General features: G+C 43.8%; 2 protein-coding genes across 4 annotated transcripts in view; both read right to left on the reverse strand.

Moving 5' to 3' along the window:
* Positions 1 to 23,641: 23,641 nt before the first annotated feature.
* On the reverse strand, positions 23,642 to 51,172 carry ERGIC2 (ERGIC and golgi 2). Of its 3 annotated transcripts, XM_073621690.1 has the most exons (15): positions 51,031 to 51,158; positions 50,342 to 50,496; positions 48,362 to 48,531; positions 46,648 to 46,756; positions 44,939 to 44,985; positions 44,787 to 44,857; positions 42,541 to 42,623; positions 42,062 to 42,163; positions 40,279 to 40,374; positions 37,239 to 37,294; positions 36,005 to 36,103; positions 34,745 to 34,842; positions 25,819 to 25,981; positions 25,120 to 25,199; positions 23,642 to 23,757 (listed from the first exon to the last, which is right to left on the reverse strand). In XM_073621690.1, exons 3-15 carry the CDS (start codon positions 48,465 to 48,467, stop codon positions 23,689 to 23,691), a joined length of 1,179 nt encoding a protein of 392 aa, XP_073477791.1. In that variant the 5' UTR covers positions 48,468 to 48,531; positions 50,342 to 50,496; positions 51,031 to 51,158; the 3' UTR covers positions 23,642 to 23,688. The 3 variants fall into 3 exon arrangements, with proteins under 3 accessions (XP_073477791.1, XP_073477792.1, XP_073477790.1); XM_073621691.1 differs by lacking the exon at positions 50,342 to 50,496 and having other exon boundaries at positions 42,541 to 42,581; positions 51,031 to 51,172; XM_073621689.1 differs by lacking the exon at positions 50,342 to 50,496 and having other exon boundaries at positions 51,031 to 51,172.
* Positions 51,173 to 71,570: 20,398 nt separating this feature from the next.
* The window catches only part of LOC141132810 (uncharacterized), a 25,655-nt gene continuing 25,136 nt past the window's right edge, over positions 71,571 to 72,089 (reverse strand). The window contains exon 2 of the mRNA XM_073621693.1: positions 71,571 to 72,089. This exon is cut by the window's right edge and continues 197 nt beyond it. Coding sequence (XP_073477794.1) covers positions 71,679 to 72,089 — 411 coding nt within the window. The 3' untranslated portion in view covers positions 71,571 to 71,678.

The following is a 72,089-nucleotide window of genomic DNA, read 5'->3' on the forward strand; positions in this document are numbered from 1 at the left end:
CCCAGCCTGCAATCAGCTGATTACAGGCTGGGAAGTCGATTTGCCCGTGTTTAGGGTGTGGTCAGGGCGCACAGAATGCACCCAGAAACACCCCAACTATTCTCTTATTTGGAAATATGCCAGATTAACTGGCTACGGTTGGTGCAGCAGGGGCCGGGGGAGAGGACAGTGGGCATTTGTTTATTTTGTCACTGACACAGTGAGAGACATGTGGGGGTGGAGTCGACTGGGACACTCTTCACTTCCGGTTTCCCGGCCACAGTGGATTCAGACGAGCAAGGCGGCGCAAGGTAAGTGCACATGGCAGATGCATCATGGCACAGCACACCTCCACTACAACATACAGCACACTTCCACTACACCGCACAGCACACTTCCACTACACCGCACAGCACACTTCCACTAAACCACACAGTACACCTCCACTACACTGTACAGCACAGCACACCTACACTACACTGCACAGCGCACCTCCACTACAGCACACAGCACAGCACACCTACACTACACTGCACAGCACACCTCCACTACACCGCACAGCACACCTCCACTACACCGCACAGCACACCTCCACTACACCGCACAGCACACCTCCACTACACCACACAGCACAGCACACCTCCACTACACTGCACAGCTCACCTTCATTAAACTGCAAAGCACACCTCCGCTACACCACACAGCACACCTCCACTACACTGCACAACACACCTCCACTACACCACACAGCACAGCACACCTCCACTACACTGCACAGCACACCTCCACTACACCACACAGCACAGCACACCTCCACTACACCACACAGCACACCTCCACTACACCACACAGCACACCTCCACTACACCGCACAGCACACCTCCACTACACCGCACAGCACACCTCCACTACACTGCACAGCGCACCTTCACTAAACTGCAAAGCACACCTCCACTACACCACACAGCACACCTCCACTACACTGCACAGCACACCTCCACTACACCACACAGCACAGCACACCTCCACTACACAGCACACCTCCACTACACCACACAGCACACCTCCACTACACCGCACAGCACACCTCCACTACACCACACAGCACACTTCCACTACACTGCACAGCACACTGTTGCATTTGATGGCACAGTGACTGTATTTGATGGGCACAATAGCTGTATTTGATGGCACAGTGGCTGTATTTGATGGGAACAATAGCTGTATTTAATGGGCACGGTGGCTGCATATGATGGGCACAGTGGCTGCATTTGATGGCACAGTGGCTGCATTTGATGGGCACAGTGGCTGCATTTGATGGGCACAGTGGCTGCAATTGATGGGTACAGTGGCTGCATTTGATGGGCACAGTGGCTGCATTTGCTGGGCACAGTGGGTGCAATTGATGGTTACAGTGGCTGCAGTTGATGGGCACAGTGGCTGCAATTGATGGCACAGTGGCTGCATTTGATGGGTACAGTGGCTGCATTTGATGGCACAGTGGCTGCATTTGCTAGGCACAGTGGCTGCAATTGATGGGCACAGTGGCTGCATTCGATAGGCACAGTGGCTGCATATGATGGGCAGGGTTGTTTTTAATATTGATTGGACCCTGGGCAAAAAATTTCTTGGGGGTCACCCCTCCGTGCAGTTTCGCTTTTGTTTCGATCAATGGCCCCCAATGTAATAGGGGTTTACACTGACCACCAATGTAAGGGGGACCTTCACACTGGCCACTAGTGTGAATGAAAGGATTGTACAACAAGCACCAATGTAATGAGAAGATTTACACTGACCACCAATGTAACGGAGACATTTAGCCTGCGTTCACATTTGTGTGTGTCAGGAACGCATGCAAAATCGCTTTCCTGACACCACAGAAACATGCTGCCCTTTAGCAGATACACAGCAGTGCCATTAATTGTTAATGACACCCTCACACATCTACTGACATGTGCCTTGGCACCGTGTGATTTTGAAAAAGGGTTTGCGCATGTGTAGCGCATGTGTAGCGCATAGAGCAGCCCATTGAATCAAATGGGCTGTGGCCGAGAAGCAAGGGATAACACCCTGAAAACCCTTCTTTTATCCGACTATGCCCGAACCCAGGATATTCCTTTATGCCCTTTAACAGTCGACCGAGTAGATTGGCAATTCCTTCGGCTGTCTTTACAACAAATAGGATTGGGAGCCCACATGATCTCAAGAATAATGTCCCTCTACTCCTCTCCATCTGCTAGGATAAGATCGAACGGCTCTCTGTCGCCGGCATTGTCTATCTATAATGGGACACGACAAGGGTGCCTTCTGTCTCCCCTCCTATATGTTCTCACCATGGAACATTTAGCTATTGCTCTGCGAAACAGTCCCTTTGTGCACTGAATAACGGTCGGGCCCACTCAAACTAAACTTGCTCTATTTGCAGATGACTTGCTCTTATTTGTGACACATCCACACTCGTCCCTGTGTTGCAGGAGTTCCAGAGATTTGGCAAAGTCAGTAACTTTAAAATAAACTACAATAAATCGGAAATTCTCAATATCGGTCTGCCAAAGTCGGACCTACACAGACTCTCGACTACCTTTTCCTTTAAAACGGGGTCCACCTCCATCCGATACCTTGGTTTTCAAATACCAGAGGATGCATCCCAACTCTTTTCCAAGAATTTTACCCCCTTACTTCTTAGAACCCAAGCCGATCTGTCTACTTACACATTCAAATGGCTCTCCTGGCTTGGTAGGGTGAACACCTTGAAAATGGATGTCCTTCCCTATTTTTTGTATCTATTTCAGAAAATCCCTATATGCATACCTAACTCCTATTTCCAGAAATTTGCGACTCCAGCCTTCCCACCGGCTATGCACGTGACAAGCTTTGGACCTTGGCAAAAAGTAGACCATAGGAGGCTTTCCCAGGTTCTCCGAGCAGACCCCACTCTCACGCCAGATACCCCTCCCAAATCGCTTTCTCGATACCCTGTGCAGTGGCTCCAGAAACAACAATTAACTTCCTATATCCGAACCTTCCCATCAATATCAGATATTCTAGCTGAACTGACAGGATTTGAGGATATGCTCCTCCAACGCACGTGGTATCCCAGCTTTATTCCCTCTTGCTGCATGCTTCTCACCCTGATCTCCCTCCCTATACGAGGGCTTGGGAAAAAGATTTACAACACTCTGTCTCTCCCCATTGACTGGCAAAAATGCTTTATTCTAAAGCACAAACTCTCTCTAGCCACTAAAACTCAAGAAAAGGGGTTCAAACTGGTGACAAGGTTGTGTAGATGCCCTTCGACTATACATCACTTCAACTCGATAACTCCGGATACCTGTTGGCGATGTCTAAGCTCCAGGGGTACCATGCTCCACGTTTGGTAGGACTGCCCCCCCATACAGAAATTCTGGCAACAGATCTTCCTACTATACTGCAAACTGATGGTGACCTCTCTCTCCTACACCTGAGATAACTCTCTTATCCATGCTCCTGGGCACATTCAAGTCCATTAAAAAAGATGTATTACGTCACTTTTTGGCCGCAGCCAGAATGGTGATTCCACTATTGGAAGTCGAGGACTGTACCTTCCCTGGGGAAGTGGGCTATTGAAGTGGACCGCATTATAGATCTGGAATGTCTGTTGGCTGAGGAATCTAATAAAAATGATCAGTTCTCTCTTACTTGGACTTCATGGTCCATGTTCCGCTACTCATCGGACTTCATCTCCTGGGCAGAGGGCAACCTAGGCAGCACCACCTCATGACCATGTTGGAGCGACTCCTGTTCCTAATCTTTCAGAGGTCGAGGCATGATGGGACTTGTAGTTTTGCAACAGCTGGAGGTCCGCTAATTGTGCTGAGTAGAGCATAACAGGTTTTTAGAATAAGGTTGATTGTAGTAATACATGAAGTTTACATGTAATCCTCTCCCTTGCAGCGAGAGGGCCCTTTAGTTATCCATGTTATGTCTAAACATGTTGTTCTAAATAATGTTTTTTATTTGTTATCGACACATATAACGAACTTGGTACAATACTACATTGTGTATCCTTCATATATATTTGATTTATTGTCATCACCTACTACTGTTATTGATGTTGTCTATGTGGAATGCATTACACTTTTTGTTCCCTTCAATAAAATAAGATTGAAATGAATGGGCTGCCCTACACATGACCTGCATCTTTACTCACCCTGTCAGTACACCTTTGCAATCCTAAAACCCATGCTAACCTCTGCACCCCAAACATCCCCCATCCTCTCCACTCCAATCCCCCTCCCATTTAACTCTACCTTCCTCCTCTGCTCCTCTTTGCACCCACCTTCCTTACCTCCATACATCCACTCCTTGCTCACCTGTGCATCCCAAACTGTAATGCCTTCTCTGCCTATCTCTGCACACCCCATACTACCCTCCACCCCCACCAATTTGCTTACCTTTGCAGAACATGCTGATGGTAGGCTTAATGACCACCGTTGTAGGCAGGACCTTCAAGCATGCCCCTTTATCTCCCCAGTGGGCAGCATTCAGTATAGGTGATGGTGGATATGACGTCAGGGGAGCATGATATACATACGAGTACCACCTCTATTTACATATGAATGCTGCTGGTCCACCCCTATTTACATATGAATGCTGCCACTTTTTACATATCAATGCCGATATTTTTATGTAAACACAGGGTTTGCAGGTGAGTCTTCTGTACACAACAATAGGGCAGAGCTGGGCACCATTAGTAACAGAACTTCACACTGAGATATCAGGACACAGCATGGGACTAAAACCTTGAGGGATGAGTGAATTTAAATTGGGACTGTTGGCAAGTATGAGGCAGCTGTTTTGGGCTCCACAACGACAGGGCCCAGGGCAGCTGCCTCTTTTGCCCTACCTTAAAGACGGCCCTGATGATGGGCACAGTGGCTGCATATGATGGGCACAGTGGCTGCATTTGATGGGCACAGTGGCTGCATATGATGGGCACAGTGGCTGTATTTGATGGGCACAGTGGCTGCATATGATGGGCACAGTGACTGCATATGATGGGCACAGTGGCTGCATTTGCTGGGCACAGTGACTGCTATTGATGGCACAGTGGCTGCATTTGATGGGCACAGTGGCTGTATATGTTGGGCACAGTGGCTGTATATGATGGGCACAGTGGCTGCATTTGATGGCATAGTGGCTGCATTTGCTGGGCACAGTGGCTGCATTTGCTGGCACAGTGGCTGCAATTGATGGTACAGTGGCTGCATTTGATGGGCACAGTGGCTGTATTTGATGGACACAGTGGCTGCATATGATGGGCACTGTGGCTGCATATAATGGGCACAGTGGCTGTATTTGATGGGTACAGTGGCTGTATTTGCTGGGCACAGTGGTTGCATATGATGGCACAGTGGCTGTATTAGATGGGCACAGCGGCTGCATTTGATGGGCAAAGTGGCTGCATTTGATGGGCACAGTGAGGCTGCAATTGATGTTTTTTTAAGTATTTTTCAGAAATTTTCAGTTTGTTTGCGCCCCCCAAAAATTTTGAGCACCAGCCGCCACTGCTGTGGACCACATGTGGTCTGCGACCTCAAACCAGGGAAGTGGATGCCTAAAAAAGCCCAGACCATGATCAACGGGTTGCCATACGCGCCATCCCAGAGCATCAGAATCAGCGTGCATGGAGCTGGAGCCTACCCCGGCAGCAGAGGAAGCAGGAAGCTATGGGGGAAACAGCAGCCGCATAAGCTAATGCTTTCTCTGCTGCGCCGGGTCCTGTCCCAGGCAGAGTGATACCATGTGCACTTCACCTGGGACCTTTCTAGCAGCCTGGAGAGTGATGCCAGCAGAAGCTGGAAGAGGAAAAGAAGGTCAGAGCATTAAACATCACATCACATTCACTGCACTTTTGCAATAGGAATATCAGCACTTTAAAAAAAGGGTTATCCTTACGCTTTCCCTATATACAATAGGCTCTCACATAGCTTATGGCAAACCACATTTACCATCTAACAGTTCATAGTATGACTTAGCAATGATCTTGCACCACTTACTGCTAAAATGTCTGTACTTGCTATATCCCTGTTCTAGTATTACCCGGAATTTACTGTGTTCTGTTTTTGTTCTTTTATTTTCTGAGAGCTAATAAAACTGTATTTGGACGAAAAAAGAAAAAGGGTTATCAGGCTGCTTTCACACTCATCCGCTGGTGTGCATTCTAAAAGTGCATGTTTTGGTGCACTTTCAGAAAGTGCAGTCTGTGCACCACAGTTGCAAAATGTAATAGTGCACTGCACCGCACCCGTGGTGCCGGTAAACTGCAGCGCATCGGTGTGAAAGCTTATAGGGGGGTCAGGACAGTAAGGGCTCATTTGCATTTGAAGTTTGGGGGCAGTAAAACCCCATAGTTTATTGTGGCCCCCGACCAGTTACCAAATCACTTAAGTGGCCCTGGTCAAGCACCTGTGATGTAAATCTTGGTGTCTGTGCAATTCTTGGCTGTGTTTTTCAAATGTCTGACACAGATCAGCCCCTCCTGCTGCCTCTCACCTTGTGACTTGCTACAAAGTTACAATATACAATCTGATCACTGGGGGAGAGGAGACTGAGGAAAAGCTTCCTCCTGCCTGCAGCAAACTGATGACATCCTCCCAGCCTAGGCAAAGTCACCGACTGGAGCTCCAGGATGGCAGCCTTTGCCACATCTCTAAAAAGCAATTTGCAGTGGGTGGTAAATTGAATGAATGAATAAATGAAGGATTTGTAGAGCGCTGCAAATGCGAACTGAATCGCCTCAAGGTGCCTCCTCACCACTTGTTTTAATCCTGAAAAGCCCACACTACCGCACCACAACCGGATGCATTGCATGTGGTTGGTTTTGAATTGAATGGGTTACGTTTGACGGTGAACGTGACAGGGGGAATCATTTTTTTATGTAGTCATTAAGCAAAGCATCATAGCTGTGATATGTTCCAGTTTAGGTTGGCGGTTGATGGTTGGAGAGGGGGACAGTAAAAACATGGCTGAAGCACCCGTTTTTACATTCCCCCAGCCACCTACTGTATGTGAACGAGGCCTCAGACCCCATACACACTATTAGATTTTCTGCAGGTTTTTGTCTTCAGATTTAACAAAACCATATAATATGAGGTCAAACCCTAATGCCGCGTACACACGGTCGGACTTTTCGTCTACAAAAGTCCGACAGCCTGTCCGACAGACTTCCTGCGGACTTTCGGCGGACTTGCAGCAGACTTTCTAACGAACGGACTTGCCTACACACAACCACACAAAAGTCCGACGGATTCGTACGTGATGACGTACACCGGACTAAAATAAGGAAGTTCATAGCCAGTAGCCAATAGCTGCCCTAGCATGGGTTTTTGTCCGTCGGACTAGCACACAGACGAGCGGATTTCGGGGTCCGTCGTAGTTACGACGTAAAGATTTGAAGCATGTTTCAAATCTAAAGTCCGTCGGATTTGAGGCTGAAAAAGTCTGCTGAAAGTCCGGAGAAGCCCACACACGATCGGATTACCAGCCAGCTTTAGTCCGTCGGCGTCCGTTGGACTTTTGTAGACGAAAAGTCCGACCGTGTGTACGCGGCATAAGAGTTTCAATTTGTATGCAATCAGACAGGCCCTTGCACTACATGGTTTTGGTAAATCTGAAGACAAAAATCTGCAGAAAATCTAATAGTGTTTATGGGGTCTAATGCCGCGTACACACGGTCGGACTTTTCGTCTACAAAAGTCCAACGGACGCTGACGGACTAAAGCTGGCTGGTAATCCGATCGTGTGTGGGCTTCTCCGGACTTTCAACGTACTTTTTTAGCCTCAAATCCGACGTACTTTAGATTTGAAACATGCTTCAAATCTTTACGTCGTAACTACGACGGACCCCGAAATCCGCTCGTCTGTGTGCTAGTCCGACGGACAAAAACCCACGCTAGGGCAGCTATTGGCTACTGGCTATCAGCTTCCTTATTTTAGTCTGGTGTACGTCATCACGTACGAATCCGTCGGACTTTTGTGTGGTCGTGTGTAGGCAAGTCCGTTCGTTAGAAAGTCTGCCACAAGTCCGCCGCAAGTCCGCCGAAAGTCCACCGGAAGTCTGTCGGACAGGCTGTCGGACTTTTGTAGCTGAAAAGTCCGACCGTGTGTACGCGGCATAAGAGTGTTTGCAATCTTTCCTACTAAGCTCAGAAAGAAATAACCTCTTTGGGTGAAGCTCTGTTTTAATTCACTCAGTTTAGTTTAACTTAGACCACAGTGTAACCATCGACCGTTATCTCTCCACCTTCGTAATAGCAGCGCTTTGTCCGCTTGGCTAGCTCTGCACCCTAAAATAACGCACCGCGACGAAGAGGATGTGGATGTCAGTTTAAAAGGCCTTTAAAACCACTTGCGCCCTTGTAAATCTTTCCAAATGTGTTTATGCAGATCCGGAGCAAGCCCTATCTGCGGAATATCACGTACTGGCATCGGCAAAGCTCGGCTCCATCCAAAAAGTGTCACTCCAGAATGAAGAAAAAAGAATATTTATGCCTGTAAAAATAGCACCGTAAAAGCAGAAGACGAAATGCCCGGCCTGCATTAAAAACCGCAGGGCGTACAGGGGCCTCCATGATCCTGAGGACTGAGCCTGACGGATTAGAGCAGATCTTTCTGGCTGTATTTAACGTTTGATTTATAGCGGAAACAAAACACCTGCAGCCACCTACATCGAGGAGATCAAAGCTGCCTTGGGGGGGTGGGAGGGGGGGGGTTGTATTTTGCCTCCCAGAAGAAAAATGAGACCCCCAAAGAATGGCGCATTGAAAACACCAAATGTTTTACCGGAGCATGGTAATGACAAGGGATGGACACATGGGTTATTTGTAGCATTAGGGTCCTGTCAACATTTCCCAATAGGCAAACTATGTTCATGAAAGTTGTAGGTTCTCCAGTAGACGGGTGGGTTTCTTCCTACAACCAAAAAATACTTCTAGACCATTTTTTGGTTTCTGGCCAGACCAGAACCAAATATACTTCTAAGGAAATGAATAGCTTTGCATAAATACATTCCTGACATGTCACAATATGCAGCAATGATATATATTTTTTTAGAAAAGCTCCACCTTTTATCAATTAAAAAAAAAAGTTGTCCCTGAGTTCCAGTCCAAGGTTGATCAGTCTGCTACAGGCATTTCCTCTTCTCCCCCAGCGATCAAACAGACGCAATGGGAGTGATTTACTAAGAACATACAAAATTTAGTGCAGCTGCACATAGAAACCAATAAGCTTCCAGTTTTGTTTTCTCAAAGCTTAATTGAATAAACTGAAGTTTGAAGCCGATTGGCTACCATGCACAGCTGCATCAGATTTTGCACTCTCCAGTTTTAGTAAATCAACCCGTTGTAATTTCATAGTCACAAGTTGAGAGGCTGCAACAGAGGGCTGATCTGTGTTAGGGCCCTTTCACACGGGCTGTCCGATCAGGTCCGCCTGTCAGTTTTTCAGGCAGACATGATCTGAGGTTTTCCACCTTTTCTTCAAGCCAAACCCGAACACTTTAGTGGCACAGGGCAATTTTTTTCGTAGTATACACTGTAAGATTATAAAAGACCTGGGACACCTTTGGCTGCCCCAAGGAGTAAGTAATGCAGCATGCTGCAGCGAACAGTGGGTGTGGCCAAACTACTCTTGGTGTAATCATCACCTCGCCCCCCAGTGATGCGAAACCAGCCCCCAAATAGCCACCCACAGCTCCCGGATGGCAACAGATTTTGTGTCTCGGTTAACTGGGAAGCCACAGCCCAGTCTGAATAATGTGTCCGGGTTTCAGGCAGACTAAAACCTGGACACATGATTCAACCGGACTGTCCGGTTGAATCCTGGACAGGTGGCAACCTGTAGGCAACCCTAACCTGATCGGACCCTCCATTGACCCCTATGGAACGGCGGATGTCAGCATTGACATGTCCACTGACATCTGCCGCTATCCAATCTGATCCTGTCCACAAAATTCAGACGGATGGTGGTCCTATTTTCCATTTTTCTATTTTTCCTATTTACCTCATTTCCCCATAGAGGAGAGCGGGACTCTGTCTCACTGCAGAGTGGAGACGATCCTGTCATCCGCCTGCTTAGATCGAAGATCAGCTGAGCGATCCCCTGCTGAGCAAGCGGAATTTGTCCAACGGAGGCGCCTGTGTGAAAGGGGCCTTAGACATTTCTGAACATAATAAAGAACTGCACCGACACCAGTATTTACACAAGTAAATTGTGTCATCTGTGAGCCGGCATCTCAGTCCAGGAAGTAGATGGTGACCCTGGATGATGCCTGAAGACAGCTCAGTCCTTCTGGAGAGAAAAGCAGATGAGGCATCGTCAGGGGAAACACTGTGATCTCTGTAAAAGGGAAGAAATACCTGGGAGTCTTACAATGACACATTACTTGGCATGCAATATACAACATGTTCCTATATACTAACGCAATAACACTACAAGAATGATTCCTTTTGGGTACCTTCCTGACAAATGCCACTTTCACCAGTACTGCTTCATGTTCTTCTATGGTTGTACATGCTTTTGAAGTACCCAAAAATAATTGTGACCCAAAGCGATGTTCCTAGTTCCATCAGGATCACACGGTAATTCCAACCTTGCCGGGTGCTAGCTTCCCAAGGGCTCGTCATGCCTGGTCACAGATCTCTGAAATAAGAAAAGTAGAAGCCACCCAGTTTTAAAGCCCCATTCGCAACTCAGCATTTTGTAGCTTGAAGCTCGAAGCTCCAAAACACCGGAGGAGAAAAAAAATCAATTATTCTCTATGGAGATGGTTCACATCTCCAATACCAGTTGCCTGAAGCCAAACATCTGAAGCTCAAAAAATTTCTGGAGCTTTTTTTGTAGCTTGAATGTGGCAGATTGGTGTGTTTTTTGCAAGACTGAAGTGAAAAGTTGCAGCTCAGGTACTAAGGGAAAATGACAGTGCTTACCTACTTATAAAAATGCTGGTTTCTTGGCTGTCTGTTCCTGGCATTAGTGCTTACTAAGTACCTTACCTTAAGCAAGTGTGCAGCATGAGAGGTGAGAAGACCTGACCTGAACACTTGTTCAGTAGTACTGAAGACATTCAGGCTGGGTTCACACTTATGCGAATTGGATTTGTGAATTGGATGTGGTTTTCCTCCGCATCCAATTCGCATGACAGGAGACTGTGACCGGCTCTTGGAATTGGGACTTTAAATGAAGCGCGTAAGTATAGGGTACAAATTTATTGGAACTCAATGTTAAAATACGTATGATAGCCAATACAATCACTTCTGAATATATTTATAAATGTACATACAATGGGGACAAATTGTCATGTAATTGCAGACAGTAATTATCACATATTACATATATTAAACAATATCAAGTGAAATACATGATGAGTAGAAACACGGCATATAATAGCTCTAGCATGCATTTTGAGTATTGATCCACTCTTCAGGAGAATGCGCGTGAATTGATTAAATGATGTAATATTAATGTAATATTTAATTTTTGATTAATGTTTTCATTCACTTTTACACCCTCAGTCACATGGCACTTATATGAACTTTCATTGCCGCCACAAATAATAAGCATAAAATTTAATTTAATTCTTCTACATAGTAATATGACCAGTGATTTAAATATTTAATCATTGGCCATTTATTGTGGTAATATCTTAAATATCTCAAATTTTTCCTTATTATTATTATATATTTTTGAATTTAATACAGAAAAGTAGTAAGCTTATTATAATGTACTGCAGGCGCCGTTCTGCTCCCCTCCCCATCTCCTCCTCTGGGGGTCCAAACAAATGGTCTCTTGTAAGTTCTTTGAGTGAGAAGTCCATGCCATAGGAGGTGGAGACGACACACCAATGTCTTTGGGATTGCTGAAATGAGCTTTTAAAAGAAATCTCTGGCTATAGGACGTTTCTTTCTCTTCCATCGTCTTGATTGGTAAATATACATTTTTTGTGTGATTATATATTACAGGTAAACAAATCAAATGATTATTAAAATGTAAAACATTCATTTTCTTTTTGCATAGAATAAAATCCCCCTTGAAGAAGACCACAATTAGAAGGGTCGAAATGCGTAGGAGTTTTATGTGGATGATTATATACAATTTTTTTGCAGTAAAATGCAATTTTAACAAGATTTCATACGATATATAGTTCAATCTTGATCGATAGTTTTGTTATTTTCATGTGAATGCCAGAGCTCATTTTTTTACAACTCTCATGTAATTTTCAAATTGCTCTTTGATTTTAATCAATGACCTTTGAATAATTTCTTGGCTGCTAAAAAAACCCATGAGGGAATTTTTCCATTATATAGCTCTAGATGCATTTTGTGGATTGAACCACTCTTCAGGAGCATGCACGCAAATTGATTGAATGATGTAATATGATAAAAAAAAATCATATAGTTCTGACCTCATCAAGGAAAAAAGAGTAAAAATAAGTAAAAATGGATATAAGGTTAGCTATAAGAACCCCACTCTTGAAAATACTTACGAATGTAGCTGCATGATGGAGGTGTGGCACTAAGGATTAGGGACCCCCTAGGGGTATCACTACCAGGAGCTGAGGTGGTGTGGACGGCCTGGAGCCCAGCAAGGATGAAATCCAGGGAGGGCAGATTGACAGGAAGTGAAAAAAGTCGTGATTGACCGTGGATGCTGAAATCATCAAAAAAAGGGGACTTCTAAGAATATGTACAGTATATTGTGTTGTGACGTACAATATGTCCTGTATTCAGTAAGGAACAGGGCAATAAGAAGATATAAAGTATTAAAAGTCCAAATTAGTGTAGATTAAAAATAGTGGTGAAAAATAAGAAATAAATCACCAAAGAAATTGAATAGTAATCAATACTAAAAACGTGCCAATTAAAGCTGATAATGTCACTTTACCTGAAACTAATGCATTAAACCCTAAAATCCAGAGTGATTTTTTCTTCTTTTTTTTTCATTAGATAAGGGTGGAGGCATTTGACCTTACCAGGTCACCGCCTCACTCAAAGTCCCGGTTGTTCTTTCTCTCTTTGCAACTGCCTCTTAATGGAGCCGGTTCACACATCTCCAGGACGACTGTGGAGCGGATTGCACAGTGGTCCTGTGCATCTTTGGCTCGGTTTCAGGTCAGAATTTAGGCAAAAATTTGGGCCTGATTCATCCCTGAAATGAAGAACAGGGATGCACCGGACCCCTGCTGTGGGACGCATCCGAATTCAGTGTAAACCCAGGCTTCAGCAACTAACTTTTTTAGGAGCAGGTTGGCAGTGGCAGCTTTTGTGTTTTTCTCATAAGGCTTCACTCACATGGGTGGCCAGAGGTGAATAGTTTCTGCATTCAGGGGGTGTTAAATGCCAGCTCTGGACACAGCAACACTCTGTGCTTTGAATGACCACCAGGGGCATATCTACAGCGAGGCAAACAAGGCTTGGGCACAGTGTTAATTTTGGCAGCAAATTTCAATTTAGTTTTAGTCTTATGCCCTGTACACACGGTCGGACATTGATCGGACATTCCGACAACAAAATCCATGGATTTTTTCCGACGGATGTCGGATGTTGGAAAATCCGATCATTCTGAACGCGGTGACGTAAAACACGTATGCCAGGACTATAAACAGGGCAATAGCCAATAGCTTTCATCTCTTAATTTATTCTGAGCATGCCTGGCACTTTGTCCGTCGGATTTGTCTACACACGATCGGAATTTAAAGGATTGGATTTTGTTGTCGGAAAATTTTATAGCATGCTCTCAAACTTTGTGTGTCGGAAAGTCCGATGGAAAAAGTCAGATGGAGCCCACACACGGTCAGAATTTCCGACAACAAGCTCTAATCACAGATATTCCATCGGAAAGTCTGACTGTGTGTACAGGGCATTAGTCTTAGGACTAAAATGGCATTTTAGTCTTCTGCAATTGTTTTAGTCGTATTTAGTCGACTAAATCTCCAGTACATTTTAGTCGACTAAAACTCATTTTAGTCATCTAAAATCTAATGGGTGTAATTAATTGTAATGCATTAGTTAACATTTCTCTACAATTTCCAAACTCATTATATACTGCTGGAGTGAAAAATCTAATATGTTATTTATTATGGTACTGAGGTATGAACATGCACTACAGACCAGTGTTAATTTTGAAGTCAAATTTCAATAAAGTTTTAGTCTTAGTCTTTTGACTAAAATGGCATTTTAGTTTTAGTTTCATTTTAGTCTTCTGACTAAAATGCCATCTTAGTTTTAGTCGTATTTTAGTCATCTCAGTTGCTTTAGTTTTAGTCGTATTTTAGTCGACTAAAATAATATTAAAACTAAAATGGTTTAGTTGTCTTAGTCAAGGAAATTAACACTGCTTGGGTGGCATTTTCGGTGGGGGGGGGCGCTGCCCCCCGGCAGAAGAGACAGTACAAGCAGTGGGTCGCTACGGGGCTATGGCCTGCACCCACCAGAGGGGTGACTTCAGGGGCGGACTGACCATTCGGTGACAGGGGGCCAAAGCGCAAGCAGGAGGTGGCGGTGGCTGCAGTCTTTGATCCTAGAAGTAGCTCACTTGGCAGTGCAGGTTGGAGTCCCGGGCTGTGATCGAGCCTCGGCAGCCTCGCTACACACAGCTGGTAAAAGGGAGCCGGCGGGCTGTTAGAAGGTGAGAGCCCGGTGTTTTGGGAGGCTGAGAGGCTGAGCTGGGTGTCAGTCCAGGGACCTAGCGGATCCAGACTTTTTTGTTGGGATGAACAAAGACTTGGGGGGCACACTCTAACTATGCATCACATTAAAGATGGTGCTGCTATAAGACCATACAAACAGAACAAAAGATTATAGCGCACACATACAAACATGTCATTAAAATCCTACAAGGCTATTTAAAGCATCTGAAAATAATAAGCAAATATGGGGATTAGGTCACACCATATGGCCATACAGTGCTTAAGCTCACTACTGCATCAAAGTACCCCATTATTGTATGTGTGCGCTATAATAAGCTATAATTGCACTCCTGAGATCCACAGAAGTACAGCCAAACGAGCTTTGGCTATTCTTCTCCTTTAGGCTGGGTTCACACCTAATACCAATGCGGCCCCCAGCAGGGGTCCGATGCGTTCTGGTTCACCATTTCAGGTCCGATTTCAGCCCGAATTTTTGGCAGAATTCGGACCTGAAATGGACCAAAAGACACACAGGAGCCGTAGCGGAGATGTGTGAACCTGCTATTGTGAAGAAACCGCATCCAATTTGCAATAGTGTGAACCCAGCCTTAAGGACTCTAGTTGGCCGATATGAAAAACGGATGGAAAACTGATGTAAACTTCATCTGTTTTTTCTTTGAAAAACTGTGACTGAACTGATGAAACAAATGATCTGAAAGGGGCCCAAGGCCTGGTTCATACCTATGCAGTTTGCTTTTGATTTGTTTTTGCAGTGCTTTTTGCACACGCGTTTTTTATGCTTTTTTTTTTTCAAAGGGGAGACGTCTTTGTTAGGCAGATTAAAAACTGTTTGTCCATTGAAGTTTACTGAACCAAAAATGCACTGTGGTGCATTTAAAAAAGTCCCTGACACTTTGCAAAAATGCAGCAGCTGAAAAACATTTATATGTGAACATGTCCCATAGGAAACCCTTGTAAATAAACTGTAGTACTGCAAAACGTGCTAAAAATCGCACGTTTTTAGCAGCAGAAGAGTAATTATGTAATTTCACTGCTTTCTTCTCCTGTCAACATGTTCCTGATTACCCTGTACTGTAGCACACCCGATTGGCTCTTGGTACTGCCCCTCCCCCTCCAATTCTGAATGCTGCTTTGCAATGAATAATAGGATGATACCAAGTCAAATTAAGGTACTTATGCTAGTCACATTTAAAAATACACTAAGAGCCCATTTACAATTCTACTTCATGGTAATGCACATAACATTCGTTATTGCTTTGCAGTACTCTCATTTTGAATGGCACGCCAACACACTAAGAGGCACTACACCTGCATTATAGCATGCTACAATGTACAGGAGTGAATTGCATTACACAAATAAAAAAAAGGTCATGGACATTTTTTACCATGTAAGTGTACGTTCGTAGCCCATTGTTTTTTTGGCTTCATTAAAGTGTACCTATGGTCAAAATGTAAAATCATTTATTTATTTCCACATCGTATTTCAATCTTTTCTACCCTGCTCCTAATCTGAATGATCTTAAAGTATTTGTAAACTCAATTTTTTTTTTTAATAACAAACATTTCATACTTACCTGTGCTATGTGGTTGTGCACAGAGCAGGGGTGATCCTCCTCTTCTGGGGTTCCCTACTGGCACTCCTGGCTCCTCCTCCTCTTAGTGTGAATATCCCACAAATTTATTTCTCTGAATTCTGTGACACGTATTCACTATGCCCTGTGGGTAGGCACTGCTGTGTCACACATTTCACAGAGCCTGTCTTCTGAACTACAGCGGCACTAAGAGGAGTTGTCTCAGGAGGTGGGGTCAGTACAGGAATCATTTGTAAGTAAGGTACCATGGGATATGTAGTCCTTAGAAATTGAAATATACCAGCAGAGGAGAAGCTGCAAAGCATGCAGGAAATATAGAAAAGTTGTGGAAAGAGATGGCCAGCAGACAGACAAGCACTCTCATCACAAAAGGAACAATTTTCAAGCAAGTTTATATTAGATTTTAAAAAATAACTATTATTTGTATTGCTATTGAAATGCTGATGTTATAAAATGAAAGTGTATGCTGTGACCATAGATTTCCTTTTTACATGATGCACAATATAATGCAAAATATTTTTAAAAAACGATAGGTAAAAACAATTGGAAGAAAAAAGTAAAAAATACTTACCTTATCCGCTTGCCGAGCAGCCGTCGCAGTTATACTGTGGCAAGTTGGCACGGCTGCGCAAATCACCGTAGCTCTACGTCGGCACTTTAAGACGCTATAGCGCGCGCGCCCGCACTGTGTCCTGCAGGTGCGATGTCCACCGGGCACCTGCGATTGCTCCTTACAGAACAAGAACAGGGATCTGTGTGTGTAAACACACAAATCCTGGTTCTGTCAGGGGAGTAGAGACAGATCGTGTGTTCCTACTAAGTAGGAACAACGATCTGTGTCCTCCTCCCCCAGTCAGTCCCACCCCCCCACAGTTAGAAACACACTTTACCTCTTGACCGCTCCCTAGTGTTAACCCCTTTACTGCCAGTGAAATTTGATCTGCTCTGATCGCTGTATAGATGTCAATGGTCCCAAAAAAGTGTCAAGTGTTCAATCTGTCCACTGCAATTACGATAAAAAAAAAAATACAAAAATTACATAAATCTATCCCCTATTTTGTAGACGCTATAACTTTTGCGCAAACCAATCAATATACGCTTATTGTGATTTTTTTTTCCAAAAATATGTTGAATACATATTGGCCTAAACTGATAAAGAAATTTCTTCTTTTACATTTTTTTGTGATATTTATTATAGCGAAAAGTCCAAAATAGCGTTTTTTTTTTTTTAATTTCGCTTTTTTTGTTTATAGCGCAAAAAAAAATAAAAATCGCAGAGGTGACCAAAAGAAAGCTCTATTTGTGGGAAAAAAGGACATCAATTTTGTTTGGGTACAGTATCGCATGACTGCGCAATTGTCAGTTAAAACGACGCAGTGCCGTATCACAAAAAATGACCTGGTCAGGCGGGGCAAATCCTTCCGGGGCTGAAGTGGTTAACCACTTCCGGACCGCCTACTGCAGTTTTACGGCGGCGGTTTGAAGGAGGATATCGTTGTTATGGCAGCAGACAAGATAAAAGTGGTCTCTGCGGCGGATTCGCTGCGAGATCACTTTTATCGGTGGCGGGAGAGGGGCCCCCCTGCCGCCGCGATCCGGTGCCCTCCGGCAGAGGCGATCACATCCTGTCACTAGCTGGGTATGGAGATGAGTGAAGGGAAGATGGCCCCCACCCGTCTCCATACAACTGCTGGGCGAAAGTGACGTCAAAACGTCACTTCCGCCCACAGCTCTTAAAGGGCCATTTTTTTTAAATAATTTTTTTAAATGACAATTTTTTTTCTTTATTGCATTTTAGTCTAAATATGAGATCTGAGGTCTTTTTGACCCCAGATCTCATATTTAAGAGGTCCTGTCATGCTTTTTTTCTATTACAAGGGATGTTTAGATTCCTTGGAATAAAAGTGACAATGTATTTATTTTTTTTTTAAAACAGTGTAAAAATAAAAAATAAAAGGTAAAATAAATAAGAAAAAAATTTTTTTTTTTAAACTGCCCAGTCCTGACGAGCTCGCGTGCAGAAGCAAACGCATACGTGAGTAGTGCCCGCATATGAAAACAGTGTTACGGTGTTCAAACCACACATTTGAGGTATCGCCGCGATCGGTAGAGCGAGAGCAATAATTCTAGCCCTAGACCTCCTCTGTAACTTAGAACATGCAACCTTGTCGCCTATGGAGATTTTTAAAGGTAAAAGTTTGTCGCCATTTCACAAGCGGGCGCAATTTTGAAGCGTGACATGTTAGGTACCAATTTACTCGGCGTAACATTATCTTTCACAATATAAAAAAAAAATTGGCTAACTTTACTGTTGTCTTATTTTGTAATTCAAAAAAGTGTTTTTTTTTTCCAAAAAAAGTGCGCTTGTAAGACCACTGCGCAAATACGGTGTGACAGAAATTACGCCATTTTATTCTCTAGGGTGTTGGAAAAAAAAAAAACGTATAATGTTTGGGGGTTCTAAGTAATTTTAAAGTTAAAAACCTGTTTTTAACTTGTAAACAACAAATCTCAGAAAGAGGCTCGGTCCTTAAGTGGTTAAACCCCGACTTTTGGTATGGTCACGAACTGAAAACGCCTAAACAAACCATCCAAAAGCTGGGTATATATTTTCTTTTTTTACAGATTTTTTTCTTCTCTAAACATGCCATTTTTTAATTTGGGATAGGTGCTACTTAAAAAGTGGACCTTGTCATTTTTATGCATGGCTTTCTTTAAAAAAAAAGGGAGCAAAGAGCACGATCACAACTAATTTCAATGCAGAGGGGAGCAGCGCCCCCTGGTGCCACTACACAATCATCGTCACGACAGGCATGAACACCGTGTGCACTTAAAGATCAACAAAGCGCTGTGAAAAATATTTCAGAGTAATCCGCCATCTGGGTGGGCTTCCGCCCTAAACACCGTATATTCACAGCTGCGCTAAGCGAGTTGAACATACAACACACACAAGTCAGAGAGAGTGCTGAGAGCAAATTACCTGTCATTCTCAGATTTTTATTTTAAATTCTTTCACTGCTGCTACAAATAACAGATTATTAGAATGTCCATTTTTCAAGGATGGAGGTCACCCACCTTGTTCTTATACAAAGTCACAACTACATTTTAAATCCTGTGTAACAGGAAAGAAAAGTTACTTGCTCCTTACAAGTATGAGTAGTTAAGTTTATATATATATATATATATATATATATATATATATATATATATATATATATATATATATATATAAAACTTATATTTTATAAAATTTGCCTTCCCTGGTTCCTTTCCCTTCTTATGAACATGCCAATTACATTTTTAAATAAAACATTTCCATTTTCATTACATACCTTATTGCAGACCCAGTGATGTCATCACCAGGTTTCTGTGCCTCTCTATGCAATGGGCAAATTATTGGTGGGAAAGGATCAGCAGAGTGTTGTACATAGAGTAACATGCTAATGAAACTTTTAAATAACAACAGTTTCTGGGCAGGAAGATTGCTGTACATAGCTTCCTGAAAACATCACAGCACCCTGCCTCTGTAATCCTCCCAAGAGCCCTCAGCCCCCATACAGGCAGCGAGGGCTGGCTCCTGGGTGGAGTTATGTAAATATCAAAATACCTTGATAGGTGGCAGTCTGACACGGACACTTTGTGGGGACCCGTGACACTAATACAGTGATCCCTGCTAAAAAATATGCACTGTCACTGTACTAATGACACTGTCCGGGAAGGGGTTAAACAGGGCGATCAAAGGGTTAAATGTGTGCCTAACCAGCGTTTGTGTGTGTACTGTGAGGTGCGCCCCCTACCCAGAAATGCAGAATTACATATATACACGTAATTCTGCCCAGAGCGGCCACCCTGTAGCAGTAAAGCTACATCTCTTCAAATTGAGGAAAATCCCCTCTGATATAGTTGTCACCTCTAAAAAATGTCCTCACTGGACGGGGCCAGGACGCTATTTACACCAGTGTTGGGTAGACACACGTTTTAAATAAAAGCCTTGTTTATTGATCTTTCACTATGGAAGCTTCCTTTTTTCTTTCCTCATCCTATGTATGATGGTGGGTTTGTGAGATTTACCTCGGACAAATTGTCACCTGTACAAAATGTCCTCACTGGATGATTTCCAATAGATCTCTGCTGTAGTGACAACTTTTAGGCCTCATATGGGTGTACCTAAGCCTCCACCCACGTTTAGCTGCATGGAATGCACAGGTGTTCTGTGCATGGGCATGCCGGCAGTCTCATTCATGTCAGTTGGGATTGCAAACATCGACACATCTTATCTTTTCCATCAACATCAGAAACAGTGGGTGGTTTGGGGGGTGCAGGAATATGGGACACAGGGTTTAGGTGGAGTGGCCAGGTAGACCCTAGACCAGTGATGGCGAACCTTGGCACCCCAGATATTTTGGAACTACATTTCCCATGATGCTCATGCACTCTGCAGTGTAGGTGAGCATCATGGGAAATGTAGTTCCAAAACATCTGGGGTGCCAAGGTTCACCATCACTGCCCTAGACTATAGCTGGGAGGAAGTTTAGAAAGGGTACCTATGCTTTGAAGCGTGTTCCCCCCCATCTTTCCCTTGCCTCCTTTTTTGATGAAGAAATGTGATATATATGGATGTAAGGATATACACCTTGTATTTTTATATTTATTATAGGTTTGTAATTATACATAAATTGTGGCACATGTGACACCTTCCTGGTTTAGTTGCTGTTTTCTTTTTTTTGTTGATTTCAGGAATACTACCTGGATCTTTGATTGTCTTGTATTTATGGCCTTTTTATTGAATAAAGAGAATTGAAACAACAAACAGACACAGCCACTGCTTCCAATTTGACATATGTATGAGTGCAGGTCCCCAAAAATAGACAGTGTGCGCTCGGGGACCCACACCTGCACAGATGTCAAATTGGGAGCAGCAGCCTGTGTGCAACAATGCACAAGAGGATTAGCATGACTTTTCACATCTGTACAAGTGCTTTTTTTTTTTTTGGTGCGACAATATTTAGAAAGCAGTCACATTGGGGTCAATTCAATAAAGGTTACCGCATGCGATATGAAGGTCATGTGACGCTTTTCTTTTTGGAAATATCACATGAAATAATAAGGCCCCTTTCACATGGGCTGTCCGATCAGGTCTGCCTGAAAAACTGACAGGCGGACCTGATCGGACGCTCTATTCACTCCTATGGATGGTGACTTGTCCACTGACACCCGCTGTTATCTGATCCTGTCTGCCAAATCCAGAAGGATGGTGGTCCTATTTTCCATCTGTCTAAGGGATCGGATGAAAATGGCCAGGCGGTCCCTTTCCATCCCATTTCCCCATAGAGGACTCTGCCGTCTCCACTCTGCACAGTGAGCGGAGATGGACCTGTCATCCGCCTGCTCAGGGGGAGGATCAGCGGAGCGATCCCACGCTAAGCAAGCAGAGTTTGTCAACCTGATCCGCCCCGTGTAAAAGGGGCCTTAAAAAGAGTTAATTCATCAAAGTAAAATATCAAATGTGAGGTAAATAACGCACCTTTGTTAAAAAGTGAGATAAATCTCGCAAAACGAAAAAGAAGATAAATCATTATTAAAGTCAATTCACTAAAGAACACACACATTCGTTATTTATCACCTGCCAGTAAGCAGTTGGGATTTTAGCAAAGTACAAAATAACAATGAGGGGAACTCTGCACTGGCCAGTAAAATAAAAAGTATACAATGTATCAGTGTGGAAATGTTTTGCCCTGAGCTCAGGAATGAAAATAAATTGTAACATTTCACTAGAGTGTTCTGTGAATGAAAGCACACTGGAATGTTTTCAGTTTCATAGTATTTCTGTGTGCATTTATTTTTTCCTCTGGTGCAGTGTTAGCATGTAAAAAAAAAAAAAAAAAAAAATTGTGAAAGAATTTAAGTGATAAATATCGCAAAGCATAAATATTTAACACACGCAGTAAATAGTGCACTTATTTTTTTTTTTAGTGAATTTACTACTTTTGAGATAAAAAACACATAGGTTATTTTAACTCAAAAATTCATGCAGTATTTATCACTTAGTTAATTGACCCCCCCCCCAGTGAGTAGAAAAACCTTCCCAGAAACCTGCTGCTGAGTCAGAGCTCTGCAATTAGCAGGGAGTATGAGCTTAGCTGATTGCAGTGTCATAAAGGTCTGATTTAGCAGGGCGTGGGGGGCTTTAAGTGCACATACTTACCTGTAACAACCCCCCCCCCCCCCACCTGTGCAGCCTGCCTGGCACCTCTTCTGCAAAATTCCCCTGGGGCAGCCAGTACTCCAACACATTTTTGTACTGTGGGCCCCACATCAATGGAATACCCAACCCCAACCCATCTTCCCTTTTAAACCCTATTGCCATGCAGCTGCCTTGACTCCCAACAGCCTACCCACATACTGTGTATAGGAAAAGGGCTCTTGGGAGATGTAGTTCTGTGGGCATGCATATGTCAGTAGCAACTGCCTTCCCAGCAGCTAATTCTGTAAGAGATTTCTCAACTCTGCTGATGATGTCATAGGGAGTAATAAACACAGTTTCTCATTACAAGAACAAGGCAAAAGAAAAAATGCTGAGATGATCTAGGAGGGGAAAGGGGTCTGGAAGGCTACATTTGGGTTATGCTTGGCCATACAATGTCAGTCTCCTAGGACCAAGGAATTGAATTGCCCAGCAGATTATTCTAATATGCTGCAATTAGATTTTCAGAAGGCTTCCTTAAACACTCCGAAAGGAGGTGACAATGGAGATTTACTAAAACTGGTGCACTCAGAATCTGGTGCAGCTGTGTATGGTAGCCAATCGGCTTCAAACTTTAGCTTGCTCAATTAAGCTTTGACAATAAAACCTGGAAGCTGATTGGTTTCTATGCAGAGCTGCACCAGAATGTGCATGCTCCAGTTTTAGTAAATCACCCCCAATGGTACATAAAGCATACATTTTAGTTGATACCCTTCAAACCACTGAACAGAATACCACAGACAGATACTGATGTCTAAAATCACTTTCGTAAATGTCATGTCTCACTTTGCATCAATATGGAGTACTTTTTTCAAATAGCGCTGTAGTTACTGAAGATTTTGTTTTATTCCCCACTTTCCATGGCTCACTCTCTGAGGTTTGCAAGACTGGTGGCCACTATTCCCTCTCCTTCCTGGGATCACCCATCTCATTTTAGCTAAAAGAACTGGGAAAAAAAAAAAACTGCTGGTCTTTGTTGTGTTTGAGGAGGGAGGTTGAAAGTAAGTTCAGAGCATCCAGGAATTCAGCTTTAAAATATAAAAACATAACAATGTATGAAGATTTTTCAGTTCTTTCCTCAGATCGTTGTAGCAAATCACTCATTATCCGACAATGACAACCCACACCAGATACAGCGTATATATAAAAACACCAGATATGTTTATTATAACAAAAGTCCTGATCATTTACAGAGGAGGGTCTGGCTGCAAAATCTCTGAGCAGTGGTTGGAGGAAATGTTGTGTTCGTGGTTCTCCTAGCAAAGAGAAAAAAAACAAAAACAAAAAAAAAAAAAAAAACAATTAAGTTTAATTTTTGTTAAAGGGAAAAGACAGAAAGCAGGTCTGGGCTTCAGGATATCAATGTTTTCTAAATGTCAGCTGCAGATCCTGCCAGTAATAGCACTTCCTGTTACAGGCTAACAACGGTATTCCACTGCCTTGCATATCTTACCATGCATCAATACGGAGTGCTTTTTTCAAATAGTGCTGCAGCCACTAAATAATCAGGTTCCTATTCATTGCTTTCTATGGCTCACCGTCTTTCATTTTCTGTTTGTAAGACAGAGGCCACTATGACCTCTCCTTCTCCAGGGCCATATGGGAAAGAGTGTACACAGCAGGCTGACAATACTGCTGCTATTCAAGAGGCAATGGCTTAGCGTTGTCAGCCTGCAACTGGAAGTGCCGTTACTGGAAGGATTTCCAGGTAAAAAAACTTTTCCAAAAATTTACAATTATTTACTTACATAATCTCTACCTAGTGAGACATGTTGCAAACACTTAAAAATAGATTTTTGATATACATTTTAAAGAGAACCTACCATGACAAATGAAAGGTCTTGTTGATAGGCAAACGGCTGGTTTCCCTTACAAGAAATAGCGGCAGCAGCACCAGAGAGCCAATTGAAAAAAAAAAAAATCGTCTGGGATGAAGACAGTATTGGTATTTACAGTATTGGTAGCTGCTGACTTAAACTTTTCTGAAGGAGCCTCGAGCTTGCACGCGTCAGTCCTGCATGCACTCAAACAGCAATAGTCCCACACATGTGAGGTATCACCGTGAATGTCAGATTGAGAGCAGTAATTCAAGCACCAGACCTCCTGTGTAAATCTAAAGTGGTAACCTGTAAAGCGTCACCTAGGGATAGTAAAGTTTACATTTTTGTTGCAGTTGCACTGGTGTGCACAATTTTAAAGCGTGACAGGTTTGGTATCTATTAATTTCAGCGTTACATCATCTTTTAGATTTTACCAAAAAATTGGGTTATGCATTTTTTTTTTTTGCAAAAAAAATCAAAAGTGTATTCTTTCCAAAAAAAACCCCAAAAAACTGCATTTGAAAAGCTGATGCGCAAATAATATGCAACATAAAAAATTGCAACACCCATCAATTTATTTTCTAGGGCCTCTGCTTTTTAGAAAAAAATACAGATTTGCACAAGTAAACAAATGTGCCAAAAAAACACCCATCTTTAAAATATGCCAACAGAAATCAAAATCAAAAGATGTGACCTCATCACAGTCTATCTTAGATATTTTAGCAGCAAGTAGCTTTGCTCTAACATCAAAGGCTGGAGAATCTATTTTTCATGTGGGGTCATAAGGTCTGAACTCACTTCAATGGGTCGATAAGCTCCCAGCCTAAAACGGCAGCATACAAGGTCCACAAAGAACTCGGCCAACCCGTGGATCATACCTGCAACCAAGGAGAAGCATTAGTGAGTGAGAGAGAGTGACAATAATAATGCAACTCCACCCACATTTTTTTCTATTATGCCATGTGTGAGCACTTGGTATCAGCCTTCCACAATCCATATACAGACAAGCTCAGACTGGGAACGAGAGAAGTAGGACAAGGAGCCAATCAGGTGTGCAGCAGTGCAAGTAGCATGCTGATAGGAATTAAAGAGCAGAGTGACAAAAATAGCCTCTATTCTGCTGCTTCTACTTTCTCTTGCCAGGTACCCACCTGATTTTTATCCGCTGCAGTTAACACCCACAGGTTCCTGCCCCACCCTCTGACTGCACAGTTAATAGAAGCAGCACACAGATGAGCTCATGTCTGTCACCCTGCGCTCTCCCTCTATCTGCCCCTTGAACTGCAAAACCTGATTGGCTCCTTGTGTTGTTTCGCCTTCCTGTAAAGGGACTGTGAGAGACTGATACTTAGATTCAGGTAGTCACACTGTTTGCATTAACGAAATACATTAAAAAATGATTACTTCATACAGCACTGCATTAATTTGTGTCTTTTTTGTGTCTCTCTGGAAATTAGACTATAAATAACATTTTCAAAATGCAACCTCAAAACTTGCCTGTGGTGGTGAATATGCCGCCAATGATGCCGCAGAGTTGCACAAGGAACTTCCACAGTGGCATGTGGTCTTCTGTGACTGTCACCATCAGGGAACTGATGTCATACTTCATGAATATACCAGAAACGCCGTGGCTACCTGTAGCATGATTGATCACACGCTCCTGTAGGGGAAGACAGACTACAGAGTATCAGAGAGTCTGTAATTAGTGTGCACAACATATGTTACCAAATAAAATGGAGGAAAGGTAATTCTGCTATCCATGATGACCAATTAGATTCTTCCTTTTATGTTTTACCCTTCAACAACTCCAAGCAAATAAATTAATTTCACCCCACCAGGGACTCCCTTCGCTTTAGCAGACCTTGCTTTGCAAATGGCATCAGGGCCTTTTTTCCTGGTTCAGAAGATGCAACATCATCATTAAAATGTCAATCTTACCCAAATTTTCATGTCCCTTTCAAGCATTGCCAATTTGTATACCCTCGAAATTCTCAAACAAATGAACGCCCTGCTAGTTCATTTTATTTGGGCCCACAAAAGACCTAGGCTACAACGATGACTCTCGACTTTGCCTAAATACCATGGTGGCACGGCGGTACCTGATGTACATAAATATTACCAAGCAGCCCATATGGGGAGACTTATTGACTGGTGTAGACATGTTGAACTTGAACTATGGCCACAGATCGATCAATCCCAAAGCACAGTCCCATTGCGTTGTGCGGCCTGGTGCTTTGCAGACCTTTCTCCCAACCTTAAAAACGCATCCGACCCTGGGACCCACATTGAGTATCTGCTCCTGGATATGCTCTACTACCTCATTATCTGTCCACTCCCCCCCTTTACCCTATTGTGGAGAATCCTCGCTTCTCTCCTGGACTGCACGGGGGTTCATTTCATGCACTTTTAGACTCGCAATGTTACCAAGGCTCGCATTTTCTGGGATCCACACATTGGCCCTCATTATCAGCATTGACTTCAGCGAGCAGCCGCTATCATCTAGACTTCTGGAGTGCCTTACAGCTCCGACACTTTTTGAACTCCCTTCCACCTCCAGACAGTTTCCAACGACAGTTGACCCCCTTTAAACAGTTGTGGGAGGAGACGGGTCCCCTCCCCCACTCAATCCACACTGCCATTCCTCCCGTCCTCTACAGGGAAGTGATTCTTAATGGCTGCAGCAGCGGGAGGAGAGGAGTCCACTCAGGCTGCTGGGCGCGGCTTGCGGTCCGAACTAGACTGTCACTCGGTCTGAGTCCGGACCACGCTCCGCCATTTAGTGATGCCTACTCTAGAGAATGTATTAGTCTCTAGGATGTCTTCTTTTGTAGTTAAAAGCTTGGTCTGCTAAACCAGCTTGTAAGACGGCCTTATACACATGCTTTTTGACAGTGAACGCCTATATGGCAAATTCCTTGATAAATTCAGGAAAGGTTTCCTTAAAACTGTCCCAGAGGGGACCAATGTCCAATTTTCATGCTGCATTAAAACTTGGGTGATCAGATACCCTGCTCCCCAAATCATTATGGTACCTTCTAAGCGGCCCTGTATCAGGGCCTGTGAATATGCAGTCAGGGAGTTCCCTGGTTCCACCCCATCAAGCCCATTACAGCTGCCCTCAAACTTTGGAGCATGCAGCAAAGCTTATACAACAAGAAGATGCAGTCCTATCAATAAGCCACATAGGTTAAACCAAATAAAAATTTTTGAAACATGGTATTCTATGTCTATTTTTTTTTTGTTTAATAAGTTTTTATTAAAGAAAATATATCATGTATACAATTATAACACAAATCTTCCATTATTTTAACAGCATAGGTTATAGTACTCGTAGAATTCACTACTTAGTTAGTTTTATCAGGTGCGTCCAGGAAGTTACAATGAGTCAGCTATACAGCTGATTTGGATAAAGAAGTGTGAGCTAAGTGAGCACTATACATTAAATGGAATTTAAATAAAAAATATTGCTTTAGTTTAACATAAGTATACATCGAGACAAGATAGTGGTAGAGAAGGAGAGAATAGAAAAGAAAGAGTTGAAGGTGGGAAGGGGAGAGGGTAGGAAATTGCTGGCATACTAGACCATGTATTGAGCAGAGGGGAAGATTGTCATGAATGGGTGTTTAATGGCTATGCTAGAGTGTTAGGGTTGAGGGGTTAGAGCAGGAGGTCCGTATATGTGGCAGTAGTCTGAAATTTTTTCCAGGATTCCCAGGTTAAAGAATGTTTCTGGGAGGTCCCTCTAATATTGTGGGTGATACTCTCCATAAGGTATACATTGTCAATCATTTGTAGCCAGGCCTTCATAGAGGGAGTAATTGGTTGGCCCCACAATGTGGGGATTAAGGCTTTGGCAGTGTTTAGTAGATGAGGAATGATTGAGTGTTTGTACGCCTTTATGGGAGTTTTTGTGACATGAAAAAGAATAGCCCATGGATCATTTGGTATTTGAACATCAGCTATCTGAGCAATTAGAGTGCGAATATTCTCCCAATACGGTTCAATCAATGGGCAGAACCACCATATGTGTGCGTGAGTAGCTTTGTTCCCACAGTTCCTCCAGCACAATGGGGAACTGGTGGGGAACATTTGGTGTAGGCGAACTGAGGTGTAATGCCACCTAGTGAGCAGTTTATAGTTGACCTCTGTCATTCTTGAGGCTATGGACGAGGTGTGAGCAAGTTGGAGGATCCTATCTTTTTGGTTGTCAGTCAGGGAGAGACCAAGGTCAATTTCCCATTTAGTCAGGTAGGAAGGGGGGTCTGGGTTTTGAAGTGTAATAAGAGCTTTATAGAATATAGAGATGCTATGTAGAGGGGGGTCTTTTGGAAAGAATATTACTTCTATATCGTTTAAATCGCTGATGCCCCTAAGTGGAGTAGAAAGGGAGCTTAAGAAGTGTTGTAATTGGTGGTATCTCCATTTATCTAGGAACGTGGCTGGTTTAGGGGTGAGGAATGAAGATAAGGGTTTAAGTGTTCTGCCATTTAGAACGTGATGTAATAGGAGGGGTTCCTCTGACCTCCATGTTTTAAAACCTGGATCCAAAAGGCCTGGTAGAAAGTATGTGTGATTGAGAAGAGGTAGCAAAGGGGAGTCATAATTCCAGGAATGTTTTTTGTGTAGTGCGTCCCATATATCCAAAGAGGAAATGGTAAGGGCCGAGGTGGTGTGGGCAAGGTTCCTGTGGGAGCGGGGTATCCAGGGAGCCATTGAAAGGTCCACTCCACTCAGGTGATATTCGATTTGTACCCATAGCTTCCTGCCAAGGGCATATTTCCATTCAGCTAGTCTGGCCAGTACAGCTGCTTGGAAATAGGCTTTAAAATTAGGAAGTGCCAGACCACCTGAGCATTTGGAGCGGGACAATAACTCCCTGGATATTCTAGGGTGTCTATCCTTCCAGATAAAGCGGGAGACCAGGGACTGTAAAGTAGTAAAAAAACCCACCGGGACACCTAGTGGTAGCATTTGAAAAAGGAAAAGGATGCGTGGTAGTATGTTCATTTTAATTATATTAACCTTCCCTAACCAAGTATGTGACAGGTTAGACCATTTTCGTAGGTCGGTTCTGATTTTATTTAGCATGGGGATGTAATTATATCGGAAAATGGATTGAAGATTAGAGGTGAGATAAATACCTAGGTATTTCAAACAGTTTGATTCCCATCGAAAAGGAAAAAGGGGTTTGAGGAAGAGAGTCTCGGCCTTGGGGATGTTAATGTTTAAAATTTCGGATTTAGATAAATTTATTTTGAAGTTAGAAATTGATTGAAACGTGGAGAATGCAGACATCAGATTCGGAATCGAGATCCGAGGTTGTTGGATAAAAAATAGTACATCGTCTGCATATGCCGCGTATTTATGGGATCTGTTGCCTATTTGTATGCCTTTGATGTTAGTATTGTTCCTAATTGTGGCGAGAAAAGGTTCTAGAGTGATAGCAAATAGAAGAGGGGAGAGGGGACAGCCCTGCCTGGTTCCGTTATGTAGGACAAAGGGGTCGCTCAACGTTCCGTTAATCCTGACTTGAGCCGAAGGGTTAGCATAAAGAGAAGAAATACGGTGAAACATTTTAGGACCCACCCCCAAATGGCGTAAGGTCAGCTTAAGGTACTCCCAGTCCACCCTATCGAAAGCTTTTTCTGCATCAGTGGAGAGGAGTAGGGTGGGCTGGGAGCACCGCCGAACGTATTGAATCAGAGAAATTGCACGAAGGGAATTATCTTTTGCTTCTCTAGCGGGTATAAAACCTGATTGATCCGCCGAAATCCAATTTGGTATAAGGGGAAGTAAGCGGTTTGCCATAACTTTGGCAAATAATTTAATGTCAATGTTTATTAACGATATAGGTCTAAAACTATTACAGAGTGTAGGGTCCTTGTCTGGTTTAGGGATGACTGTGATATGAGTCAAAAGTGATTCTGGGCGTAAACCTGAAGAGTGGGAGATTGAGTTTGCATATTCAGAGAGTCGAGGGAGCAGGATGTCACTAAATGTTTTATAATATAAAATCGTGAGTCCGTCAGGTCCAGGGGCTTTACCAGAGGGGGAGGACTTCAATGCTGTCTGGAATTCCTCAAACCGAAAAGTTTCTTCTAATTCTTTAAGGACAGATATGGGCAATTTGGGAAGATTTGCCTCTCTCAAGTAGGATAGCATACGGTTTCGTCTCTCCTTACAAGGGAGAGAGGATAAGTCATTTTTGACATTATATAGGTCCGCGTAGTAGTCTCTAAATGCTTTAGCAATATCTGGGGTTGCTTAATCTTGGGGATGAATGATTGCGACAGTTTAGTCTTTAGTGATCTAGCCAGCATTCTACTTGGTTTGTTCCCCCATTCGTAAAATTTTTGCGACAGACGCTGGAATCTTCTCTTGGTGTCTAGATTAAGGAGGGACTTCAATTCCTCACGTTTAAGTGTGAGGGATTTAAGGTGTTCATTATGTAAAGAAAGTTTATGTTGCTTGTCTAGAGCCTCTATCTGTTGTAGAACCTGGTTAATTTGTTGACCATGCTCTCTTTTTATCCGTGCACCAAGCTCAATGAGCCGACCTCTAATGGTAGCCTTATGAGCTTCCCAAACGACCGAGGGGGAGGTGTCAGAGGATTTGTTTTCCCTAAAATATTGCGATAAGTGGGAGGCTAGCATAGAGACCTCTGCTTCATTAGTGAGAAGGGAATCGTTAAGCCTCCAGTTGGTGGTACGTCGGGGTAGGGAGGGCATGGTCAATGTCATCGACACAGGTGCATGGTCTGAAATTGATGTGAGACCAATGTGGGCAGAGTGTAAAAAGGGGAGATGGAAATGGTCTAAGAATATATTGTCTATTCTAGAGTATGATTGGTGTGTTGAGGAGTAGTGTGAGAAATCCTTCTCCTTAGGATGAAGAAGGCGCCAAACATCCATCAATTGATGATCAAGAAGCCGTTTTTTCACAAATTTCAGTCTTTTGAAAGAGATATTAGAACGGCTTTGTGATGTATCAATAATGGGGTCTAACGGCATGTTTAAATCCCCCGCTAGAATAGTAAGTCCTGTGGCAAAGTGTGACAATTTAGTCAGTATTTGGGAAAGGAAGGCAGGTTGGTCATGGTTCGGGCAATAGATATTTGCAAGCGTGCATTGGACATTTCCAATGAATCCCTTGAGAAAAAGGAAGCGACTGTAGTCATCCGCAAGCATGTCAGATAGCCTGAAAGACAAACCACTGCAGAAACCAATAGCTACACCTTTGGACTTATTGGTGTCTGACAGGCTATAGTACCACCGCGGAAAGTTAGGTGAGGTAAGTTTAACAGGTGTTGTGTGGGTTAAGTGCGTTTCTTGAAGAAAGGCAATGGAACATGTAGCTTGTTTAAGTTCACGATATAATTGATGTCGTTTAGCAGCAACATTAAGACCCCTAACATTGTAGGATACAATCTTTACCTTAGCCATTTAAAAAGAGAATGAATATTTTCAGTTTGTCTTGCCAAGCATACCAGCAGAGAGGGGGAAGAGGGGGGGGGGAGAAGAGAGAGAGGAATAGTAGGAAAGAAAGAGATGAGAGGAAGAAGGAGAAGATAAACATATACAATAATTATACATGTAAGTCAAAGAACTTGTGGGAAATGAAAAAATATCACGCAGAAAACTGCAGTGGTCCCATTGGGGAGAGAGAGAGCGAAAGGCCATCCCAATCCTTAAACAAGGATTAGATAGGATATCTTCGGGGCCATTCACGCTCGCCATCCCCAGGAGGAGGTGGGGGGTGGTGTTACGCTATGGGGGGGAGGTGGGGAGGGGAGTGTGCCCCGACAGCACACGGCCTGTAGAAGAAAAACATATTAACAACCCGCCATTAACAAGAGAACAATGAATTCCAGTCGGAAATATGAAAACCCATGTAAGTGGAACCAGGATCAATAAAAACAATAAGCAACCTACAAGGAATCGCAAATGTAGACCAATTGGAAACATGCAACAATCAACATAATAATAGAGAAAAACAAATATTGGTCAGTTTACCGATGAGTCCGCCCCGGCTCCGCATGCACAAGTACAGAAAAGAGTAAAGAAAAATTCTATATGCACATGCAAACACAGCGGCCGGGTCCGGACTCAGCCGAAAGAGCCTTTTTGTAAGAAAAAAATGATTTACATTATTAACAATAATATGGGTGAAAAAATAAATGTTTTAGCCTTGTGTTTGTGCAGAGCCTGGGAGAGAAGCGCGACTCCTCTTTGAGGGGGTCTTTTTCCAGACAGAGTCCATGGGACATGAGAATTTTGGAATCGAATCCTGCCAGCCTGGAAGTTCCATGGGTGAGAGATGTAGGTCCTGCAAAAAAGTTGGAAGTTCCTCAGGAAATCTCAATGTATGGGAACGACCATTTTTTGTAGCAATCAGGCAGGCAGGAAAACCCCATCTGTATGTAATCCCATCAGATCGTAAGTTATCCAGTAGCGGTTTTAATGCTCTGCGGCGGTCCAGAGTATCTTTAGAAAGATCTGGATAGATACTGATGGTGGCACCGTCAAAGTCAATGTTAGGTAAGCCTCGCATCTTTATCATAATGGCATTTTTATCTTCAAAATAATGTAGGCGGCAGATGACATCTCTGGGCTGGTCCGAGTTAGCGTTACGGGGTCGTAAGGCCCGATGCACACGGTCGAAGCGTAATGGTGCAGTGACAGGGTTACCCAGGATGGTATTAAAAATGCCTCTTATAGAAGGTTCAAGATCAGTATCCCTAGTGGCTTCCGGCAACCCTCTAACTCGGATATTGTTTCTGCGGTTACGATTTTCGAGGTCTTCGAGCTTATATAAGGATGTACGGTGAGCAAAAGCCAGCTGGGTAACAGTGTCCTGCAGTTCTTTAATGGCTAGTGCCTGCGTGTCCTGTCGCTGCTCCGTTTCCTCCACCCTGACCAGGAGATGTGACATATCAGATCGAACAGCAGTTATTTCTTTTTTGATGGATTTCTCCAAACTGTGAAACATACCTGCAAGTTCTTTTTTGAGGCCGCTCATAAGTGCTGACATTTCAGAGCCTACGGGGGATCCGGGATCATCCATAAGATCCGAGCAGCAGGAAGAAGCTGGAGAGCTCTCCCTCACAGAAGCAGCGTGGGATGATGGAGAGGCGCTTATTCTCGAGGCCCTGTCTTGGTCACCGCGTGCGTTGGCTAGGTATTGCTGAATAGAACCTGTGGAGACTGGAATAGAGAGTGATCTCTTGCTTGAACGTTTAACAGGAGCAGAGCGAAGCTTAGGTGTTTTGGCGGGCATAATTGGAGCTATATGGCCGATAGCTGCAAGGGGCACCCCCCCTCACATCTGAGCAGTGTCACATATTCATCAAAATGTTGTCAGCACCTGGAGGGGTTCCCATTTAGGTGGAGCACAGGTAACAGAAAGTGTACTCTAGTGACAGCAGAAGAGCAAGTAAAATTATTAAAATTATTGTAATTAAGCAAAAATAGAGGCTGTAAAGGTAATGTGTCAGATGAGAGAGGAACTTGCTGAAAAGTGAGTGCTGTAGAAAAGTTTCAATGAGAAAGGTAGTGGAGAAAAATGGTTATGGGAGTACTTGGAGCACCAAGATGGCCGCCGACCTCCAGGAATAGGCCGAAGCCGCAGACTTTCCTAGTGATTGTATCCGGTCGGGCGAGCGCCTTTTTCAGTGCGAGATGTAGGCTCAGAGCGGATCGTAGGTGGGGAGGGGAAGCTGTTACTCACTGTGTCCCAGGGGTCAGGCAGGGCAGATCCATCCCAGGCCGGTGTCCAGCTCTTTAAGATAGTGTAGGTCAGAGGCTCCAGGTATATAGCAGGCCGCGGGGTAGCGCCAGGCCGTAGTGCAGCGGAGCAGAGGAATCGGGCTTACAGGCAGACCTCGGGTGTCCCCCCTCGCCGTTCCCCCGACAGGTTGACAGCCACTCGCCGAGGATGAGCGTCCGCTCGGCTCCCGGCTCACTGGGGCGGCAGGCTAGAGGCTCCGAACGGGCCGTAGGCCCCAAGATGGCGGCGGGAGTCTCTGCCAGGAGCAATCTATAGGCCCGGGGTATTGAAAATAGCAAGAGCCACAAAAATAACACTCCGGGTGTTAAGCAGGGTGGTTCCAGGGGCTGATATAGTATAAAGCAGGCTCTCAGGAGAGAGTTAGAGCTTGGATGGCAGCAGATTCTCTGTAGCTTGGAAGAGCTCAGCCAAAACACGTCCTCCACCTTGCTCATCCAGACACGCCCCCATTCTATGTCTATTTATAAACAATTGCAGAGATGCATATTTTCTTCTTTTTTTATACTTTGGCACCTTTTTACTACAGAAATAAGGGAAGTGCAATCTGAATGGTGGACATGTAAACTTTTTACTTCTAATTCTTTGATTCTACTGCATTAAAATCCTAACTGAACAACCATTTAATTTGCAGACTCACCCTTTCTGTCACCGAGAACTGGTGGGTGTCTCCGTAAACTTTGCGGGTGTGCAGTTTGGTTGGGACGATGGTGATGAAATATTGGTACATTTGATTACCTGCAAAAACCAAAAATATATAGGAATTCCAATAGCAGCCATATTTTCTCCAGTGCAGGGTAGACTACTGAAGTAAAGTGAAAAGAAGTTGCACCACTGCCAAATTGCCCATTTTCAATTAACACATTTCACTCCAGGAGGAGCTTAACCATACTCCCTTACTTAAAGCCACGCCTCCAGCCAGGGGTGCCAAGGCTACAGGGGACATGTCCTCCTTCCAAATACACAAAGCAAAAGTGAAAAAGGCTGCACCACCAGTCACATTCAGTGCGTGTACCTGGAGCGAGGATGGTTCCCCTAAAGCCTTGGCACCCATGGCTGGTGGTGAGGCTTTAAGGCTACCTTCAGTAGTTCCCCTTACTACTGAAGGTTACTCTTGTTTGGGTGGTAGGGTCAGCTCTGGTATTAGTCCTTTCTGTCACCTTTCATAGGTGCCAGTGAAAAAAAACATATGATCATATGATTCCAGCTGCTCACCACTGCATGCTAGTAATCCAAATACCCATGTTACACTATCGATTTTACAGCTAGTGACAGCTAAACAGCATCAGGATCACTAGAGAGAGGGCAGAGAAAGGACTTTCTTTCTAACAAGGGACAGTATGCTGAATTTAAGGACTGATATTATAGTAACAAGTGGATAGTTTCTCCGCCCTGTTTAGTGTGGCCTTCACTGGTGAGTTTTGCAAGATTCGCAAGTGTGATATGGGCCTTAGGATACAACTTCCCATTTTAATCTCCTACGCAGGAGTGTTCTGTTTAGATGTGCGTCTGCACCATCTAGTGGCCTTTATTAGGTAATGCAGTGCCTGGTCCTGACAACAGACACCAAGTCTCTCAGGACTGAGCGTCACTCACGTAATGACCCGTGAGTGCAGCTCAGTCCTGGAGCACTCTGAGCGCATCCTGATGAAGTGAGCCCTGGGGTAGACGTGGGCTGACCTCACAGGAAATGGGCAGAATGACCGTCATTCTGTCCGAAGAGGATTGCTGGTGTTGGAAAAAGAAGGAAGCCAGATACATTGCTGTGGGTGTTTCTTTAAATACAGTTTATATTCAGGAATTGTTGCATGCTTATTTTATTGCTCAAAGAGTGAAAAAAGTTTTTTTGTGGTACAGCAGATGACAAAATATTCTTTATTAAAAGGAAAGATCCACTTACTTTCTTCTGCAATTTTTTCCGTACCATCCAGGGGGTTTATAATTCCCGGCATGAGTTCGCCAAAGGACATGTGGTCAATACGATGAGAGAAGTTGTAGCCTAAATTAGGGAAGGGACACAAGCAATCAGCAAATCTAATTTTCACATTAAAAGTGTACCTGTCAGAAAAATTAAGAGACCGATGTTGACCACAATAATTGACCCCCCGTTGACTGGTTGTCATATTTTGGCTTTAATAGTCAATATTTTGAGCCAGCAAGAATAGAAATAAGGAATTTAAAATTCTCTATGAATTTCTGTTACTGAATTTGAGTTCCAGGCTTACGCCTCAGAAGTATAGAAGCCAGAAGCAGCCAGATAACCAATATTTTCAAGAGACCAGAAATGGCACCCCAGATATTTCGATTTGGACCTCTGTTCTGACACAGTGCACAGAAATATGGGTCTCCAGCAGTCCAATATATCCCCTTTACAATACTCCAATCAGCAATGCTGTTCAGGAAGCATGAGGATTTATAATTTCCTATTTTTGTAATAAATTTTGTCTGTTAAAACGATAGCTGCATAAGAATCAGGTACATTTTTTTTTTTTTTAAAACTCTGTTGATGCCCTATGAAAGCAGATATTTAGACAGTAGTGGTGTCTTGAAGCTTTCTACTATGGGCTTCGGATTTTTCATTTTTTGGCTAACCTTGAAAAGGTGTAGGGCTTGGAGGTCTGTTCACCAGTTTGGTTGTTATTCGCAAATTTTAAATAAACACTAATGTCCTGTACACACAGTCGGATTTTCCGACGGAAAATGTGTGATAGGACCTTGTTGTTAGAAAATCCGACCGTGTGTGGGCTCCATCACACATTTTCCATCGGAATTTCCGACACACAAAGTTTGAGAGCAGGCTATAAAATTTTCCCGACAACAAAATCCGTTGTTGGAAATTCCGATCGTGTGTACACAAATCCGACGCACAAAGTGCCACGCATGCTCAGAATAAATTAAGAGACGAAAGCTATTGGCTACTGCCCCGTTTATAGACCTGACGTACATATTTTACGTCACCGCGTTCAGAACTATCGGATTTTCCGACAACTTTGTGTGACCGTGTGTATGCAAGACAAGTTTGAGCCAACATCCGTCCGAAAAAATCCATGGATTTTGTTGTCGGAATGTCCGATCAATGTCCGATCGTGTGTACGGGGCATAAGAGAACCAAGGGAATAAGAGATCATACTTACTGTCATGGCTCACAAGAGCTGCCAGGTGGGCATGGCCCCTAGGATGTGGGATTGCTCTGCAGAGAGATAAAAAAAAAGTAAGTGATGAGGTATTCCAAAAAGAACTGGCCAAGCACTGACAACAGATTAGAACACACAGGACAGACCGTGTTGGGTCTTCACTTGTCTGCATTAAGCCCAACATTTGTGCGTTTGTTTGTTCTTTTGTTTATCTGTTTATCTGACACTTGGAACAAGCGAAGGTTGTTCACTGTTCTACCGACTGTTCTTTATTGTTTCACCAAAACAATTAATAAAAAACATTGAAACAGAACACACAGGACGTTCCCAGGAAATCGGTATATGGACTGCATGTTTACATTGACACAAAGTCAAAGGGCAAAAAATTAAATATCATTCTATGAATTAGTAATGCTAACCAGAAAACACTGCAGCTGTGCTAAACTCATCAGGAAGTATACTGCATTTAGGCCGGATTCACACTTATACGACACAACAGTCGTACCACTTTGGATCCGACTTTGCCCTACGTCTTGAAGTCCGACTTCAATGAACAGGGCCACCCCCACACCAAAGCACCTTGTCCCCATGTGGATGAGGACAAGGGCCTCTTCCCGTCAACCTTGGCCGTTGGGGTCTGCGGGTGGGGGGCTTATCGGAATCTGGAAGCTCCCTTTAACAAGGGGCCCCCCAGATTTCGGCCCCCCACCCTATGGTGAATGAGTAGGGGGTACATTGTACTCATTCACCAAAAAAAAAAAAAAAAAAAAATGTCAAAAATAAAACACATTACACTGGTTTCTAAAGTAAAGTAATTTATTAAGGCAGCTCCATCGTCTCTTCTGATTTTCTTCTCCCCTCTCTGGGTCTTCTAGCCCTCTCTGGTTCTTCTCCCTCTGTTCTTCTTCCAATGTTGACTCGACACTCTCTCCTGCTCTAATGCTGGGTGCGCGGTGTGCCACTACTTATATTGGCATGGGGTGGGGTCACCAGAGGCTCCACCCCTTATGACGTCACCACCCCATCATGCCCTGGGCAGTGCCGTCAAAAGGGGCAGGGCCTTCCGGATGACATCACCCGGTGACCCCGCTCCATGCCAATATAAGTAGTGGCAAACACACACCCAGCATTAGAGCGGTAGAGAGCGTCCAGTAAACATCGGAAGAAGACAGCAGAGAAGACCCAGCAAAAGAGCAAGAAGATAGCGAAGAAGACCCAGCAGAGGCAGAAGATGGCAGACAGAGGGAGAAGAACCAGGGAGGGCTAGAAGACAATAGAGGAGAGTGGAGAGGGGAGAAGAACCCGCAGAGGCAGAAGACGTCAGTGGAGGAGGCAGAAAAGCCAGAGGGGGGAGAAGAGATCAGAAGAGAGCTGCCTTAATAAATTACTTTAAAAACATGTGTAATGTGCTTTATTTTTGACATTTTTTTTTTAGGTGAATGGGTAGGCGTACAATGTACTCCATACTCATTCACATAGGGTGGGCGCCCCCCCTTCTTAAAGGGGGCTACCAGATTCCGATAAGCCTCCCCTCCTGCCCCAAAGCACCCCCCCATGTTTAGGGCATGTGGCCTGGTACAGTTCAGGAGCGGGGGGGTGCTCGCTCGTCCCTGCCCCCTTTCCTGACCTGCCAGGCTGTGTGCTCGGACAAGGGTCTGGTATGGATTTTGGGTGGGACCCCCATGTCGTTTTTTTTGGCGTGGGGGTTCCCCCTTAAAATCCATACCAGACCGAAGGGCCTGGTATGCTCTTGGAGGGGGAACCCATGCCGTTTTTTTTTTTTTTAACTTGACATGGAGTTCCCCTTCAAGATCAGAACACAAGTCGCATGCCAAAGTCGGATCAGTCAAGATGACGATCCGACTTCAGTGATATTCAATGGGCTGAAGTAGGATCAAAGTCGGACCAAAGTAGTGCAGGGAGCATCTTCAAAGTCGAACCGACTTGTGTCAGACCAGTTAGGATGGCTCCCATAGGGAAACATTGATTTTCACATATCATGCGACGTGAGCTCCTAATGTTGGAGCGTTTGTCGTACCAGTGTGAACCCGGCCTTACTGGTAATTGCAGCGCTAAATTATCTGCTGCAGCTGTGCAGGGGGTGCTAGGTTGTGCAATATTCCTGGAGTACTTGACCTAAACATTCACACAACTCAGCAACTGGTTTCTCAGGCCACCAGATTCGTGTAGTGAAAATTCACTGGTGCATTGGAGCAATACCTATAGGAAAGCAGAAGCCCTAGATCCATGGGACTGCTCCCTTAATGCATTTTAGGATTAAATTTTGACCCACATGCCAATAATATTCTCTATTAACCCTCTGCACACTGCCATAGACTCTCAGATAGGTCTAGCAAAACTTTGCATATATTGCAATACATGCTGGTTAACTGAGTCAATGATCCATCTCTGACCAGTAGCTACTCTGCTGTGCAAAACGCAGAATACCATACTTACTTATAGCATACTTTAATGGAAATATAGCGGTTGATTTACTAAAACTGGAGAGTGCAAAATCTGGTGCAGCTGTGCATAGAAACCAATAACCTTCTAGTTTGTTTTTTTGTCGAAGCTTGATTGAACAAGCTGAAGTTAGACGCTGCTTGGCTACCATACACAGCTGTACCAGATTTTGCACTCTCCAGAATTAAAAGCTGCCTGCCAAAAAGCATGCAAATGGTGGTAACATTTCTTAGAAAGGCCAAATGACTGCCACAGAAGCAACCTATAAGCAATGTTTATTTATGAAATAAAGATTTTTTTAAAGTTAAGGAATTGAAAAAAGATACAAGATAGATATTTATAAACTTGTTTGGGCACTCCATTTTCTTGCGACATCAGCAAATGAAAGTCTGAAATAGGAAAATACACATCCATCTTATCCATTGGGAACCAATCCTAGTCTACTCAGTACTACTAGGCAAGCGGGATCATTGCTGTATATAGGACAGGCATTGATACACATTTTGAGTAACAAAAATAATAATCCCTCCATCACTTCCTTTCGGCCTCTGGTGACATGCAACACAGATAGACATACTTGCCCACAGTGATGTGGAAATTTCCAGCCACTTTATTAATTTCCAGGTGCCCATGGATCCGGCAGGCGCTCAGCGGCTCTGTAGGTGGGTGTTCCCTGCAATCACAGGTGAAAATGGTTAGTTTGGATGTTTGGCCTCACGTATAAATGGTCTAACCAGACATGGTGCAGTTCTCTCCCACCGGCCAATTGGCTTCTCCTTTTCTTGCTGCTAGAAGGGAGACTGTTCTTCAGTCAGCAGTACATTAGTACATTTCCTGCCAGTCAGGACCCTGCACATTCCTCCATGTTTTTACACTGCCTCTGTTTCTGCAACACATTACATCCTCTTCATGCTGCTCTGCCAACTACAGCAGCAGAACCCTGACTTAATGATTGAAATACCCTGTTGTAGGGGTGTGGACACCTGCCCTGTAAGGGGTCGTATACCTGCCCTGTACTTCTGGGCTTTACACTACCTCCAGTTCCACCAGCCAAGCCACTAACTTCCTCCTGGACACATTAAGTTTGATTTATTAAAACCGGAGAGTGCAACATCTGGTGCAACTATGCATGGTAGCCAATCAGCTTCTATATTCAGCTTGTTCAATTAAGCTTTAAAAAAAAAAAAACTGGAAGCTGATTGGTTACTGTGCACAGCTGCATTAGATTTCGCACTTTGCAGTGTTAGAAAATCAAACCCATTGCATCCCCTTCTCACTCTGCTCTGCCACCTCCAGAAGCAGAACCCTGGTTGAGATTCCCTGCTGTAGGTCAGACACCTGCCCTTCACTTCCTCTGGGCTTTAAACCTACCTTACCGTAGGTGGAAAAAAATCACTGTTCTCACAGTGTATGGGCACAGTTAGGACCCTGCACATTTCTCCAGGCTTCTGTTTCTACCACATATTGCAGCCTCTCCTCACCGTGCCACCTCCAGTGATTAAGAAACCACGCTTTACATCGCATTCCCCTCTTCACCATGCTCTGCCATATCCAGTGGTGAAACAGAAGTTAAAATTCCGTGTTTTAGGAGTTAAGACATTTGCTATGTAGGGGGTCAGACAACTGTCCTACAGGGGGTTAGTTACCTGCCATGTAGAAGGTCACGCACCTACCCTGCACTTCCTATGGGCTTTAAACTACTTCTGTTTGAGCCAGCCCAGCCACCATCTTCCTTCCGAATACACTTTCTCTCCTCACTTTTCTCTGCCACCCCAGTTGTGCAACCCCTTGGGGATCTTTTGCAAAACATTAGGGTTCTGCAGAACACTGATTGAGAAACGCAGCTGTAGGGGGTCAAACCTCTGTCCTGTTGGGGGTTGCACACATGCCAGGTCGTGCAACAGCCCTGTAGGGGAGGGTCAGACACTTGCCCTGTACGGTGTTCCCCCACTTCCTGGCAGCTTTCTCTGCTGCATCTGCCTCTTGGAGGACAGGAGGGTGTCACTTTTCTCACTGGGTACAAGCACAGTTAGGCCTCTGAAGATCTTCCAGGTTTTACAATGCCTCCATTTCTGCCAGCTCAGCCACCACCCTCTTTACAGACACACTGCGACCTTTCCTTATCCTGCTTGGTCACCTGCAGCAGCAGAACCCCCGGGGACCTCTTGCAGGACCCCCGTTGAGAAACCCTGCTATATAGACTATAGTTCAGAATGATAGCCAGGAGCTAGCATTTTTCGTCAACAATGGCAACCTACATAGTTCTTCCCTGACAGATCTGCTCGAAGATTAAATGGTTAGAAATGATGGGTTTCGGATGCCAATTTGGATGAGTTTTTTCTGATGATTGATTCTCTCACCTGGGAGGAAGGGCGGTGACCGAGCTCTTCATAGCACTTTTAAAGAGAAGATCTTGCAGTGAGATTTCATCTTGTAATCGGTTCTGGATCTGCTGCAGCATCCTGCACACACAGACAGGGTATCTTAATGAGACATCACTCAGCAGCCCCTCATACATCCCTCCTTAGTCCTTCCCCATACACATCCTGCAGTTTTTACAGATCCTCGACTCCCACAGCAACCCAAACTTCTGCAATTCCCCCCCTTACTCTCCACCCCCATACTTCCCTCCTGCAGTCCCCTCTATACCATATCCCAATACTTCTCTCTTCATGCAGCCCTTCCCTACACTCCCCTACCTATACTTTCCCCCTTGCAGCCCGCTTCATTTTCCACCCCCTGTATACCCTACATCCCCTACACACACACATCCAACTATAGCCCTTCCTGTTATCTCCATATTCCCCCCAGTACTCTTCCCCTCCAGCTCCTATCTCACCTTTGCCACTGCCGCTGCTGAGGGGTCAGGTCAAAGAGCACCTGGGAAATGAGGTTTACAAAGAGCGGTTGAGTTTTATTGGTCTTTGTGAGAGAAAAAAAAATGATCACATTTATGCATTTATAGTTTCAGATTGAGAATTATAATTAATTTACAGGATTGTATACTTCTCCATAGGAGATTAGATAGTACAGTCACTAGCAATGTTAAATAACTAAAAGGTCATGATAAAATTAGTCACACAGAGATTCTATTGTTTTCAATCAGTTTTGGTAGACTATGCTTGTACTGAAAATTTGCACAACAGATTGATTGTCCTGTGAGCCCGAAACAAAGTGTCAACTCTGAGCAGAAATACTGCCTACATTATGTATTTTATGAGACACAGCCCCATTGATGAAAAGGAAAAATAGCTGCGCTAAAGGTTATACAGTTTAAAGTGATAAACCATTGTGAATCGAATAAGTGAAATTACGGATAATATTAAATAATTATGAATACCAGTAAAAATAATGAAAATACAATTGCAGGACACAATATTGTAAATGTTGTGACAATACAGTATAATCTTGCGACAATACAGTATAATCTTCCACCACCATTGAGTGCTGATCACCGTAAGAAATAAGCGCTTACCAGAGGCAAGCAAAGAAACAGCTTGCGGCTATAACCCAGCCAAGGCCTTTATGTGGGGGATCATGGATGGATCACTCAAACTTCCACCGGGACTCCGTATAGCTGCCACCCACTAAGATGTATGGAAGTGGGTACCAAGTATTGGCCGGGAAAACAAAAACGAAGCTCCCATAGTGTATTACCGTAGTTAAATTTATTGTAAAAAGGTAAAGATTGCACTTACAGATAAAAGTAGATAAAAAAGCATGTAAAGCCGGCTGGCTTGCGAGCGGCCGTCCGCTCGGAAGGTCTACCGCGATGACGTCAGCGCGTCCTCATCATCGCGGTAGACATTCCGAGCGGACGGGTGCTCGCATGCTTTTTTATCTACTTTTATCTGTAAGTGCAATCTTTACCTTTTTTACAATATATTTAACTACGGTAATACACTATGGGAGCTTCGTTTTTGTTTTGTTGATCCCCCACATAAAGGCCTTGTCGGGGGTATAGCCGCAAGCTGTTTCTTTGCTTGCCTCTGGTAAGTGCGTATTTCTTACAGTGATCAGCACTCAATGGTGATGGAAGATTATACTGTATTGTCGCAAGATTATACTGTATTGTCACAACATTTACAATATTGTGTCCTGCAATTGTATTTTCATTATTTTTTCTGGTATTCATAATTATTTATTATCCAGAATTTCACTTATTCGTATCACTCATTCGATTCACATTGGTTTATCACTCTAAACTGTATAACCTTTAGCGCAGCTATTTTTCCTTTTCGTTTTCTATAGGTGTATGTATTCCACTTATTAGTTGCTGCTATGTTTGTTTTTTAGGCTTAGCGCGGTATCCACCCTTTTCCTACAGCCCTATTGATGACCTAACTTTTCACTGGTTTTGTTAAGTGATGTAGCATGTTCACCTCTCTGCCTTGTGGACAGTGAAGGAGCAGCAGAAAACTGATAAGATGATCCTTCTCCTCGTCTCAGCTTGCTACCTGCCAGCACTTGTGCATGCAGGAAAGCCTGATTGGCTATGATTGCTGGCCCTCCCTCTCAAAGTCTTCGAATTCTAATGTCCATAAGATTCACTGGAGGGTGGAATAAAGTTGAGCAACTGCTGGTGTGTGGAGGCCATCAAAGTGAACCTGTCACTCTACACTAGGTTTGCTTTAAAGCATTCATTCTCAACCAGGGTTCCGTGAAACCCTAGACTTCATCCAGAGGTTTGCTAGGGGTTCCTTGAGCTGTGGTTGGTTGATTGACCTCCCCTTTTATTATGCCCATACAGTTAAAGGGCAAACACCTCTTGTCCCAGTCAAAGGCACGACACCAATGATCTTTACTGGTGCCATTCTGACCACCACTGTAGGGCTTTCTTCTGACCATCAATGTAAGGGACATTTTCCCCACTAACCCTTGATGAATTGGTTCTCCGTGTACCCTCTAAGAAAGGCTGCTTTAAAGTGCACATTCATCTAAAATGGACATCTCAGCATATAGTAGATAACTACACTCATACCAAAATGCTCCTTGTTCTGTAACTAAACAGATTCTATGACCCCAATAGTTTTCAAAAAAAGAAAAGAAAAAAAAAAAACAAAAAAAAAAAAACATTGCACTTGCCGGCTCGTACACCAGCCCTTCTGACGATGTCACCATGGTCTCAGCCAGATCCAGGACATCAGCGCCGATATCTGGAGAATACAAGAGATACTATATTATGAAGAGCCAGAAAGTAGACAGAACAGTGCCACCTGCTGCAGAACAAAACTTACACTGGCATCTCATTGCTACTGTGATGTCAATATTCAGCCGGAGTTTACTGGAAGAAAAAAAACAGACAAGTATAAAACACTCATCGTGGAAATGAGGCCAGTGGAAAAACGTAAAAACTGAGACAAATTAAGAATGCGAGAGAATTAAAAAAAAAAGAGAAGATTAAAAAATGCTGGCAGCATCCTACCTTAAATCTAACATGAATAGCTTTATTGTTCCAGACAAACTTTAGACCTCCCCCTGTGACATTTTTACCCAAAGACTGGCCTTTATTGCAGAAAGAAGGGAGAAGCAGTTACATGTCCATAAACCTAATGAATGACCCTGCTAAAATAATAACAATACATCTTGTATTATATTTCAAACAATGTTGTTAGGGCTCGTTCACACTATTGCTGGTCTCTGAAGAGTGATCTGCGTTCTCCTCACCGTCTGCTTTAACCCGCTGAACCCTGCACTAGCGATCCGCAACTGTATGCAGTGCACGTGGTTGTGGGGCACCTCCTAAAGAGATGGTGTATATTTCCTGCCGCAGTTGCAAAGCAACACAGCATGTGTACACCCCAGGTTGATGCCTCTGCAGCTAAAGGGGATGGTAATTTTTTTTTTTGGGGGGGGGGGGGGGGGAGCGGTAAAAGTGTGACCAACCCATTTTACCGCTCCTGTGAACAAGTTCACCTTTGGGAACATGTTGCACGTTCCACGCATTCTAGGGTGGAACATGCTACATGTTCCGTTCTTGAAGCTCTCCCCCCCCACCGATGGCGAGGGACCTCACAGACATATCATTAGAGGGGAAGGAAGTACTTGTAGAGAAATGTGTACACATTGCAGAGATTTACTGCATAGGATTTTTATATTGCTCTGATATACACTTTTATTAAATTGGTACAAAACGAAATACAGTGATCAATCCCGATTGATTATTCTGCGTTTTTTTATGGACTTAACAGTTTAAGTGTGGAGAAAAAATTCATCCCTATTGACAACAAGTCAATCTTAATGAATAAAATGTATCTATTTTGATGACTGATATTTGAAATAATTGATTGGTTTTCAGCATAAAACAAACTCTGAACATTTAATCTAAATCAATTGGCAATCATTCTACAACTGACCATTGCATGTATGTCCGCCATTACAAATGCATGTTTCACAGAGTAACTATACATGCAGCCCACAGCCACCCATCACATTTTGGCTTTTATCAGTTGCACCTCGTTTAAACTGGAATACTGAGTGTCTGTTCACACATGTGAGGTGATTGTTGTTTTCACACTGGAAGAAGAACACCAGTCACCACTAGAAAACACAGTAAACAATTGTTTTCTATGTGTCCTATTCACATTAACATGTAACCCGGAACTGCATTGCCATGAGCTATGGAAAGAGTAAACATACTGCATTTCAACAGAGCACAGGAAGGCACCACAATCACTGTACAGCAGCACAATGCACCGTGCTACTGTTCGGTGACATGAATGAAGTGTAATTTTGTGAACTTCACAAAAAAGGTCCTACAAAAAAAAAAAAAAAAAAAAAAAAATCTGTGTGATGTGACAAAACGTACTTCACGCCACCATCTATCACCGGCTCACTGCAGCCAGAATGGAGAGCTGCCCATACACTAAACAGCTGAGGTTTAGTGTGTGGGCAGTGTGAACCGGCTCTAAACCTGTGCTTTTTGATGTGCAGAGATTTCTATTACCTGGTGAAGTCTTTGTCCACTTCATAGTCGTATCTCATCCAGGTCTCTCGATACACGAGGAACTCCAGCACTGTCAGGATGCCCATGAAAGTGAAGGCCAGGAGAGACACTGGGATGGGAGACACAAGAGACACAGAGTCAGACAAGGGACCTGCAAAACAATGATCTATTAATGGAGCAGCTTTCTATCTGCTGAATGAAGATGACACAGTAGGTCAGGGGTCGGCAATCTTGGCACTCTAGTTGTAGTAGAACTACAAGTCCCATGTAGCACTGCAAGACAGGTACAGACACGACAGAGGCATGACGGATTTGTAGTTTCACCACAGCTAGAGTGCCGAGGCTACCTACACCTGCAGTAATCTGTCGAAAAGATGCACGGACACCGTTTTTTATCGGCGAGTACCGATACTTTCGGTCAAGTACTCGCCGATACCGAGTATCGATACTTTGCGGTGCAATTTTCATTAATACAAAAAATTTTTGGCGCAAATCGCACTGCAAAGAATTGCATGCAATTTGAACAGGATTGTAGCGCAATTTCTATCTAAATTGGATTAAAGCGCCATCTAGTGGGCAGTTTAAAAAAAAAAAAATGTTAGAATTCAGAGTACATATCTGGCCACATGCAAAATAATCTACATAGGTGTCCCGGTCCACAGATGGTAGCAAATCAGGGCTGCTGGAGGAGCTTACAGGGCTGAAAGAGAAGCTCCAGGACCCCGTGGGTATAGGGTGAAAGTGATGTCAGCTTGGGGGCACAGACAGCATCTCATCCAGCGGCCCCGATTTGCTACCAAATATGCACTGAGTGATAACATTTTTTACACTGTCCAGTAGATTGCAAATTAATCCCTTTCTACACACGCACACACACACACACACGCGCACACATGCACGCACAGACACACGCGCGCGCACAGACACACACACACACGCGGTGGGGGGAAATCGAATGCGATTCAGACAGGTATAGCACTGCCTTCCTGTTCAAATTGCATGCGATTCTTTGCAGTGCAATTTGCGCCCATTCATTTTGCAGTGACACAGATTGCCCTGCAAAGTATCGGTTTCGGTATCATTTGGGCAAGAACAAATACTCACTCAAATGCATACATACATATACACACATACTTTATTTTATTTTATATTGGGTGGTGGGGGATACAGCACTATACACACTAGGTATGTGTAACTGTATGTATCCCATTACCTGCAGGCAGCTGTTTCTGGTAACAACCTTCCCTGCAGGGCCGTATACTGCCCTAAGTGGATATCTTTTAGTGCTGTGATGGATAACAGCAGTGGCTGCTGTAGAAAAAAGCTGAGCTGCTCGCCCGCCCCCCCTCCGCCATTCCAAGAACTTGTATTACTACTCTCCCACAATGCATCACTTTCTGTAAATGGAGGAGGAGCCACTAAAATACAGGATCTCCTCCGCGCATTTACAGAACACGATGCACAACTTTGCTCAGTAGCAACCGCTAATGTTAATCTTTCCAGCACTGAAAGGCAGCCGCTCAGGGCAGTATCCAGTGGCTGTGAAGAGGCATTGAAGGAAGATTTTTACCAGAAGCAGGTAATAGGATACACATCATTACACATATCTAATGTGTTTAGTACTGTACCCCCCCTCCCCCCAAAAAAAGGGACATACTAAACTTTAGCTTTGAATGTTCTGTTTAGGGAGTACAGCACATAACATGTGACTCACCGGTTCCCCGACTCGCTGACGTCTCTACATAGCTCTCAGGGACCTTGGGAAAAGCATCAAGCTCTTTGACCAGACTCAGCGTCTTCTTGCGGCTCAGGCGCCTCATGTTTCTGACCTCCTTCCCCTGGAACCAACAGCGACCAACCAGTGATGACCGTCACAGGAGAGATCTGTACACAAAATGTAACAACAGTACTTGTTAAAGGGTTATTCCACCCAAAAGAGATTTTTTTTTTTTGGGGGGGGGGGGTAGGTGGGGCCTTATAATCTGAGTCGGCCCCTGGATTCTTATGTCTTTGATGCTCCAACAGTGAGATCTTTATAAAATATACTCCTAGATCTGCCCCTGTCCACCTGGGAGATTTGGGTGTCCCCCACCTGCCTTGGTGCGTTTCAACTTCTCTGGTTGCATTGTCCATCATCTGAATTAAACTGATCCTTTAATAGAGAAGATGTCCTCACTCAAACTGAAATCAGAGTCATGGGGAGATTAATGGGTGGTGGAAAGACCATACACAGTCTGGCAGGACTTCCAACATCCATTTTCTGAGTCTTGGATGTCTCTGGTAAATGTCTCTGGAAATTCGATCTTATTACCTCCAGCACAGGCAAACAGGATGTAAGAAGTGATGCGTGAACACAGACAGGAGGAGCTGTGCAGGGCTGCAGTCACCATACAGGAATTACAGACATCTGACAAGACAGCTACTGTAAAGGCTTGTGGGGAAAACCAATGTTACTCCTTTAACTGCTACATGTTGTATCGAGGTGGCAGTAGGGGGGTGGCTGCAGCTATTGTTAATGTGTAAATGGGACAAGCCCATGGCTGACTGTCTGGCCGCCACCTTTTTGTCCCCTATGTCATAAGAACATTTTTTTTTTAGTGAAGAAAAAGGTTTTTGTAAAAAATGTAAGTTTCACCAAAGCATTTATATGCAAATATACTCCTTCCCCCCCACCAAAACATGTTTGGACCTCCCATACATGCACAGACAAATGTAAATGCATGTGTTGGGGGCACCAATACGTTGATTGCCCTACATATTGCTGTGCATGTCGGAGTGACAGCAATAATTGTAGGCCCTTTATTAAAGTGGTTCTAAAGGCACAAGGTTTTTACCTCCATGCATTCTATGCATGAAGGTAAAAAACCTGCTCTGTGCAGCTCCCCCAATACTTACCTGAGCCCAGTCGCGATCAAGCGATCTGCACAAAAGCCTGGGCTAGCTATAGAATCTCTGCCTCCTCACTGGCTCCCGCTGCAGTCAATCACAGCCAGTGAGCCAATAAGGGGAGAGAAAGAGAGAGCTGTAGCTCCGTGTGTAAATGGACACACAGAGCAGTGGCTTGGGTGCCCCCATAGCAAGCTGCTTGCTAAGGGGGCACTCTGCAGGAGCGATGGCTGGGGACCGGAGAAGAGGAGGATCAGGGCTACTTTGTACAAAAACATTACACAGAGCAGGCAAGTAGAACATGTTTATTTATTTTTTTTTTTTTAAACTTGCCTTCAATAATTGCTTTAACTCTAACCTCATGACCTGTACAGCTTTTTAAAAAACATTGCCTATGGAAAATATAGGGCACCAAAAGTTTGTGGCCATTTCACGGGTGCACGCAATTTTAAGGCTTGACATGTTGGGTATTTAATTACTCAGTGCAACCTCATCATTTATATTTTACAAAAAAAATGGAGTAAATGTATTGCATTTTTGTGTCCTAGAATTAACTTTAGTGCATTTTTTTACTGAAATGTTGCTTTTCCTAAACCGTTACGTGAATATAATGCGGACCTACCACTATTTTATTCTATGGGGTGTCTACTTTTAGAAAATAATGTTTTGAGAGTTTTATGTAATCTTTGGGCCTAAAATGATTTTTGTAAACGTGTGCAAAAAAAGGCTCTGGCGGTGAAAGGGTTAAAGCAGACCTCCAGGCCAATCACGAAGCACAAAGATATTGTACATAAGATAGCTGATTTACCTGCCAAATAATCTGTATCACTGTCCATGCAGTCCTGAGATTTACACAGCTTTACCACATAGCACAACCCAGTCTTGACAGGGCGGGAGACCTGATTTGTTTCTCTGCTGTAGTTCAGTAACACCTACAATTCTTGTCCCTCCTCCTGCCTGTGACTGGACAACAAAAGGAGAAGAAGCAGCAGACTGGTGAGCTCATCTCTCCATTTTCTCCTCCTACCACAATGCTCCTTGCAGTGCAGCACAACTGATTGGCTCCTTGTGCTGCTTCTGCCTCTCCCAGTCTGGGCTCTACTGTACAAAGTGCAAGAGGCTGACACCAAGTCACAATTAGGAGCTTACAGCGCTTGCATTAAAAAAAAATCATTGATGTAATGAATACAGAGCACCAATGTTGGGGTGTCTGGTATTCTCATATTACAATGGCGGTGGAGGGGCGGCAAGTTTGGCAACCAGGACACCACAGATGCTATTTCTCCATCAGATTTTGGGGGACTCTGTATGGAGTGACGATAGTAATCCACACCTGGAGATAAGGACCCCACACAGGTCCACTTTATTCTGCAGAGAGGGAGGTCTGCACTGCACAGGGGGTCAATGCTGACTACAGGGACAGTCTTTACCCCTCCAGGTGGGGGGGTCCTGGATAATCCATACTGGGTACAAGGCAAAAAATAGCTGGTGTCTCACCTGGTGATATTCCCGTGTTCCCCCCTCCTCAGGTGACAGAGAAGCTAGCAGTTGGATCGAGGAACATCCCTTGAAGCTATGCCTGGTCGTTACTTCCGGCCTCGTCAGCACTAGCCTGCTGACAGAGCCCGGCGCCTACTATCCCCATTACTAGAGACATTTTTCCTGAGCCGTTCCCCATCTATTACACCAGGAAAACGGTCTTCAAGAAAATGGCGGCAGTGCAAATCATTTACCCAGAAACAAGGACACCAACTTGCCAAAACTAACTCTAGTTTCAGGGACTAAGCAAAGCTGGCATTTCACGTGATTCTCAGCAGGTGCCATGTTTAATGTGGGCAAACCATTTTTTTTCTTGATAGAATACACATAGCTTCCAACTGTCCCTGATTTCGAGGGTCTGTCCCTGATTTGGAGCAATGTCCCTCTGTCCATCATTCCTTCTCATTTGTCCCTCATTTTGGTCTGATCTATAAAGATGTATATAAAATGCACTTTTTATCTATCAAAAAGTGTTTCACAGGACTAAACCTTTCATCTAATTTCTAAATTGCTGCACTTGTAAATTCCAAAAGCCAATATGAAGGGATAGTAGTGGTAAAAAAAAGCACTTGTGGGTTTAACCAATCTTGTTTTTTTTTGTACAATTCTCCTTTAAGGGGGTGTGGCCAGGGGTGTGTCCTATGCCTGCATACTTTTGCTGATAGGTGTCCCTCATTCCCATCTCAAAACGTTGGGAGGTATAAAAAAAATGGTGGATAGTTTCATATATTATATATCAGCTGTAGGGCTTTGTTTATATAAATTTGAAGAATGCTTTGGTAGCAAGTCTGCACATTTCTATTTGCTTTGGATGACCGTGCTGAGACTGATTTCCCTTTGAAGCCACTGGCCCGTGTTATGTCGATAAGTGACGCTCTGTGGGTATGGGACGATTGCAAACTGTGCATGCGCATGAGACATACAGTCTTCTGGTATGCGTCCCATACATTTGCTTTGCTTTCGACAGTGTTCTGCCGATTTTTAACGCTCTCAATAGCGCATGCGCAGCTACGAGCGTCACTTAAAGAAAAGTTGCTGCTTTGTCGATATAGGCCATTTTTTTTTAAATGCGCATGCGCTGTTCGAGAGTGAGCGGCTTTTCTTTAAATGCGCTTTTCAAGAGCAAGCATTTCATATCGACAGAACACCTATCGCAAAGTGGGTGGAACGAAAGTGGAACACATACCGGAAGATTGTATGTCTCATGCGCATGCGCAGTTTGCGAGCGTCCCATACCTACAGAGTGCCCCACATTGACATAAAACCGGTCCTGCTGAGATCTATTTGCGTAGCAGCCAATGCAGGTCAAATTGTGCTTCTGCAGCATTTTGTGAATAAATAGCAATGCGATCAAATGCAGAACACATAACAAAATTCTATCTTCTATAGCAGCCAGTGAAGAGATGCTGACGATCATGAAAAAAAAATCTAAAAAAAAAATCTAGGTGAAAGTCCCACAGAAATATAAGCAAATAACACCCACACTGATTCTAGTGTAGAACGCTTCCAAAACAATCCATGTAGCTGCTGTTGAAAAACTGGAGCTCTTTCTGTATTTTGGATGTCATTAAAGCAGTAATGGGTCTTCTTCAGCTGGCTGCCTCTTCTAGGTGTAGACAACCAGCTCTGAAGACAGGCCAAACCAGCCCGCCCTCTGGCCCACTCCCAAGCTGCTCTGTGTGCCGATCCTGCAGTCTCCGGGCAGATATGATGTAGGAATCCCAGGAAGCGGCAGGACCCAATACATGCAATTCTGGGCAAGGCCAGAATAATTGCAGGGGGTAGACATGTGCGGTTTGTTTTGTTCCGAATAAAAACACCTGGGTGTAGCGGGCGGTCCCGCTTTCCATCTATTACTATATAATATGGTGGGGGTCACCTGAGACTTCCTGCTCTTCGCATCTGAACGATGAAACACATTGGGCGGGTCTTCCAGTTATGACACTTCTGGTCTGGTGGAATGCATGCTGGAGAGTCAGCAGTGCTTCCTGGATTATTACTGTGAATGCCTGATCTATCTTAACACATTGCAAGTGAAATTTTCCCTGGTTTTATGTTTTGAATAAATGTTAATTAACTATAGGAGGTTTCCCCTTTCCTTCTTAATGATCTTTATGTAAATGCTTTCTGGGAGGACTCTGTAGGCAAGCAGTGTTGGCATTCAGCGGCACCCTTTGCTACTTCTCTGACTGATCATACATGATTCCTGCACCAAAGTGGCAATTGTTTCCAGCCTTGGAAGTGTATATCGTAACAAGCATTTTCTGACTTTCTTGTGCAAACAAGGAGTCAATATAATCTGGTGAGCGCAGTATATGTTGGCACGTGGTAGAGTTGAGCACATATTCTTACAATCTTGTCCCTCACATGGGAGATATGAAACACTGAACATACCGTAAGTTTTTGATATGGGACTTTGATGGAGACTCTTGAAATTTGTATATTTAAGTGTGAGCGCTGTTTTAGTTTTTGCTTTGAAAGTCCCAAGCAATTAAGGTTGCTACCTTTTATGGGAAAAAATAAAATCTATAAAGATGTTTACAAGTCTGTTGTTACCAGCCAGGACAGTCAAATATCTATCTGCAATAGGGGAGGTTGTGTTATATTCACTTCTCTGGTGGGTCTCTTCACTCCCCTCTTTCTAGTGCTGCAGGCTCTATCGATCCCTTTGGCCTTCAACACTTTCAGGACTGTCAGATCCCAGTGTTCCCCACCCCATGCTGTGGTTCCTTCCTCCAACTCCTACACACTGCTGGGTTTTATAGTGATGGAGAGGCCATAGGATGAAACCACAGCACACAGTGGTGGACAAAGTGATCTGACACTCCTGGAAGTGTATGTAGCTCCTCTGTAATCAGTGGAGCAGGGGTTGATTGCTTAGGGCTGCTCAGTGTTTCACGGGCTGTTGTTCTGTTGCTCCCCCCCTGACTTCTATAGGACTATAGAAGTATAGTGGGAGGAAGGACAGAACAGGCAGCCTGAATATTTATGAGACTCCAGCCGATCCCTGGGGAGGTGTGCTCAATAGGTGGCAAGATTGCTCATAAATAGCCTAAGTCCTCAGCAGCAAGAGCAGAGTTCCTTGTCCAGTCCTGCAGGAGGAGACCCCTGGGGCAGCTTTCTGGAAGGATCTGTGAGGAATACACCGAAGGTCTGGGTTAGGCTTAGCTGGGGGGCCTATTTGCAAGCCGAAGAATGGGGATCAAGTTGGGTCTGGAGAAGCTCAATGGAGAGAGCAGAAGGAAGTTGGTGGGAAAGAGTCCAGTTGTCCTTTGATGGTGTGAATCTACATTTCCCTCACTAGGAAGAGCCAGATGGATATCGGCAGGAGGCAACTGATGGTCCTATGGCCACGTGAGTAAGTAACACTATTGCTGAGGAGTTAGCATCTGTGTGTAGCTTTTAAACTCTGAACAGAGAACAGGTCACTGTCAGCATAGGGATCCTGTGGGACAGTCTACTTTGTACAATTTCAGGCGGCAGTTTGTGAAGTGCATCCAAAAATTTAGTCATCCTCAAGTTATCCGTTTCTACAGTTTTTGGGGGTATCGTATGCTCCCCCATCTTCTGCCACAGCATTTTTTTTTTTTGTGGCTTGTTTTAGTCATATAAATCACAAAATATGGTTCAGCACTACAAGTGAGACTACCCCACATTCACCAATATGAAATAGAAACTTTTTTGATTCATAAACCTAGTGCATTTATGCATAGATAATCATATAAAGTGCAGCACAAGAAATGAGACTGCTAAAAGTAGTGATTTTAACAAACACAAACAAAAAATAGTCCTTGAGGTAAAAAATCAATATAGATATAATGAAAGTGGGGTTCCCATTTAGATCTTGCTTGTAGACCCAAAATTTCACCCTGTGACTCCACACATGTAAAGATATATACTCAACCCACCCGAGACTTTTAAATCAGAGGTCTATATGCTCTGGATGTTTAGTGGCTCTTCTTTGCCACAAGGTGTCTCCACTAAACACAGATCTTTCCCGATGGCTCACTCTCAAATAAAGTGGAAACAAATCTAATGCTCTCTATATGTGATTGGTATTGCGATATGGTAAAAATAAATACTCACATAAAACCATAGGTGTGACTGACTGCCTGGCACATAGACTGGGTGCCTCCGCCAAACGTTGCCTCCTGCCCTCCAAACACTTCCAGCAGACTGGTAGCTAATACCAGCCCTTTATTGAACAGAAATACAGGTTTTTATACACTTCAAAAATAGGGGCAGTCACAGGAATTCCCCACCCCAGACAGTCCGGCACCAGTACCCCAGCATCCAAATCTCATTAACCAGCTTTCTTTTCACATCCATCTTCTCCCTGAGTTTCAAGTTGGCAGAAACCATCATGGCTTCCTTGACTGTTAAATGTGGTAATAACACTGTCATCTTTCATTATATAACAGGACATCTTCCTGAATGCTGTAGCGCTCTCAAATGGCAGGGCCGATAGTCAGTAGGCAAGAGGCTACCCTGCAGTCCCCTCCAAAAGCCCCTGTCCCAGCTGGGTCTGTCACAATGGGCATACAGCTTTAAAATACAAACAGCTGTCCGGAATTGATTTACATAAATCCTCCACACTTACGGTACAAACCAGCCGGGCTTTCTGAAAGTGTGACAACATCCAACGTCCACCCTACGCATTACGCCCACTTGTTTTAGACATGTGTTATCATTTTTGCATCATGCAGGATGTGTTTTTAAACTGTTTGAATAGTTTTAAGAATTGGACAGGGCCAATCCCCAGCAAGCAAGTTTTTGCCATAGTTCCCAATGTTACTTAGTGAACAGAACTGCAGACACCAGTTTACCCCTCCTTACTGGTTTACATCCATTGACCATCATTTACAAGAAGCCCGCATTGAAGCAAATATTATCTTTCCCCTTATGAGCTTACCGAACATGCCAGTGCAGATTGTAAATATTCTTCCACCAGTGTGGATGGCAGCATGTGCTGCCTATGGAATGGATTTGCTGTGACTCTCCCATCAATATTAGGTATTCTCATTATAGCATTTTGTGAAAAATGGCATGTCACACTTGTGATGAAGTCCCAACAGTAGAAAGTGTCAAATAATGTCCATAATACACTTGATGGTTGAACGAACAACTTAAATAAATTGATTGATAAGTGCAATCTTCCACCACCAATAAGGGCCAAACACCATATAAATTGCACGCTTACCAAGAGGCAAGCAACAAGAGCTTGCAGCTATACACCCAGCCAGGGCCTCTGTCCATGGAAGTCCGGGGCAAACAGCTCATAAGGCGTCAAAAACAGGAGCAAACTGCAGCCAATAGACCGGTGATGAGTTTCAAAGGGGGCTCACAAATGGACATCAAGTATTACCCAGAAATAAAAGAGAGGGAGCTTCCAATAGTGTAATACTGGCATAAACGTATAATAAAGGAAATAAAAACACACTTACAAAAAATGAAGTTTAAAAACAGCATGGATAGCCGGCCGGCTTGCGAATGCCTGTTCGCTTGGAGGATCAAACACGATGACGTCAACATGTCCTGTCCACCCACGCCCGTTCGCTTGGAGGATCAAACGCGATGACGTCAACATGTCCTGTCCACCCACGCCCGTTCGCTTGGAGGATCAAACGCGATGACGTCAGCACGTCCTGTCCACCCTTGGGTGGACAGGACGTGCTGACGTCATCGCGTTTGATCCTCTGAGTGAACGGGTGGACAGGACGTGCTAACGTCATCGCATTTGATTCTCTGAGCGCACGGGCGTTCGCAAGCCGGCTGGCTATCCAGGCTGTTTTTAAACTTCATTTTGTGTAAGTGTGTTTTTATTTCCTTTATTATACGTTTATGCCAGTATTACACTATTGGAAGCTCCCTCTCTTTCATTTCTGGGTAATACCTGATGTCCATTTTGCGAGCCCCCTTTAAACCTCATCGCCGGTCTAGTGGCTGCAGTTTGCTCCTGTGTCTGACGCCTTATGAGCTGTTTGCCCCGGACTTCCTTGGACAGAGGCCCTGGCTGGGTGTATAGCCGCAAGCTCTTGTTGCTTGCCTCTCGGTAAGTGCACAATTTATATTAAGGTGACCAGATTTTTAAAATGAAGTTCGGGGACATATTTTTTTTATTGGCAAATGGTAAACTATTTTATAAGCATTATTTCCTCAAATTGTATATGCAGTGTATGTGGTATGTGTTTATGGAATGATTGTATTATATATACGTTATTTCGTCCATGAGATAAAAAATAAAAAAGATACTTCCCAGCAGATCCCTCAGTAGTAACCCCCCCCCCCCCCTTTCCCCAGTGCAGACCCCTCAGTAGTAGAATCCCTTCTTTTTCTGCCAGTGCAGACTCCTCAGTAGTAGAATCCCCCTCTTCCCCCAGTGCAGACCCCTCAGTAATAGAATCCCTTCTTTTTCTGCCAGTGCAGACTCCTCAGTAGTAGAATCCCCCTCTTTCCCCAGTGCAGACCCCTCAGTAGCAGAACCCCCCTTTCCCCAGTGCAGACCCCTCAGTAGTAGAACCCCCTTTACTCCCAGTGCAGACCCCTCAGTATTAGAACCCCCCCTTTCTCCCAGTGCAGACCCTTCAGTAATAGAACCCCCCCTCTCCTTCTACCAGTACAGACCCCTCAGTAGTAGAACCCCCCCCTCCTCAGTACATACAGATGTAGTGCAAATGTCCCCCTCCAGCACTGTGGTGAGTACAGTTTCCTAGACTCACTGATCCGATGTTAACATGCAGGGAGAAGAAGGTGCAGAACAGAAGTGGGTGAGGCAGAGGAGACTCTCCAGCAGAAGTAAAGCCTGCCCTCTCCCTGATTCTCATTCAAGAACATTCTACTAGACCAGCATTGCACAATGCACAGCCCATGCAGTGTGAGCCCAGCTATGAGGACAAGGTGGGCGGGGAAAGGGGGCGGGATCTACTGTGGCCAATATGCCAGTGAGTCTAAGATTGGCAAGAGGGGGTGGACTCTAAGCACAAGGCAGGGAGAAGGGAGAAACACAGTACTGATGGTCCGCCCCACTCCCATAGCTACGCCACTGAATCCGGGGACATTCTTGCTCCAGGGACAGTGTCCTCATTCCGGGGACTGTCCCCAGAAACCGGGGACATTGGTCACCCTAATTTATATGGTGTTTGGCACTTATTGGTGGTGGAAGATTGCACTTATCTATAAACTTATTTAAGTTGTTTGTTCAACCATCAAGTGTATTATGGACATTATTTGAAACTTTCTACTTCATCATTTATGTTTTGGGACTTACACTAATTCTTTTTTCATTCAGTATATACATTTTTTTGTCACATTTGTGATATTGCATTAATAGCAATGTAACATTGTTTCATCACTGGTTTTCTCACTGTCAGCGCACCTATACATTTTTCTTTTCTTTTGTTATTTGTGTGTATCTCACAATTCTAGTTGCTGCTTTATTTTAGTATTTGGTTTAGAGCACGGTATTCCTTCCCTTGTTCCATGTCACATTTGTGCCATTCATTGTTAATGGCACTCCCAAATGCAAACAAAAACAACAAAGTTTGAAGCTCAAAAAGCTGTGGGAGCTACTTTGATGCATAGGGCAGCCCATTGATATGAATGGGCCATGCTATGCATATGGCACGACAATGAATAAAAAACACACATATGTGCAGCGTGATTTTGCTCATTCACAAAACACTATATTGTGAATGCAGTCCTAGGGCTGTTGGCTTTAGGCTTGTGTCGATAACATCAGTTTCAGACACACTTGAGATCATGCAGAATTAATTAATAGGACATTTTTTTATAGTGCTGAATCAAAGGATCAGAATTCACACCACATCCCAAAATAGACAAAACACAAACAAACCATATAGATAGTGGCATACCTGTACCTGTAGTTATTCAATGCTAAGGGGTGTTTGTTTTGTTATTTTATTGTAGAAGTGCTCATTGTTTAGGGCTGTGGTGCCAGTGGATGAATGTTTAGGTTGCATATGAACTACAGGGTCTCTATTATAATTTAGGGTGTGTTGCGTTTATATGGTTTTGATTGGGCATGTCTATTTGACCATATATGGTCCTAAAATATAAAATATAGTTCATCATTTTATTTGTAGATAATCTACATGAACATTAAAAATATGACAACCATGGTTTCCTCCTACATCTGCTCGGTCGGTGGTTCCTAGGATTGTGAGGGTCTCCATGCCTTATGCCAAAGCATAACATGTTAATATTTTCAACAAGACTCACAGAATCTATTTGTCATTTTGTGAGTTATCATTTTATTTTTATTTTTTCCATGTTCATGCATTGCCACCACATAACATAATTGTAGACAATGCCTGTGCTAGGCTGGCTGACATTCAAAAGGAATGCAACCTGCCCACAAACTGCCTCATTTGTGACATGCCCACCAGGTGGAACTCAACGTTGGCAATGCTGCAGTGGCTGCACACACAGCAGAGGGCCATCAATGAGTACCTGTGCGAGTATGGCGCCAGGACAGGGCCAGGGGAGCTTGGCCTCTTTTCACCACGCCAGTGGCTACTGATCAAGGATGCATGCACTGTCCTGTCACCATTTGAGGAGGCCACAAGGATGGTGAGCAGCGACAATGCATGCATCAGGGACACTGTCCCTCTAGTCTTCCTGTTGGAGCACACGCTTTGTGGAATCATGGACTGGGCACTTGAGGCAGAACAGCGGGAGGAAGAGGAGGACTTCCTTAGCTCTCAAGGCCCCCTTTATCCAGATAGCATTCCTGAGGGCCTGCCAAACACACAAGAAGAAGAGGAGGGGGAGGATTGTGTCAGCATGGATGTAGAGAATAATGGGGCGTACACACGGTCGGACTTTTCGTCAGACTTCCGGCGGACTTTCGGCAGACTTGCGGCAGACTTTCTAACGAACGGACTTGCCTACACATGACCACACAAAAGTCCGACGGATTCGTACGTGATGACGTACACCGGACTAAAATAAGGAAGTTGATAGCCAGTAGCCAATAGCTGCCCTAGCGTGGGTTTTTGTCCGTCGGACTAGCACACAGACGAGCGGATTTCGGGGTCTGTCGTAGTTACGACGTAAAGATTTGAAGCATGTTTCAAATCTAAAGTCCGTCGGATTTGAGGCTGAAAAAGTCAGCTGAAAGTCCGGAGAAGCCCACACACGATCGGATTACCAGCCAGCTTTAGTCCGTCGGCGTCCGTTGGACTTTTGTAGACGAAAAGTCCGACCGTGTGTACGCCCCATAACACTCAGCAGCAGTCTTCAAGGGATGGTTTTCAGTCCCCAGAAACCCAAGGAGTTGTACTTGTCTGGGAGAAGGAAGTTACGGATCATGTGATCCTTAGTGACCCAGAGGACTCCGAATCGAATGCCTCTGCAAACTTACGCTGCATGACCTCCCTGATTCTGCACAGCCTGCGAAAGGACCCTAGGATTTGTGGTATCAAGGAGAGGGATCATTACTGGCTGGCAACCCTTCTGGATCCACGTTACAAGGGTGAGCTTGCAGAATTCATCCTGCCTTCGCAGAGGGAGCAGAGGATGAAACATCTTCAGGAGGCCTTGAAGAAAGGTTTGTGCAACGCATTTCCAGACCCTGGGAGGTTAAAATTTCCTGGTGCTGGACAACGTGTTGCTGAGGCTTCGTTCAGTCAGAGGAAGAGTGTTGGAGAAGGTGGCTAGCTGACTGATGCCTTTAAACAATTTTTCAGTCCTCAGTGGCAAGGTCTGATCGGATCAAGCAACCATCGCCAGCATCTGCATTACATGGTACAGGAATATCTAGGAGCAAGAGCAGACTTGGAGACCTTTCCAACAGAGCATCCACTGGGTTACTTGAGGATGGACCACTGGCCAGAACTTGCTCAATATGCAATTGAGCTACTGGTCTGTCTTGCATCCAGCGTGCTTTCTGAATGCACATTCAGTGCTGATGGAGGGTTTGTAACAGATCAAACAGTGCGCCTGTCCACAGACTCAGATGATGGGCTCATATTCATAAAAAATGAATCAGTCTTGGATCAGCAGCTATCAAGCACCTGATCTCTGATGTAACTGATTGAATTTTCTATGGATGTGGGATCCCTTGAAGACTGCCTATGCTGACTATCCTATTCCTCCTCAATCTTGATTATGCTAGCTTCCAACGATATTTTTGGTTTAGGGCACCACCACCCAAGGCCCAATTTTTCTGCCCGTTTTTAACAGGGGCATATAATTACAATTCTTGATATAATATTTCAACGCAGGGCCCATTCCTGCGCCCAACAAGAGTATCTGTCGTTCAGAGTATATAGTGCCTGGGGGACCCCCACACCATTTTTTAAAAAAAAATTGGGTGCAGGGTTCCCCTTAATATTCATACCAGACCTGAAGGTCCTGGTATGGATTTTGGGGGTGACATCCACGTCTTTTTTTTTTTTTTTGGTATTTTTGTCTATATTGCCGGGATCCAACAATGTATTACAGCCGTGAGCAGTTTTAAATTACATTTTTTCCTTTAGAAATTTCATTTTGCTGTGGCACTGTTATAAACATGGGAAAGATGCATTACTTTACAGGCATACTAAGGACACCCCCCAGGCATGATATTTAAAGGAATGTTTCATTTTAATTGTTTCACTTTAAGCATTATTAAAATCACTGCTCCCGAAAAAACGGTAGTTTTTAAAACTTTTTTTTTTGCATTGATGCATGTCCCCTGGGGCAGGACCCAGGTCCCCAAACACTTTTTATGGCAATAACTTGCATATAAGCCTTTATAATTACCACTTTTGTTTTTTCATGTTTGTGTCCCATAGACTTTAATGGTGTTCGCGTGGTCGAAAAAAAATTTTTTTGCCCGTTCGCATGTTCTGCTACAAACCGAACCGGGGGTGTTTGGCTCATCCCTAGTCAGCACCCATATATAAGTCAGGTAGGAAAGGGCATACTCTCTCTTGGGGCATGGGTGCCATAGGATGGATTGCAAAAGGCATTTTAGGCCAGGCTGGAGATTCCTATGAGACACTAATTCCCTGGAGGGTTCCTGGGAGAGATGTAATTAGCAAGGAGGTGACTACTGAGAGCACAGTCCTATGAGAACTAATGACCCTGGGTAGGGGAAAAACTAAAGGGATTTGCTGCTAAAGTACTGCACATGCTTTCACCTGTGACTACTGCAGACCGTCCGCTATATGTGATTGACTGTGTATGTTAAGTGACTCCGGAATGTCGGAATGTATTGCTGTTTTCTGAACAACATCGGTAAAATGCAGTAATTATTGCAGTATTTATTGTGTGGACATTCCTTCTTCAGGATAGAAAGGTCTATGGACAGGAATGACATGTGGTGGCCTATGGCAAGGAACAAGGCACAAGATGGCAGAAGGTTCGGCCTCAGCAGGAGGGACAGTGTTTTAGCAGGATTAGAGCAGGGGTAAAGACTTGTACTTCGGTGCCCAAATTTAGCTTAACTACCAAGACCCTCTTACAAGCGAAACATGTAAAGTGAGCCACATCTTCAACCAACTGATTAGTAGTTGATTGTTATTAATCCTAGATGCATGGACCTGAATTGGAATACATATGGTGATCGTGTATGATTGAATTGATACTTCAGTTTGGCCTCTTAAATGGTGCGATTATAATTATCAACTGTTGCTGTATTTCATTGTTTTTAAAGTGGAGTTTCTCAAATTTTATTCATATGATTGTCTTAATACATTACAGCCATTTGCTAAAATCATTTAAGTTCATTTTTTTCCTCATTAATGTACACACAGCACCCCATATTGACAGAAAAACACAGATTTGTTGACATTTTTGCAGAATTATTAAAAAAGAAAAACTGAAATATCACATGGTCCTAAGTATTCAGACCCTTTGCTCAGTATGAGTCTTTTTGGGAAAGATGCAACAAGTTTTTCACACCTGGTTTTGGGGATCCTCTGCCATTTCTCCTTGCAGATCCTCTACAGTTCTGTCAGGTTGGATGGTAAACGTTGGGGGACAGCCATTTCTAGGTCTCTCCAGAGATGCTTAATTGGGTTTAAGTCAGGGCTCTGTCTGGGCCATTCAAGAACAGTCACTGAGTTGTTGTAAAGCCACTCCTTTGTTATTTTAGCTGTGTGCTTAGGGTCATTGTCTTGTTGGAAAGTAAACCTTCAGCCTAGTCTGAGGTCCTGAGCACTCTGGAGAAGGTTTTCGTTGAGGATATCCCTGTACTCGGCCGCATTCATCTTTCCCTCGATTGCAAGTCGTCCTGTCCCTGCAGCTGAAAAACACCCCCCCACAGCATGATGCTGCCACCACCATGCTTCACTGTTGGGACTGTATTGGACAGGTGATGAGCAATGCCTGGTTTTCTCCACAAATACCGCTTAGAATTAAGGCCAAAAAGTTCTATCTTGGTCTCATCAGACCACAGAATCTTATTTCTCACCATCTTGGAGTCCTTCAGGTGTTTTTTAGCAAACTCCATGCGAGCTTTCATGTGTCTTGCACTGAGGAGAGGATTCCGTCGGGCCACTCTGCCATAAAGCCCCGACTGGTGATGGGCTGCAGTGATGGTTGACTTTCTACAACTTTCTCCCGACTGCATCTCTGGAGCTCAGCCATCTTTGATCCTTGGGTTCTTCTTTACCTCTCTCACCAAGGCTCTTCTCCCCCGATAGCTCAGTTTGGCCGGACGGCCAGCTCTAGAAAGGGTTCTGATCGTCCCAAACGTCTTCTCTTAGGAACCTTAAGTGCAGCAGAAATTTTTTGTAACCTTGGCCAGATCTGTCCCTTGCCACAATTCTGTCTCTGAGCTCTTCAGGCAGTTCCTTTGACCTCATGATTCTCATTTGCTCTGACATGCACTGTGACCTGTAAGGTCCTATATAGACAGGTCTGTGGCTTTCCTAATCAAGTCCAATCAGTATAATCAAACACAGCTGGACTCAAATGAAGGTGTAGAACCATCTCAAGGATGATCAGAAGAAATAAACAGCACCTGAGTTAAATATATGAGTGTCACAGCAAAGGGTCTGAATACTTAGGACCATGTGATATTTCAGTTTTTCTTTTTTAATAAATCTGCAAAAATGTCAACAATTCTGTGTTTTTCTGTCAATATGGGGTGCTGTGTGTACATTAACCACTTCAGCCCCGGAAGGTTTTACCCCCTTCCTGACCAGAGCACTTTTTACAATTCGGCACTGCGTCGCTTTAACTGCTAATTGCGCGGTCATGCAATGCTGTACCCAAACGAAATTTGCGTCCTTTTCTTCCCACAAATAGAGCTTTCTTTTGATGGTATTTGATCACCTCTGCCGTTTTTATTTTTTGCGCTATAAACGGAAAAATACCGAAAATTTTGAAAAAAAATGATATTTTCTACTTTTTGTTATAAAAAAAATCCAATAAACTCAATTTTAGTCATACATTTAGGCCAAAATGTATTCGGCCACATGTCTTTGGTAAAAAAAATGTCAATAAGCGTATATTTATTGGTTTGCGCAAAAGTTATAGCGTCTACAAACTAGGGTACATTTTCTGGAATTTGCACAGCTTTTAGTTTATGACTGCCTATGTCATTTCTTGAGGTGCTAAAATGGCAGGGCAGTACAAAACCCCCCCCAAATGACCCGATTTTGGAAAGTAGACACCCCAAGGAAATTGCTGAGAGGCATGTTGAGCCCATTGAATATTTATTTTTTTTTATCCCAAGTGATTGAATAATGACAAAAAAAAAAAAAAATTTACAAAAAGTTGTCACTAAATGATATATTGCTTACACAGGCCATGGGCATATGTGGAATTGCACCCCAAAATACATTCAGCTGCTTCTCCTGAGTACGGGGATACCACATGTGTGGGACTTTTTGGGAGCCTAGCCGCGTACGGGGCCCCAAAAACCAAGCACCGCCTTCAGGATTTCTAAGGGCATAAATTTTTGATTTCACTCCTCGCTGCCTATCACAGTTTTGAAGGCCATAAAATGCCATGATGGCACAAACCCCCCCCCCCCCAAATGACCCCATTTTGGAAAGTAGACACCCCAAGCTATTTGCTAAGAGGCATGGTGAGTATTTTGCAGCTCTCATTTGTTTTTGAAAATGAAGAAAGACCAGAAAAAACATTTTTTTTTTTCTTTTTTCAATTTTCAAAACTTTGTGACAAAAAGTGAGGTCTGCAAAATACTCACTATACCTCTCAGCAAATAGCTTGGGGTGTCTACTTTCCAAAATGGGGTCATTTGGGGGGTTTTGTGCCACCTGGGCATTCCATGGCCTCCGAAACTGTGATAGGCAGTGAAGAGTGAATTCAAAAATTTACGCCCTTAGAAAGCCTGAAGGCGGTGCTTGGTTTTCGGGGTCCCGTGCGCGGCTAGGCTCCCAAAAAGTCCCACACATGTGGTATCCCCGTACTCAGGAGAAGCAACAGAATTTATTTTGGGGTGTAATTTCACATATTCCCATGGCATGTTTGAGCAATATATCATTTAGTGACAACTTTGTGCAAAAAAAAAAAAAAAAAAATTTGTCTCTTTCCTGCAACTTGTGTCACAATATAAAATATTCCATGGACTCGACATGCCTCTCAGCAAATAGCTTGGGGTGTCTACTTTCCAAAATGGGGTCATTTGGGGGGGTTTTGAACTGTCCTGGCATTTTATGCACAACATTTAGAAGCTTATGTCACACATCACCCACTCTTCTAACCACTTGAAGACAAACCCTTTCTGACACTTTTTGATTACATGAAAAAATTATTTTTTTTTGCAAGAAAATTACTTTGAACCCCCAAACATTATATATTTTTTTAAAGCAAATGCCCTACAGATTAAAATGGTGGGTGTTTCATTTTTTTTTTTCACACAGTATTTGCGCAGCGATTTTTCAAACGCATTTTTTGTGGAAAAAACACACTTTTTTAAATTTTAATGCACTAAAACACACTATATTGCCCAAATGTTTGATGAAATAAAAAAGATGATTTTAGGCCAAGTACATGGATACCAAACATGACATGCTTTAAAATTGCGCACAAACGTGCAGTGGCAACAAAATTAATACATTTTTAAAAGCCTTTACAGGTTACCACTTTAGATTTACAGAGGAGATCTACTGCTAAAATTACTGCCCTCGATCTGACGTTCGCGGTGACACCTCACATGCATGGTGCAATTGCTGTTTACATTTGACGCCAGACCGACGCTTGCGTTCGCCTTAGCGCGAGAGCAGGGGGGACAGGGGTGCTTTTTTTTTTTTTTTTTTTTTTTTTTTTTTTTTTCTTTATTATTTTTTTGCTTTTTTATCTTATTTTTAAACTGTTCCTTTCATTTTTTTTTTTTAATCTTTTTTATTGTTATCTCAAGGAATGTAAATATCCCCTATGATAGCAATAGGTAGTGACAGGTAGATCTCTCCTCTGCCCTCAAAGCATCTGACCACACCAAGATCGGTGTGATAAAATGCTTCCCCAATTTCCCAATGGCGCTGTTTACATCCGGCGAAATCTAAGTCATAAAATGCTCGTAGCTTCCGGTTTCTTAGGCCATAGAGATGTTTGGAGCCACTCTGGTCTCTGATCAGCTCTATGGTCAGCTGGCTGAATCACCGGCTGCATTCTCAGGTTCCCTGTTGAGACAGGAGAGCCAGAGAAAAACACGGAAGACGGTGGGGGGGGGGGCATTCCCTCCCACTGCTTGTAAAAGCAGTCTAGAGGCTAATTAGCCGCTAGGATTGCTTTTACATGAAAGCCGACCGCTGGCTGAAAAGAATGATACCAAGATGATACCTAAACCTGCAGGCATCATTCTGGTATAACCACTCAAAGTCGTGAATGGCGTACCTGAAGACAAAAAAAGGTTAACAATAAAGCACAGTGAACAGTAAAGTATAAAAAATTGCATACCTGAAAAGCAAACATGATAAAACATAATAACAATAAAACATTGCAGAATAGAATACAGTAAAAAAGAGCAGAACAATAGAGAGAGAATAGAGAGAGAACAATAAAACGACAACTATTTATTTTTTTTTATTTTTGTTTGTGTTTTTTTTGTTTTTTTTTTTACACTTTTTTTTTTTTTTGTAACTGTAACTTTTATAACTGTAACCGGTTCCAGGTTCGGGTCTCTCAAAATGCGATGGCATCTTGGGAGACCCTGTGAAAGTGCGCCTAGTCTGTGCAATGCTGTACCCTACGCTAATACTCAACTAGTGTATGGTAGCGTTCAAAACATTCACCAATGCAAAGACCAGGATTGGACAATAATAGCGGGTGTCACGCCTATATCCGCGCTTGCTGTAGACATGACATCTTTTTTGGGGGGGTTCGTTGGGTAGGGGTACTCGGGAGGACATAAAGAAAATGCCTCTCATGCAGCCGACTGCATTTGATTGGGGATGTGAATGGGGGAAGTACGGGCGCTGCAGAAGCGGTGGGTTCCCAATTAGGATTGGCGAATGCAGCAGGAAGGGCACTATGGGCACGACGGGCCTGTTTGTCTTCTTCTTGGTGGCAGCGGGACACTACTTGTGCTTGCCACCTCACCAGCTTGAACTGCACTTATGGGACTCGCCACGTCACCAAGTGTTACTGCAGTGCTGGTTTGACTACGACCGGGGTGTACTAGGCCGCTGGCACTTGCCAGTTCACCAAAATGCTACCAAAAAAACTGTTAGCGATCGCAGGGATCAGGCCTGACTCTGCGAACGCTGCAGTTATGCGTTTAGTGTTTTGTAAGTGACAGTGATCGATCGATACTGCACTTGGGTGGGCTGGGCCGGGCGGAGGGGCAAAACACAGGTGCTAGCAGGTATCTGGGCTGATCCCGCTAACACTGCGTTTTTGGGAATCCTAAACTGCTGGGGACGCTAGTATAGATCTGATCGGATCAGATATTGATGCGTTCAGATACTATACCACTAAGGGAGGTGTACGGTGCGTGGGTGTTAGCGCTACTGGCACTAACCTGACGCTGCCTGGGGCTGGTGCTTGCCATTTCACCAAAACGCTACCAAAAAAACTGTTAGCGATCGCAGGGATCAGGCCTGACTCTGCGAATGCTGCAGTTATGTGTTTAGTGTTTTGTAAGTGACAGTGATCGATTGATACTGCACTTGGGTGGGCTGGGCCGAGCCGGGCGGAGGGGCAAAACGCAGGTGCTAGCAGGTATCTGGGCTGATCCCGCTAACACTGCGTTTTTGGGAACCCTAAACTGCTGGGGACGCTAGTATAGATCTGATCGGATCAGATATTGATCCGTTCAGATACTATACCACTAAGGGAGGCGTATGCTGCGTGCGTGGGTGTTAGCGGTACTGGCGCTAATCTGACGCTGCCTGGGGCGACGCATATCACCGCCGGGCGATCGGGGGGCTAAACCTTTATTCGGTAATAAACGGCGGGTGCCCTGATACTATAAAAAATAAACAAACTAACCAGCGTCACCCGTAACGGTTATACAGTGATCAGTGGTGAAAGGGTTAACTAGGGGGCAATCAAGGGGTTAAAACATTTATTAGGTAGTATATGGGGGTCCCTGTCGCTATAAAACGCTGACGGCGAACCTCAATATTTACCTCACTAACTAGCGTCACCAGCGACACTAATACAGCGATCAGAAAAATGATCGCTTAGCGACACTGGTGACGGGGGGTGATCAAGGGGTTAAAACTTTATTAGGGGGGGTTAGGGGGGTACCCTAGACCTACAGGGGGCTAATACTCACTGACCTAACACTTCTAACTGTCACAAACTGACACCAATCAGTAATCAGGAAAAAAAACAATAAAACAGCTTGGTGGGGGGGGGGGGATGGGGGGGGGGATCGGGGGTGTTTAGTGTGCCTGGCATGTTCTACTGTGTGTGTTTGTGTTTTACACTTACTAGGATGTCTTCTCTCCTCGGCGTCGGAACAGAAACTGCCAAGCCGAGGAGAGATGACATCACATCCTCTGCCTGTGTGTACTATACACAGGCAGGGGATGTTTCTCATTGGCTGGGAGCGATCGCGAGGGGGGGGCCACGATCGGATGGCCTCCCCCTCATCTCTGATCGCTCCTAGACAAATGCCGACCGCCGCTGGCACCGGGGGGGGGGGGGGGGGGGTCCGATCGGACCCCCTGCCCGCGGGAAGGCAATCACGTACCAGGTACGTGATTTTGCCTGCCCGTGCCGCTCTGTTCACGTATATATATGCGTGAGGCGGTCGGCAAGTGGTTAATGAGGAAAAAAATGAACTTAAATGGTTGCAATATAACAAAGAGTGAAAAATTTAAGGGGGTCTGAATACTTTCCGTTCCCACTGTATGTATTAATAAAGAGATTTCTTTTTCTTGTTCAAGTATTTTATTTAAGATTATCATAAAACTTGAATGTAAGGAGTAAAGAAAACATTTTTACATCGTAATGTTAAGATAATCTTATTACAGGAAAGTATAACTCTAGTTGCATATGACATCATATAATTGTTTCATTAAGAATTAAATTAAGACAGATCAATGCAGTAAATTAATAGTTATCTATCTAAACAAGAATCTACCTTATATATAAAGATTTTTTTTTACTTAAAACAGATAACTTTATTGAAAAAAAAAGGTAAGTAGCAATGACAATATCCAACAAGCAAGAAATTATTAAGCAGTGTCATAAATCCAACAGAATGGAGAGGTTTGCAGATTTTGTCTTGGATATCAGCAAGAACAGTACAGTATCAGCTGCAATACATAAATGCATTACCCGACACAACATTGTGCTCTAAAACATTGAGTGCAGAGGTAATAAAGAGATTTTTAATGAAAACATTTCTGTGTGTAATTTGCTGAGAGGCTACAAGTTCCACCATATAGTTTGTTTTTAATTCATTCATAGGTGCATTTGACCTTCTTCAGACCTACAATTGACCTGCTTCAAGCTGATTTTGCATTCCTATAGACTTGAATGGGAATGCAAAACCTCTTTAGTGCAAATAAAAGCTTGTCGCAGGCCCTTAGAGGTTTTGGTGTTCTGTATTTTGATATTTGATTTGCTGTAGTGGATGAAGAGGACGTGTGCCAGCAAGATTTTTCATTCATTTAAAACTGTGCATTACCAGTGAATCATGATTTTTGATCTTTCAAGATGATTGAACATAAAACTATACAGCATTTTTATAGGCCAGGCTGGTATAGAGGCAGAAAAGGAAACCACCATGGGTAACATGCTGTAGGGGGTGCAGTTGGACAGGAGCCTCTCCTACCTCTGCATCAAAAAGTTATTTTCCTGCACTGTGCAAGCCTGAGCTGTCAAACTAACAGTTGTTGGTCTCCCTGTGTTAATACAGAGCGCAGAGTTGGGGGGAGCAGCATTCTCCCTGTGTAATCTGTAGGACTGAGTTTGACAGCTCGAGTCCTGATCTACATGAAAATTATTATGTCCCCTGTCAGATAAAGCGGATCTGTCCTAACGGATCCGCCTGCTCAGTGAGGTGTCTCTCCGCTGATCCCCGCTGAGCAAGCAGATGACAGGTCCGTGTCTGCCCCGTTATGCAGAGCGCTCTCCTCTATGGGGCGGTTGAACGGGAATTTTACTGCATGCCCATTTCTATCTGATTGTCACCCAATCCAATCCGCTGGATGGATGGCGAACGTCTGTTTTTAGCGGATTTTATTGGATCAGATGCCCTGCGGGTGTCAGCGGACACATGTAGAGAACAATCAGTGGTTTGATCGGGTCTGCCTGAAAAACAGACGGACCCAATCTGTCCACTGGTGTGAAAGGGGCCTATTGTAGCTTTCATTTACGATTTACTGCTATGTCTAAACAAAAAAAAAAAAACTTTTTTAAAATAAAATTGTAACTCCACTTTCGTGGGGAATAAAAAAATAGCAAATAAAAGAAAAAATAATATAGCGTATACAATTGCGACACAAGTCATATTGTATTTGAATGTTATTAAAAATTACCTTTTCTTTTCGATCTGCACCGGCTGTAATTTTCTGTAAATGCGGTGCAATATGGCTACCTGGAGTTGTTCTGTACATATTCTGTGTACTGACCACCCCCCAGAAACATCATTTCCTGCTTGTGTGATTGGCTCACCAATTTTCCAGAAGTCTGCCTGAGATACAAGTCAGATTTCAGGCATCCCCTGAAACAAAATGGTCCTTGTGGTGAGATACTCCTCGTAGGAACACTTCTAAAGGGATACAGGCCCAGCAGATTTCTTCATTAGAGCTCTGCAGGTACACACCTGATAGATAATTATGAAACCACTCCCATTAGACCTACTCATCACAGAGGCTCAGAGGAACAAACAGGCATTTCTTCAGAATAACAAAAGTTAGGAATCTGCAACAAAGGTTGTTAGAATCCTTGCAATGTACATAGATCACCCAGAGGGGAATGTTTTTCTTAACAAAAGTGGAGTTACGTTTTAACCATTAGCGGACCTTAATTAGTTTGCTGATGACGGGCTTGAAGGCATCGCCACTGGTAAGTGAGAGGGAAATAGCGCCTATGCACCAATCCCAACTTTTCGTACTGTTTAGTTTTTTTTTTTTGTTCACAGAACTTTATTAAAATGTCACAAGTGGCATTTTAATACAGTTTTATTCAGTTCTGATAGGGTCAGAACAAGCACTTTACAGCTTAGATGCCTAAGTCAGCCAGGTTTTGAGAGTGGCGTCATTGATTTTCCAGCTTCCTCTGGTAACTGTCTTATGTCCTTTGTGCGCCCCAATCAGACAGCAGTAGAGACAGATCCAGGCAGAGTCGTCAGTACAGTAATACTTAAGTATTTTATTATGATCAGAGCATTTGCTCATCTCCAGTGAAGTGATGGGATCAGTTAAAAAGTGTTGGGCTGACTTGCTGTGGACTTTTAGGTGTTTATCACACAGAGAAGCTTCACAGTGCAGACAGGATTGGACAGCAGGTGTAGGAGAGTCCACACAATACGTACAGATGGTCCTAGAAGCAGTCAGGCTCTTCTTGGTCTGGCTAAGTAAAATCTTTGCCATGTTATGTAGGGTTATGTTGCTTACCCACCTAGGCTTGTCAGACTCAGA

The sequence above is a fragment of the Aquarana catesbeiana genome, linkage group LG03 (genome assembly GCF_042186555.1).
Source record: "Aquarana catesbeiana isolate 2022-GZ linkage group LG03, ASM4218655v1, whole genome shotgun sequence".
Classification (NCBI taxonomy): domain Eukaryota; kingdom Metazoa; phylum Chordata; class Amphibia; order Anura; family Ranidae; genus Aquarana; species Aquarana catesbeiana.

Coding starts and splice junctions, on each gene's coding strand:
- ERGIC2 (XM_073621689.1), bottom strand. CDS start 48,467: ATGAGGCGCCTGAGCCGCAAGAAGACGCTGAGTCTGGTCAAAGAGCTT. Junction 40,375..42,061: donor GTCACCGCCCTTCCTCCCAG/GTGAGAGAATCA, acceptor CTGTGATTGCAG/GGAACACCCACCTACAGAGC. Junction 23,758..25,119: donor GAGCTTATCGACCCATTGAA/GTGAGTTCAGAC, acceptor TCTCTTTGCTAG/GAGAACCACGAACACAACAT.